The sequence below is a fragment of the Artemia sp. Qi Xiang Cuo genome, chromosome 7 (genome assembly GCF_049724085.1).
Source record: "Artemia sp. Qi Xiang Cuo chromosome 7, ASM4972408v1, whole genome shotgun sequence".
Classification (NCBI taxonomy): Eukaryota; Metazoa; Arthropoda; class Branchiopoda; order Anostraca; family Artemiidae; genus Artemia; species Artemia sp. Qi Xiang Cuo.
In genome coordinates, this window is record NC_142800.1 from 29,389,805 (window position 1) to 29,461,893 (window position 72,089).

At 35.2% G+C, this 72,089-nt stretch overlaps 2 protein-coding genes across 2 annotated transcripts; one reads left to right on the forward strand and one right to left on the reverse strand.

Moving 5' to 3' along the window:
* Positions 1–26,905: 26,905 nt before the first annotated feature.
* On the forward strand, positions 26,906–52,263 carry LOC148950142 (ribosomal RNA processing protein 36 homolog). Its single transcript, XM_089091470.1, has 5 exons — positions 26,906–27,015; positions 37,882–37,996; positions 44,917–45,065; positions 46,582–46,828; positions 52,056–52,263. Exons 1-5 carry the CDS (start codon positions 26,947–26,949, stop codon positions 52,202–52,204), a joined length of 729 nt encoding a protein of 242 aa, XP_088947596.1. The 5' UTR covers positions 26,906–26,946; the 3' UTR covers positions 52,205–52,263.
* A 10,097-nt stretch (positions 52,264–62,360) lies between these two features.
* LOC148950143 (uncharacterized) lies at positions 62,361–64,832 on the reverse strand. The gene is made up of 2 exons (XM_089091788.1): positions 64,811–64,832; positions 62,361–62,782 (listed from the first exon to the last, which is right to left on the reverse strand). The coding sequence occupies exons 1-2, from the start codon at positions 64,830–64,832 to the stop codon at positions 62,361–62,363; spliced, it is 444 nt and encodes a 147-aa protein (XP_088947914.1).
* Between the last annotated feature and the right edge of the window lie 7,257 nt (positions 64,833–72,089).

Consider the following 72,089-nt stretch of genomic DNA (forward strand, 5'->3'; position numbering starts at 1 on the left):
GATAATTTTAAGTTGATTATCTTTCTCGTAGCCTTTATGCTTGATATCTTTTTTATTGTATTTAGGCCAAAATATTTGTTTTGCTGTACAAATCAGTTGTAAACGACACTTTGTCACTGCATGATATCTTCTAATGCTTAAAAATGGTGCTTCAACCCGAGATATGAAAGTTGGTCCCTACTGGGGTGTTCCCCCTTTTTCTTTGATTTATGAGGATTGGCTTTTGTTTTTAACTTTAACAAATAGTCTAGAACCTAGTAAACTATACATATTTGGATACAGAAATAAAACTAAACTACCTTTCGTGCCTAATTAGTTTTCAGCATTCAGTTTTCGGAGTTTTGGTAAGTAATACCGAGGCTTGATCTGATTAGCCGCTCATTGCATCAAACCCTTTGTGAATTTTTTCACATGGTACAAAAAAAAACTATTTTCGACTAGTACAATGCGATGTTTTGTTTTCTGTCAAGGCACAGAAAAGATTCATATGACCATGGTTACGAAGTATTTATAGATTTGTTGGTCTTTCAAAAGACCGTTGGATAGTTATGGGGTTGATGGGTGTTATAAAAATTCATCATCGTTCATCATCCACTTGGTGTGATCCCAATCTACATCACGGATTTTGTTGTTCTTCTTCTTCCTGGGAAATGTTATACACATATTCCGAGCAGCAATATTTATTGGCACCCATCTGCTAAAAAATCGAACCTCGTCCTCTGGGTTGTGTATTTTACTCGGAAATTTCTCACAATTAAAATCTTCCAAGTTGAATATTGGTATATCAGATTTATATTTGTCGATTCAAAGTTTGTCAGTGGGTACATTCCCTTTCGCGTATAGTGCTGTTACACAAAAAAAACTACATATTTCTCTAACTTCCTCTTGTACCATGGATAGATCCTTCCCTTCATCATAGAATGGGGGTATCACTCTATCATATAAATCTAGTTTGTTTATAACGCATAATGTATTGCACCACATGTCTCTATTGTAAGCATACATATTGTAGTTGATATGCCAGTGATAACAAGAGACTTCTCTACGATCTGTAGTCAGCAATAAAAATGTACATTCAAAAATCACCCCAAATGGTGACTTCTTCAAGCCAATGAATTCGCAATCGAAAACACCATACATCCTTGAAGCTAGCTTTTCAAACTATAGAAAATTGTAATTTGGACCTGTATTTTATGCTCAAAGATTGAATATATTAAGTTCTGACCCGGAGATCTCAATCTCGCATATCCATATCGAGTATAATTGCTAGAGCCGTAAGAATTTTTCTTTTGAAAAAAAAAATTAGAATTGATCTGTAACTTTTTTTTTCTTTGAGAAAATTCAGAAGGGGGGTTGAACTTTTTCTTCACTTTATTGAGAAAACTCAGAATTAAAGAGGAACTTTTTATCTTCAGAAGAGAACTTGAACATTTTTACACCCCTTTGAGAAAGCGCAGAATTAAAGAAGAACTCTTTATCTTCATGGCGAATGTTCAAAATCAAAGTATAACTGTTTCTATCTTCTACTAAAAAATTTAGAACAGAACGTTATGGATGTTCTTATTTCTGAAAACTATAACCCAACTTTATATAAAAAAAAAATCAAATGTTATTAATAAAATCAGATGTATTTTAAAGTGGGATGTCCATATTTCTGAAAACTAAACCCCAACTTTATTAAAAAATCTGCAAAAATGTACCCAATTATTAAAATCAGATGTATTTTAAACATGTATTTTCTTATTTCTGAAAATTAAAACCCAACTTTATTAGAAAATCAAATATTATTAATAAAACCAGATATAAACCTACGAAAAGTTAGGATATCTACCTCAGAAAAGTGCAAAATAGCAAACTAGACACCCCAAATCATGAGTTTCATGCAATACACATCTATGAAAGGTTAAGAAACCTAAATATAATTTATAAAACATTATAAAAGCTAGATGCATGATCAGTTGGGTCTCGTAAATAGAAGTATGAATGGAAACACTCTGAACCTTGACATTCAACGATGATGTTGTCAAGTTCATATTTACCCTTCCAAATCAGCTATAAATAATAATTTTTATCACTTGGTAGTTTAGCTATCGATGCAAGTAGGAATACTATCAGAATGTCGACTATGGGTGCCGAACTGGAACAAATCCATTCTATAATCCACTTTAAAGTATTTTTTTAGATAAAAAATCAACAGCTATAATGGGCTTTTCAAGTGATGAATAGGTTATATCGCAGGGGGATAGGATATAAATTATATTCTAAGAATCTTTGGACCCCTTGAGTAATGGGAGTATTAAAAAAGTCAATGAATTTTATTTGAAATCATAAAAATACTGCTTTTAGAAACGAACACTCACAGATCAATTGGAAATTTAGCATAACAACACTATAGGATAGTTCCTTGCATTGTTTAACTGAGCATAGCGCCTCACATCTCTTCCTTTAAATAGAAGTGAATGTCTATCCTTTTCTTGTGTTTTTATAAGCGTCCTTATCTTATTTCTTGTAGCACTCAAATCTTCGAAAATGTACAAGGTGGTATTTTCATGGTGTATTTTGCTACGACTCAAATTGCTGCCAGGTGTAACATCCAACTTTGCCCGCTTTTGCTGGGGGGTTTGATCAACAACATCCTAAAATAAAAATTATTTTCAGTTTTCTCAGTAGGTAGCTCGTAAGCTTAAAAACCTAAATTTCAAGCTACTTAAACACATAAAGAAAAGAGCGGCAGTCCTAGATGAAGGCTAAACCAAGCATATTTTTAATATGATACTCTCTAAATTAAAGCTGTTTTTACTTTTAAAAAAGCTTCCTATTTTAATTAAACAATACGTCTCTTAACCTCTGAAAAGAGGTAAGGTTCTTAATGCATTTCACATCTTGAATCACATATTTTATGTTATTAAATTTATAGCTATGTTCACTATAATATCCCATAGCCTATTGCATCGAGGCGCAAGAAAGGCTTAGATCCCTCACAGTGGTAGCTACTCAAGGAAGAATTTGAATAAGTAAATGTTAATTGTTACAATTCTAGTATCTGATACATACGCTTTATTTCCCAGCATTATTTAAAAAGCTTCCTATGCTAATTAAACAGTCCATTTGTTTAAATTTTAGTAAATATTCAAAAAAGAGAGGCAGGCTCACTTCGATTTTGGCTCATCGTGCATGAAAAATTAAAACAGAATTTGCATATTAGTTTCGGCAGATTTATTCCGGATATGAAGGGTCGCCCCCCTCCTCAATACCATGCTCTTTACGCTAAAGCTGTTAGCACTTTCAAAAAAGCTTCCTATTCTAATTAAAAAGTCCCTGTTTTTTTTTTAATTTTAGTAAATATTCAAACAGGGGAGGCAGGTTCCCCATAAAATAATCAAATCGCTTTACATCCTCATACCTGAAAAGGGTGTATTTTCACTATCTGATAAGAGAATGTTTACACATTAGTTCAATAAAGGCCAGTGAAAACTTGATGCAACGCAAAATGGATTCTTTTTATTTATTCCGGATATGAAGGGTCACCCCTCCTCAATACCATGCTCTTTACGCTAAAGCTGTTAGTACTTTCAAAAAAAGCTTCCTATTCTAATTAAAAAGTCCCTGTTTTTTTCAAATTTTAGTAAATATTCAAACAGGGGAGGCAGGTTCACCATAAAATAATCAAATCACTTTACATCCTCATACCTGAAAAGTGTGTTTTTCCACTATCTGATAAGAGCATGTTTACACATTTGTTCAATATGGCCAGTGAAAACTTGATGCAACGCAAAATGGATTCTTTAAATATACCATAAAAAAAAATATACTCACATGTACTCTCTTAAAATTCTCCATATTTGAATATTCAGAGCAAATAATCTATTTTACTCTTTGAACGAGTTATTCAAACTGTGAAATGCTACAACACGACAGTCTATTTTATAGGCAAATTAATATAACATAAAAAAAAAAATACTCACATGTACTCTCTTAAAACTCTCCATATTCGAATATTCAGAGCAAATAATCTATTTTACCCCTTGAACGAGTTATTCAAACTGTGAAATGCTAAAACACGACAATCTATTTTCTAGACAAAATATTTGAATTCATTTCATTCATATCCAATCACCAATCAAGTTTTCAAAAAATATTTGAATATATTAAGTTATAGGTAATACTGATTTATAAAAACTAGAACAGTGACATAATTTCACTTTATCAAGCCTCAAATTCCATTTAGATTGCCATATATGGTGTACCCACAATATTTCCATACACCTATTAGCCCAGAAACCTGTCTGGTTGGCCCAGAAACCTGTCTGGTTGGCACAGAAACCTGTCTGCTTGGCCCAGAAACCTGTCTGGTTGGCCAAGAAAGCTGTCTGGTAGGTTTTGTATAGTTGAAATCAGCACTATCATTACTACTCATATAAGGTTTTTATAGAAGGCGTTGTCGTAGAAACTTCAAAACAGGCTCATTCGATTGGAAATTAAAGGGCTAATGCCCTTTTTAATAGTCGAAAGTGATTGGAATGTAACTAGCCCCCCTCCCTCTCCCCCCCCCTTCAACGCCCTTTATCCCCAAACCCATCCGATAAAATTTTGAGATAGCCATTTTGTTCAGCGTAGTAGATTTCAAGATAGAAAATATATTTTTGAGGAGTATACTCCCCCACAACCCTCAGGGCAAGGGTTTTAAGTTATGCCCTTGGGGCATATAAGGTTTTTATAGAAGGTGTTGTCGTAGAAACTTCAAAACAGGCTCATTCGATTGGAAATTAAAGGGCTAGTGCCCTTTTTAATAGTCGAAAGTGATTGGAGTGTAACTAGCCCCCTCCCTCCCTCCCCCCTATGCCCATCCTTTCCTCAAACACATCCAATAAAAATTTTGAGATAGCCATTTTGTTCAGCGTAGTTGATATCCAGATAGAAAATATATTTTTGAGGAGGACACTCCCCCACAACCCTCAGGGCAAGGGTTTTAAGTTATGCCCTGGGGGCATATAAGGTTTTTATAGAAGGCGTTGTTGTGGAAACTTCAAAAAAGCTCATTCGATTGGAAATTCTAAAAACCAGTGCCCTTTTTAATAGTCGAAAGTGATTGGAGGGCAACTAGCCCCCCCCACACCCATTATTCCCCGAAACACAACCAATCGAAATTTTGAGATAGCCATTTTTTTCAGCGTAGTTGAATTCCAGATAGAAAATATATTTTTGAGGAGGATACTCCCCCACAACCCTCAGGGCAAGGGTTTTAAGTTATGCCCGGGGGGTATATAAGGTTTTATAGAAGGCGTATTCGTAGAAAATAAAAAAAAGACTCTTTCATTTGTGATTTAATGAGCTTTTTCGTTTTTTAATAGGTGAAAGTGTTTGGATGGAAAATAGCCCCCCAGCCCACACCCATCATTTCCCCACACCTAACCAATCAAAATTTTGAGATAGCCATTTTGTGTAGCGTAGTTGATTTCCAGATAGAAAATATATTTTTGAGGAGAACACTCCCCCACAACCTTCAGGACAAGGGTTTTAAGATATGACCTGGGGGCATATAAGGTTTTTATAGAAGGCGTAGAAACTTCAAAACAGAATCATTCGATTGGAAATTAATGGGCTAGTGCCCTTTTTTATACTCGAAAATGATTGGAGGGCAACTAGAGCTCCCCCCCCACGCCCATCATTCCCCCAAACACATCCAATCAAAATTTTCAGATAGCCATTTTGTTCAGCGTAGTTGATTTCGAGATAGAAGATATATTTTTGAGGAGGACACTCCCCCACAACCCTCAGGGCAAGGGTTTCAAGTTATTCCCTGGGGGCATACAAGGTTTTTATAGAAGGCGTTGTCGTAGAAACTTCAAAACAGGCTCATTCGATTGGAAATTAATGGGCTAATGCCCTTTTTAATAGTCGAAAGGGATTGGAGTGCAACTAGCCCCCACCCACAACAACCCCCCCACCCACCCACCCCCGACGCCTATCATTTTCTCAGACATATCCACTCAAAATTTTGAGATAGCTATTTTGTTCAGCGTAGTTGATTTCCAGATAGAAAATATGTTTTGGAGGAGAACAATCCCCCACAATCTTCAGGGCAAGGGTTTTAAGTTATGCCCTGGGGGCATATAAGGTTTTTATAGAAGGCGTTGTCGTAAAAACTTCAAAAAAGGCTCATTCGATTGGAAATTAAAGGGGATAGTGCCCTTTTTAATAGTCGAAAGTGATTGGAGTGTAACTAGCCCCCTCCCTCCCTCCCCCCTACGCCCATCCTTTCCTCAAACACATCCAATAAAAATTTTGAGATAGACATTTTGTTCAACGTAGTTGATTTCCAGATTGAAAATATATTTTTGAGGAGGACACTCCCCCACAGCCCTCAGGGCAAGGGTTTTAAGTTATGCCCTGGGGGCATATAAGGTTTTTATAGAAGGTGTTGTTGTGGAAACTTCAAAAAAATCTCATTTGATTGGAAATTCAAAAAACTAGTGCCCTTTTTAATATTCGAAAGTGATTGGAGGGCAACTAGTTCCCCCCCCCCACGCCCATTATTCCCCGAAACACATCCAATCCAAATTTTGAGATAGCCATTTGTTTCAGCGTAGTTGATTTCCAGATAGAAAATATATTTTTGAGGAGGACACTCCCCCACAACCCTCAGGGCAAGGGTTTTAAGTTATTCCCCGGGGGCATCTAAGTTTTTTATAGAAGGCGTTGTCGTAGAAACTTCAAAACAGGCTCATTCGATTGGAAAATAATGGGCTAGTGCCCTTTTTAATAGTCGAAATAGATTGGAGGGCAACTAGCCCTCCCCACCCCCGCCCCTCATTCCCCCCAACAAATCCAATCAAAATTGGGAGATAGCTATTTTGTGTAGCGTAGTTGATTTCTAGATAGAAAATATGTTTTTGAGGAGGACACTCCCCAACAACCCTCAGGGCAAGGGTTTTAAGCTATGCCCTGGGGGCATATAAGGTTTTTATAGAAGGCGTTGTCGTAGAAACTTCAAAACAGGCTCATTCGATTGGAAAATAATGGGCTAGTGCCCTTTTTGATAGTCGAAAATGATTGGAGGGCAACTAGCCCTCCCCCCACACGCTCATCATTCCCCCAAACACATCCAATCAAAATTTGGAGATAACCATTTTGTTCAGCGTAGTTGATTTCTAGATAGAAAATATATTTTTGAGGAGGATACTCCCCGAGAACTCTAAGGGCAAGGGTTTTAAGTTATGCCCTGGGGGCATATAAGGTTTTTATAGAGGGCGTTGTCGTAGAAACTTTAAAACAGGCTCATTCTATTGGAAATTAAAGGGCTAGTGCCCTTATTAATAGTTAACAGTGATTGGAGTTAACTAGCCCCCTCCCCCCCCAACCCCCACAATTACACAAACAACTCCATACAAAAAGTTGAGATAGTAATATTGTACCGCATATTTGATTTTGACATAGAAAATATATTTTTGAGGTGATTACAAGACCTCAACCTTCCTGGTACTTGTCTTCATGTAGGACCTGTTGGCAAATAAGGTTGTTATATAAGGTGTTGTCATAGAAACTGCAAAACATTCTCATTCTATTGGAAATTCAAAGGGCTAATGCACATTTTAATAGTCGAAAGTGATTGGGGTGCAACTAGCCCCCTCTCGCCCGCCCCCCTACGCCAATCCTTTCCTCAAACACATCCAATAAAAATTTTGAGATAGCAATTTTGTTCAACGTAGTTGATATCCAGATAGAAAATATATTTTTGAGGAAGACACTCCCCCACAACCCTCCGGGCAAGGGTTTTAAGTTATGCCCTGGGGTCATATAAGGTTTTTATAGTAGGCGTTGTTGTGGAAACTTCAAAAAAGCTCATTCGATTGGAAATTCAAAAAACCAGTGCCCTTTTTAATAGTCGAAAGTGATTGGAGGGCAACTAGCCCCCCCCCCCCCACACCCATTATTCCCCGAAACACATCCAATCGAAATTTTGAGATAGCCTTTTTTTCAGCGTAGTTGAATTCCAGATAGAAAATATATTTTGAGGAGGACACTCCCCCACAACCCTCAGGGCAAGGGTTTTAAGCTATGCCCTGGGGCCTTATAAGGTTTTTATAGAACGCGTTGTCGTAGAAACTTCAAAACAGGCTCATTCGATTGGAAATTAAAGGGCTAGTGCCCTTTTTAATAGTCGAAAGTGATTGGAGTGCAACTAGCCCCCCCCCCCCCCGACGCCCATCATTTCCCCAAACACATCCAATCAAAATTTTGAGATAGCCATTTTGTGTAGCGTAGTTGATTTCCAGATAGAAAATATGTTTTTGAGGAGGACAATCCCCCACAACCTTCAGGACAAAGGTTTTAAGATATGACCTGGGGGCATATAAGGTTTTTATAGAAGGCGTAGAAACTTCAAATCAGAATCATTCGATTAGAAATTAATGGGCTAGTGCCCTTTTTTATACTCGAAAATGATTGGAGGGCAACTAGAGCTCCCCCCCCACGCCCATCCTTTCCCCAAACACATCCAATAAAAATTTTCAGATAGCTGATTTTTTCAGTGTAAATGATTACCAGTGAAAAGATATATTTTTGAAAAGGACACTCCCACAAAGCCCTCAGGATATGTGGTACCAGTTATTCCCTGGGGGTTTATGAGGTTTTTAAAAAAGGCTAGTAACGTCAAAACAGGCTCATTTGATTGGAAATTCAAAGAGCGCGTGCCCTTTTTGGTTGTCGAAAGTGATTGAAGTGCAACTAGCCCCCTCCCAACAACCCCCCCCCCACCCACCCCCGACGCCTATCATTTTCTCAGACATATCCACTCAAAATTTTGAGATAGCTATTTTGTTCAGCGTAGTTGATTTCCAGATAGAAAATATATTTTTGAGAAGGACACTCCCCCACAACCCTCAGGGCAAGGGTTTTAAGTTATGCCCTGGGGGCATATAAGTTTTTGTAGAAGGCGTTGTCGTAAAAACTTCAAAACAGGCTCATTCGATTGGAAATTAAAGGGCTAGTGCCCTTTTTAATAGTCGAAAGTGGTTGGAGTGTAACTAGCCCCCTCCCTCCCTCCTCTTTACGCCAATCCTTTCCTCAAACACATCCAATCAAAATTTTGAGATAGCCAATTTGTTCAGCGTAGTTGCTTTCCATATTGAAAATATATTCTTGAGGAGGACACTTCCCCACAGCCCTCAGGGCAAGGGTTTTAAGTTATGCCCTGGGGGCATATAAGGTTTTTATAGAAGGCGTTGTTGTAGAAACTTCAAAACAATCTCATTTGATTGGAAATTCAAAAAACTAGTGCCCTCTTTAATATTCGAAAGCGATTGGAGGGCAACTAGTTCCCCCCCCCCCCGCCCATTATTCCCCGAAACACATCCAATCAAAATTTTGAGATAGCCATTTTGTTAAGCATTGTTGAATTCCAGATGAAAAATATCTTTTTGTGAAGTACCCTCCCCTATAACCAGCAGGGCACGGGTTTTAAGTACTGCCCTGGTTGCATATAAGGTTTTTATAGGAGGTGTTGTCCTAGAAACTTCAAAACAGGCTCATTAGATTGGAAGTTCAAAGGGCTAGTGCCCTTTTTAATAGTCGAAAGTGATTGGAGTGCAACTAGCCCACCCCGACGCCCATCATTTCCCCAAACACGTCCAATCAAAATTTTGAGATAGCCATTTTGTGTAGCGTAGTTGATTTCCTGATAGAAAATATGTTTTTGAGGAGGACACTCCCCCATAACCTTCAGGACAAGGGTTTTAAGATATGACCTGGGGGCATATAAGGTTTTTATAGAAGGCGTTGTCGTAGAAACTTCAAAACAGGCTCATCCGATTGAAAATTAATGGGCTATTGCCCTTTTTAATAGTCGAAAATGATTGGAGGGCAACTAGCCCCCCCCCCGCCCCGCCTTCCCCAAAACACCTCCAACCAAAATTTGGAGATTATCCATTTGTTAAGCAGAGCTTATTTCTTGAGATTAAAAATGTTTTTGAGGAGGATACTCCCCCACAACCCTCAGGGCAAGGGTTTTAAGTTATGCCCTGGGGGCATATAAGGTTTTTATAGAGGGCGTTGTCGTAAAAACCTTAAAACAGGCTCATTCGATTGGAAATTAAAGAGCTAGTGCCCTTTTTAATAGTCAAAAGTGATTGGAGTTAACTAGCCCCCTTCCCCCCCCCCCCACGCCCATCATTTCCCCAAACACATCCAATGAAAATTTTCAGATAGCCACTTTGTTCAGCGTAGTTGATTTCCACATGAAAAATATATTTTGGAGGAGGACACTCCCCCATAACCCTCAGGGTAAGGGTTTTAAGTCAAGCACTAGGGACATATAATGTCTTTAAATAGGGTGTTGTCATAGAAGCTTCAAAACAGACTCATTCGATTGGAAATTAAAGGGTTAGTCCCCTTTTTAATAGTCGAAAGTGATTGGACTGCAACTAGCCCCCCCCCCCACGCCCATCATTTCCCCAAACACATCCAATCAAAATTTTTCGATAACCATTTTGTTCAGCGTAGTTGATTTCCAGATAGAAAATATGTTTTTGAGGAGGACACTCCCCCAGAACCTTCAGGGTAAGGGTTTTAAGATATGGTTTTTATAGAAGGCGTTGTCGTAGAAACTTCAAAAAAGGCTCATTCGATTGGAAATTCAAAGGGATAGTGCCCTTTTTAATAGTCGAAATTGATTGAAGGGCAACAAGCCCCCCCCCCCCTCACGCCCCTCATTCCCCGAAAGACATCCAATCACAATTTTGAGATAGCCATTTTGTTCAGTGTAGTTGATTTTCACATAAAAAACATATTTTTGAGGAGGACAATCCCCCACAACCCTCAGGGCAAGGATTTTAAGTTATGCTCTGGGGGCATATAAGGTTTTTATAGAAGGCGTTGTCATAGAAATTTCGAAAAAGGCTTATTCGATTGGAAATTCAAAGGGATAGTGCCCTTTTTAATAGCCAAAAGTGATTGGAGTGCAAATGGTAGGATAGGTCCGTCCAACCCCGTAATATCCTTGCAGTTGAAACGCAAACGTCAGGATACCTCTATATATTGCTTGTGAATGGTTATCTCTTGTGTAAAGTTATTTTACTTTTTTAGATTAATTTTCCTATGTTACTAAGTTTTAGACAATAGAAAACTAAAGGTGATAAGGTCACTAAGGTTTCGATGTTTTATTGTTTTTAAGGTCGTGTACTAAGATTAGTGAAAACAGGGCCACCAACGGGAAGGTTGTGTACAGCCAGCCCCGTCTGCCCACCCCTTAGCATTAAATCCGACCCCCTAATATCCTCCCATTTATAGCGCAAATGTGAGGATAGCCTTATATAGTGCTTGTTAATTATTATCTCTTTTGTAAAGTTATTTTAGTTTTTTAATTAATTTTTTTCTGTTACTAAGTTTTAGACAATAGAAAACATAAGGTCAAAAAGACCATAAGGCTTTAATGTTTTATTGGGTCTTTTTCTAAAAACTCCTGATTTTGTTGTGTACAGCCAGCCCTGCCCGCCCATCCCTTAGCATTAAACCCTACGCCCTGATATCCTCTGATTTCCAGTGCAAATGGGAAGATAGGTCTGTCCAACCCCATAATATCCTCGCATTTGCAGCGCAAATGGCAGGATAGCTCTATATACTGCTTGTGAATGGTTATCTCTTGTGTGAAGTTATTTTAGTTTTTTACATTAATTTTCTTGTGTTACTAAGTTTTAGACAATAGAAAACTAAAGGTCATAAGGGCAATAAGGTTTTGATATTTTATTGTTTTATAGTTGGGTACTAAGATTAGTAAAAACAGGGCCACCAACGAGACTTTTTGGTACAGCAAGTCCCGTCCGCCCACCCCTTAGCATTTAATCTGACCCCCTCTTCCCATTTCTAGCGCGAATTGGAAGATAGATTTGTGTACTGCAACGATTATATAATTCCTTATAGATACTAAAAGATTTTTTTCTGTTTTAAATTTTGCTTCCATATAAAAGGATTTCCTCATTGCCATAAAGGCAATAAGGTTTCGATGTTTTATTGTTTTTTTAGTTGTGCAATAAGATCAGTGAAAACAAGACCACCAGCTAGAAGGTTTTGCACAGCCAGTCCCGTCCGCCCACCCACTAAACCCGACCCCCTCCTCCCATTTGTTGCGCAATTGGGAGGATAGTTCTACATACTGCTTGTTAATGGTTACCTTTTTTATAAAGCTATTTTATTTTATTTAATTAATGTTTTCTGTTACTAAGTCTTACACAATCGAAAACCAAAGGTCATAAAGACCATAAGACTTTAATGTTTTATTTGGTCTTTTTCTAAAAATTCCTCATTTTGATATGCACAGCCAGCCCCACCCGTCCAGCCCTTAGCATTAAACCTGACCCCCCTAATATCCTCCCATTTGCAGCGCAAATTGGAGGATAGGTTTATATACTGCAACGATTATACAATTCTTTCTAGATACTAAAGAATTTTTTCCTGTTTGTAGATTTTGCCTCCATATAAAAGGATTTCCTTATCGCCATAAAGGCAATAAGGTTTCGATGTTGAATTGTTTTTAGTTTAGCAATAAGATCATTAAAACAGGGTCACCAACTGAAAGGTTTTGCACAGCCAAAACTATCGGGCCTTCTTCTAAGAAGTCCTCATCAGAGGCAACGCTGTAGCGTTGCCTATAGTAAAGGCCATACGGCTCCAGTGTTGTTTTTTTCCCAGAGGCACTTCATATAGAAGGGATCGTCGTAGAAACTTCAAAAGGGGCTCATTCAATTGGAATTCGAGAGTTCTAGTGCCCTTTTTAATAGTCAAAAATGATTGGAGGGCAACTAGCCCTCCCCCCCTCCCCACGCCCATCATTCCCCCAAACACATCCAATCAAAATTTTGAGATAGCCATTTTGTTCAGCGTAGTTGATTTCCAGATAGAAAATATATTTTTGAGGAGGACACTCCCCCACAACCCTCAGGGCAAGGGCTTAAGTTATGCCCTGGGGGTATATAAGGTTTTTATAGAAGGTGTTGTTGTGGAAACTTCAAAAAAAGCTCATTCGATTGGAAATTCAAAAAACTAGTGCCTTTTTTAATAGTCGAAAGTGATTGGATGGTAACTAGCCCCCCCCCCCCCCACGCCCATTATTCCCCGAAACATATCCAATCGAAATTTTGAGATAGCCATTTTGTTCTGTAGCAATAGAAAAATTCTTTGTAGCAATGGAAAAATTGTTTGGCTTATACTAAATGCGGTACTAAATACTAACCGCGTCAAAGGCGATATTATGCCCAAGGGTCATGAACTTACGCCTTGTAATTTCTCCGACAGCGCCACTTATAGCGCTAAAGATTGTATCAACTAGGCTAGCGCCGCTCTCAATTAATGGGAGAAAATTGAATATGTAGACATAAATGTGGCCTCTTTTTTCTCGAGCTATCTGGAGATCAGATTCCTTTGGGAGCGTTTACCTTGGAGACATACGAACTAATTACCTATTATTAGACTAGATGCAGACATATAAAATGAAATAAACACAGATAAAAAAGGCAATAGATTTATTGAACTTACATGCTTAGGTGCACAGAAGTGGGTCACTTCAAATGACAAAAACGGTGACAACGATGGAAGAGTATAAGAATTTTGTCTGAATGGTCCTGAATCTACATTACCAATCCTTCCAAATCTGATTTACGAATACTTCCAAATCTGATTTACGAATCCTTTTAAAAAGCACATCTACCCCACTATCAAACATAGCTCTTCAGTCCTGCGCCGTGAGGACTGGCTCGCCATTGGCCCAAGTGGACCAAGGATGTAAATCTTTCGTCCAATAATTTCTTTTAAACATTTTTGATGATTCAAGCCTTCACACGGTTTTTGTCATTTAAACTTCTTGACATATAACGTACGTAGTATTTTTTTTATTTCTCTCTCTCTCTTAACGGAATATTAAGCCTGGATAGCGCTGTTCTTTGTCAGGGGTGATTGCACTTTTTCTCTTTGCTGATTAAAGACTTCATTTTTGAAGCTAGGTTTAACTTAATTATAAGAAATCAGAGTTATCTTTAGAAAGAAGGAACTTTATTTTGGTATTTTAAATACATCGCTTCTTACTCATGGTACATATCACCCTTCCCATCAATTAATGACATCCCGTCATTAGTAACTGCTCGCCTTTGGTCTTTTAAAATGTTCGCCATTTATTAACTATTTCTTCTATATAATTATTTTATATTTATGTTATGGCTTAATCAGGCGTGCTAAAAATTTTCTCTATTATTTTTCTTATTTTATTCTACATCCCTATCTAAATTTCATCTACCGGACTAAGATTATTCATGGTTCTATGTTTGCTACTATACTAATGATTTTTTTTTCTACATCTAACACTGATTACTTTTACATTTCCAACAAGGTTGGGGCTATTCTACCTTTACATTAGTTTTTTTTTAATTCAATTTTTTTTGCTGTCTATATGGCACACTAGTTTATATCTATGCTACATTAAATGAATAGCTTGATAAGGCTACACATAACTATCTTGATATTTCACACTACATTCAAAAACGATTTAGAACACATAATATTGTGTTTACCATGTTCACTGGTAATTTTAAAACACCTTCACTCTTGGGATTTTTGAATTATCAAAGTTATTAGGAAGTAACATATGTAGATTCACATCTATTCATCACCTTCGAGTCCTTAGTGTACTACACCCTTCTGTTATAAATTATTGTCCTTCACTCTTTTTGTCTTGGTAAAAACTTTGAAGCATATGCGTTATGGTTTCTTCATGGAACAGTTCGAGCCTTATTATCTTTACACGACAAGTTTTCTCTAATATTCAACTGGGAAATGATGCTTCCCATTATAGGTATTGGTGTTTTTCTTCTCCGCATATCATTTTTAGGATTTTGTGAGGCACATAGAGAATGTATTCTCGCGTTAAAATTGTTCATTTGTGCCTTTTATAAAATTGTTAGCTCATGGCTTGCGTCGATTAGCCTTTGCGGTGATTCCTAGGTTAATCACGGGGTAATTGAAGTTTGGATTTAGAAACGGGTTGTCGTCATACTATAGTGACTCTTTTAACATATTGTCTTTAACTTGAACTTCAAACATCTTCAAATATCGTTTAACTTCCAATATTGTTAAATATTGTTTATCTTGTACTGATCAATGGAGTTCTCAGAACTAAACTTCAAATTGTCTTTAACTTAAGCTTCAGATATCTTCAAATTTATTTAAATATTATTTAACTTCAAATATAGTTAAATATCGTTTATCTTGTATTGATCGATGGGGTTCTCAGAATTAAACTTCAAATTGTCTTTAACTTCAGCTTCAAATATCTTCGAATTTCTTTAAATATCTTTTAACTTCAAATATCGTTAAATATCGTTTATCTTGTATTGATCGATGGGGTTCTCAGAATTAAACTTCAAACATAGTGTTACCTGATACTTAATATGGTTCATGGTCGAATAAACAACGATCGAAGGTAACTGTTGTTTCCCTAGACGAAGCTGGGATGAAAATTGCCTGGAGTCTATGGTGAGTACTCTTCGTTGGTTGAGATATGATGAAAATAGATGCTACTGGGTCGTATCTGTACTGGGCAGCTCATTGTAATGCTCAATAACTAATGTGTCCATTTACTTCCTGTAATAAAAATAACGAGGTAGAATCACACGTTCTTTAAAGTAAACTCTCATAGTACAAATAAGTCACGTACTGATTGGGTACATTAATTTCTACGCTATGAGACAGAATTAAAACATCTAAAACAGAATCTAAAACAGAGATGTCTTCAAATTTGTTTTGATATCGGAAACATCGATAAAGGGCTTATATAATTCTTCAATACTTATTAAACAAACATAAAGGGCTTATATAATTCTTCAATACTTATTAAATAAACATAATTTACCCTACATTATTAAGTTTGAGGTCTAATTTTACAATATATTTCATGCCTGCATTGTTCACGCACGTCCGTGCTGTATAAGAAACGCATGTGCAGCGTCATAACCACACGGTTTTACGTAAACGATACTACAATGGGGGAACAAGACATAACAAGGACGAGTGGCGACCTCTATACCCACTCGTTTTTTAATGTCTTCCCTATTTCTTAGATTAGACGTTCTCAGGGGGTGTTGGGTTTAACCTCTACATTTAAGCTGTTTCCCCGTGTTCTTCTCTTGGTTTTCGCCTTATAGTCTCAGAATTTTTCTGTAATTTCAAGTCAACATTGGAGCCTCATATTCGCCTTTCGAATAAGGTAATTAGATGCAGGATTTCCAAGCTTGCCCGCTTAGATTCCAGTAGATGCTTGGCAAAGAATATAAGCGCAAAGAAGAACTGACATTAATATCTTTTTATAAGGCTATTGTTTGAGCAAACCCTTCAGCACTAAATAAATAAATATGATATTAAAGTCTTATTAGAATCCGTTAAGTGAAAAACACCTTTACATTGATGGGGAATTCCTTGTGGGTTTTACTTAGTCGCCATTGGACATACACAGGGTTTCAATCCATGTATCTTAACTGATCAAATGGTTTTAAAATTTTCTATATTATTATTGAGATATAATTCCACATCCGCCGTGAAATTCTACATATAGACGTACCAATAGCCAACTATAGGTAAAGTTCGGATCGGATTTTTTGTATCCCTCCGTTTAAAAGTATTTTTGCCCCTAATATTGACTGATGGCCCATACATTAGGACTGCCTTTATACATTCTCCAGCTTATAATGTGTAACCCTAATGAGTCATACTTAGTTACCATTTGATGTATACAGGGTTTTCTTACGTAAACTTCAACCAATCAAACGATTTCAAAATTTAAGCATCACTTTTGAGTTTTAATCTGGTCGTGATATACCTCTTTGACTGGTTGAGATATAACTTTAAGGCGTAGCTAGTAATCGTTATACAATTTAATTTTTACATTATATTTCTCGAGTAAGGAACACATGAATAAGCAAACTTGCAGCACATAATTACACTGATATCCTATTTTATGTGTAGGCCTAAAACAATTATAATCTGCACTAAGACAAAATATTTCATATAATTAGACGCTTCTGTACTGATAATTTCTTGTTTTGGATAATATACATCTTGGTTAGGGCATGGGTCGATTTTTTTTTTTATATAAAATTAGATGGGACCAGATTATGTATAGGTAAGATGTAAAGTGACTGACTTGCGAAAATATGTCACAAAAATTAGAGCACAAGATATGTCATAGATAAACCAATGAAATTAAAGAACATTTTTGTCACAGAACTATAGAACGGTGATCTCTCTGTTATTGAGCGTAGTCTATTTCCTGTTAGAAAATATATTTTTGAGGAGAAAATCCCCCACAACCTTCAGGACAAGGTTTTAAGCAGTACCCTGGGGGTATATAAGGTTTTTACAGAAGGTGTTGTCGTAAAAACTTCAAAAAAGCCTCATTCGATTGGAAATTAAAGGGCTAGTGCCCTTTTTAATAGTCGAAAGTGATTGGAGTGCAACTAGCCCCCCCCCCGACGCCCATCATTTCCCCAAACACATCCAATCAAAATTTTGAGATAGCCATTTTGTGTAGCGTAGTTGATTTCCGAATAGAAAATATATTTTTGAGGAGGACACTCCCCCACAACCTTTATGGTAAGGGTTTTAAGATATGCCCGGGGGGCATATACGGTTTTTATATAAGACGTTGTTGAAGAAACTACAAAACAAGCTTATTCAATCGGAAATTCAAAGGGCTAGTTCCCTTTTTAATAGTTGAAAGTAATTTGATTGAACCTAGCCCCCCCCCACACTCTTCCTTCCCCCCAACACCTTCAATCAAAATCTTGAGATGGCCATTTCGTTCAGTATAGTTGATTTCCAGATAGAAAATATATTTTTGAGGGGGACAATCCCCCACAACCCTCAGGGCAAGGGTTTTAAGTTATGCCCTTGGGGCTTATAAGATTTTTATAGAAGGCGTTGTCGTAAAAACTTCAAAAAAGGCTCATTAGATTGGAAATTAAAAGGGCTAGTGCCGGTTTTAATAGTCAAAAGTGATTTGAGGACAACTAAACCCCCTCTCACGCCCAACTTTTCCCCAAACACATCCAATCAAAATTTTGAGACACCCATTTTATTAAACGTAGTTTTAAGTTCGGGAAATTAGGTCTTTGAGGATGACAACTCCCCCACAAAGGGCTAGTGCCCTTTTTAATAGTCGAGAGTGATTTGAGGGCAAATAACCCCCCTCTCACGCCACATTTTCCCCAAACACAGCCAATCAAAATTTTGAGCTAGCCATTTTATTCAACGTTGTATTAAGTTCTGAAAATTAAGTCTTTGAGGATGACAACTCCCCCACAGCCTTCTGGGCAAGAGTTGTAATTTAAGGATTCTCTGAATCCTTCCCATTATTTCTTATGGAAGGGATGCTTGTATAAACTTTAGAGAGGACTCATTAGACTGAAAATTGAAAGTTCTGATAACAAAAAACTCCGGTGTCGACACAGCCCACCAGGGCCCGGGGGTAGGCGTTGTAAGTTATGCCCTGGGGCATAACTTATTAAGGGGGGTTTATAACTTATGGGAAGGGTTTTTGTATGGGAAGAACACATAGGAAATCTATTATAATTATCCAATTAGAAGGTTAAAATACATACTCTGAGGTAGATGTAAAATTACTTTGACGCACAAATTCCTATTTGGTTCAATTCCAAGCTGCCAAGATCCCCTTATGTCAGCAAGCGAAATGGTCTAAACCCCCTTATTGGAGCTATTTTTCAATTCATTCATTGTTGTTAATTGTTTTCCACAAGTTATAGACGATTTCTATTTTTCATATATAAGGTTTTAATCAAAGAGGTAATCGTATAGACTTTGAAAAAAGCCTAGATCTAGATCCAAGTTCTAGATCCTTTTTTTAAATTCAAGAATAATCAGACAGTAAGCACACACCCCCCCTATCCCATAAAAACTTGAAACTTTTTGCAATCAAAAACAAACAAAAATTAATTTAAAAAAAAAAAAATTCCGAAAAATAAGTTTCTCAAAGAAAAGTAAAGGCCATTTTAAAACAATTCTTTCATTAATTAAGATTTTAGGGGATAAATATCAGCATATGTATATTAAATTGACAATGCACATTTTTTTGTTTAGTTTGAGGTACAGTTTTCCGCTCAAATAGAAATGCTTAGAAGCCATAGAATGTTCTCATAACAAACCAAGACGATTAGTTAGAAAAAATGGCAGAGTTAAAAAAAATGGCAAAACTATATGAGTCTTGAAGAGTCTTGGAAAGTATAAACAAAAACAAACTGAATATTAGATATACAATGATATTAATTGTTGAAAGATCTATCAGTTAAAGATATTGTTTTCACTGTAATTTTTATTTTCATTTTCAATCCTGTAAGAACTGGAAAATAATAAATTTGTAATATACGAGTAATTCGTTTTCAGTGAAGCACCAATGACACAGAAGGCTTGAGGTTTTTACAGTTAAAGAAGGGGCAGTATCCAAATTTTGTTTGTAGAGAAACTATATTTGTCTTGACTAATCTTGAAAAGAACTAATAAATTAAACTGAATATTTGATGCATAATGATATTAATTGCTGAAAGCTCATCAGTTCAAAATTTTACTGTAATTTTAATATTTATTTTCAATATTAAGTACAAAAGAAAATATTTGTAATATAATTGGTTTTCAGTTAAGCGCCAATGACGCAGTAGGTTTTAGGCTTCTAAAGTGAGGCGATACCCAAACTCTTGTTTGTAGTTATTTTTATTCGATTCAGACTTGATTTGCATATTCAATTGAAGTTTCACTCGTTTTAAGATTTATTTATTCATTTACATTAATATCTATTGTATGTTTGTTTGCATTGATTGTTTATTTAATTTCTGTTCGTTTTATTACAGCCCTAGGAGCCTTTGGGGGATTAGCACAATGTATTTTGTTGTATGATTAATTGATTATGAATAAATCTTATCTATGTATCTATCTATCTTAAGTTTCATTTATACTTTAATAGCAAAATATCTGTTTTCGTTTTAAGCTTGATTTTCATATTCAATCTAAGCATTACTCGCTTTAAAATACATTCATTCATTTATATTATTACTTGCTGTATGTTTTTTTCTATGATTGTTTATTTAATTTATGTTCGTTTTGGGTTTCATTTATTCTTTGATAGTAATTTCTGGTCGTTTTGAGTTTTAATTTTAACAGGTATTTGTATCTACTGAGCTTAAATTTAAAATGGCCTTTACTTTTCTTTGAAACACTTATTTTTCGGAAAGTTTTTTTTTAATTAATAATAATAAAACATTGGAGCCGTATAGCCTTTACCATAGGCAACGCTACAGCGTTGGCTCTGATAATACAATTAGCCGTAGACTGAAAAGACAATCCTGTAAAATCAATGGTATTTTACCATGGGAGAATCCTGATAAGCCCTCAATTATAATCTACCTCTCATACATCCCGAAAATCAGTACAAATAAAAAAAAAAACTTACACACAAAATAATCTGTGTGTAGTGTTTACTAATAATTTCAAAATAAAGAGTTTCCTAAACTCTGGTAGAGATAAAACCCCAGTTACTTGTCAAAGACGGGTTTCTCAAATACCATGTGACAAATGCTTTGTTGGTAGAACCCACCATAATTTAGAAAAACGCCTACAACAACATAAAGATGATTTTACCAAAGCTTTAAATTCTAGTAGTGCTAATACTTCTTTTGATTCTGCTTTAAACAGCCACATTTTTGATAACCTCCGCCACAAAATACCCACCAAAATTTAGAAAAACGCCTAAAACAACATAAAGATGACTCTACCAAAGCTTTAAATTCTAATAGTGCTAATACTTCTTTTGATTCTGCTTTAAGCAGCCGCATTTTTGGTAACCTCAGCCACAAAATACTTTTTGAAGAATCCGCCCTCTATCAGCGATGACCTAGGAATAAAACAGGTTTTCAATTCAATTGAATTCAATTGAAATCAGACTCAAAATAAACAATAATCATTGGCAGCGCAATAGCGCTGCCTAAATAAAGAACGATGTAGGCACAATGTATTATTTATTTTCTTCCATACCAGGGTACTTCGTATCGAAGGAGTTGTCCTAGAAACTTGGAAAACGGTTCATTCGATTGAAAATTGGAACGGCTAGTGCCCTTTTTAATAGTCGAAAGTGATTAGAAGGCAACTAACACCCCTTCCACATCCACGATTTCCCCAAACACATCCAATCACAATTTTTAAATAGCCATTTTTTTCAGCGTAGTTGGTTTTCAGATAGAAAATATGTTTTTGAGGAGGACACTACCCCACAGCCCTAAATGCAAGGGGTTTTAGTTTTTGTCCTGGGGGCATATAAGAACGATGTTGGCACAATGTATTTTTTTTTTCTTTAGACCAGGGCACTTTGTATCGAAGAAATTATCGTAGAAACTTCGTAAAGGGCTCATTCAATTGGAAATTAGAGTGGCTTGTGCCCTTTTTAATAGTCGAAAGTGATCGGAAGGCAATTAATACCCCTTCCACCATTTATCCAAAGACATTTAATGAAAGTTTTGAGATAGCCATTTTGTTCAGCGTAGTTGATTTCCAGATAGAAATTAAATTTTTGAGGAGGATACTCCCCCGCAGCCCTCAGGGCAAGGGTTGTAAGTTATGCCCTGGGGCATGTGAGGTTTTTTTTAGAAAGTGTCGTTGTAGAAACTTCAAAAAAGGCTCATTTGATCGGAAATTCAAAGGGCTAGTTCCCTTTTTAATAGTCGAAAGTGATTGGAGGGCAACTAATCCCCCTCTCACGCCCACCTTTTCCCCAAACACATCCAATCAAAATTGTAGGATAGCCATTTTGTTCAACGTAGTTGAAAGTTGGAAATTAGAAAGTGGAAATTAGATCTTTGAGGATGACAAGCCCCCACATTCCTCAGGGCAAGGGTTGTAAGTTATACCCTGGGGGCATATAAAGTTTTCATAGAAAGTGTTGTCGAAGAAACTTCAAAAAGGGCTCATTCGATTGGAAGTTGAAATGGCTAATACCCTTTTTGATAGTTGAAAGTGACTGGAAGGCAACTAACACCCCTTCCTAGCCCACCATTTCCCCAAACACATCCAATCAAAATTTTGTGATAGCCATTTTTTCAACGTTGTTGAAAGCTCTGGAAATTATGTCTTTGTGGGTGATACCCCCCCCCCACATCCCTCAGGGCCAGGGTTGTAAGTTATGCCCTGGGGCATGTGAGGTTTTTATAGAAAGAGTTGGTGTAGACACTTCAAAAAAGGGTTCATTCGATTTGACATTGAAAGGGGTAGAGCCCTTTTGAATAGTCGAAAGGGATTGAAGAGCAACTAACCCACCTCTCACGCCCACCGTTTTTCCAAACACATTGAATCAAAATTTTGAGATATCCATTTTGTTCAAAAAACTTGACAGGTCTGGAAATTAGGTCTTTGAGGATGACAACCCCCCCCCCCCACAACCCTGGTTGTAAGTTATGCCCTGGGGGCATATAAGGCTTTTACAGAAAGTTTTGTCTTAGAAACTTCAAAAGGGCTCATTTGATTGGAAATTGAAAGGGCTAGTGCCCTTTTTAATAGTCGAAAGTGATTGAAGGGCAACTAACCCCCCTCTCACGCCCACCATTTCCCCAAACCCATCCAATCAAAATTTTGAGATAGCCCTTTTGTTTAACGTAGTCGAAAGTTCTGGAAATTAGGTATTTGAAGTTGACAGCCCCCTCACAGCCCTCAGGGCAAGGGTTGTAAGTTATGCCCTGGGGGCATATAAAGTGTTTATAGAAAGAGTTGTCGTAGAAACTCAAAAACGGTTTCTTTGATTATAAATTGAAAGGGCTAGCGTCCTTTCTAATTATTGAAAGGGATTTGAAGGCTTGACATTTTTATAGAAAAGATCGATGTGGGTACAAGGTGTTATTATTTTTTATTTTTTTTTTTTTTTTTTTTTTTTTTTTTTTGCTTAGACTAGGGCACTTTGTATCGAAGGAGTTGTCGTAGGAACTTCGAAAAGGGCTCATTCGATTTAAAATAGAAAGGACTAATGCCCTTTTTAGTAGTCGAAAGTGATTGGAGGGTTTTTAACGAAAGTTTTTAAACAATAAAAAACTTTAGCGTAAAGAGCGAGGCATTGAGGAGGGGACAGCCCCTTTCATATACGGAATAATTTCTTTTCGTCTTAAGTTTTAACGTCGTTCCTTACTTTCAGTTAAAAAAACTTGTTTTTTTTTTTATTTAATTTTTGACCGTTTTTGAATTAATGCAGGTTTTCATTTTGGCTTACCGTACATGAATAATTAAAACAAAATTTGCATATTAATTTTAATTTTATTTGGTTAAATGGCTTTCTCGAAACTTGTTTAATTTTTTGTACGAACGTTTTTGTTAGTAATAAATTTACGTAACTTACGAATTAACTTACGTAACGAACTTCTATATTCATATATTTTTAATGCGTATATTAGGGGGTTCACCCCCTAGTCAATACCTTGCTTTTTAAGCTAAAGTTCGAATTGTGTTCTAATTCTTTAAAAATGGCCGCTTAATCACAAAGGCCGTTAATTAGAATAATTAGCTCTTATGAAAGTACTAAAAAATCTTTGGCTTAAAGAGCGAGGTATTGACTAGGGGGTGAACCCAATCATATATGTAATATTTTCTGTTCGTTTTAAGCTTTGATGTTGCTGCTTACTTTCAGTTGAAAAAGTTGTTTTTTTTATATTTAATTTCTGATCTTTTTTTAAATAATGCTGGGAAATCCGGCGTCCCCTTCATAGCAATGTTCCTTCCCCCATGAAAATTTCCTTCATTGAGAGATCCTCCCCCATAACCCCTGACCCGCCCCCCCCCAACTACCAGAAAAAATCCCCCTGAAAATATCTGTATACTTCCCAAAAACCAATACTATATGTTAGCATTTGGTAAAGTTCATAACTTTCAGCCCTCCCCCTGGGGACTTCGGGGGATTAAGTCATCCTAAAAGACATACTTATCATATTTTCGAACATGCTGAAAAAATGGCTGTCTCAAAATTTTGATCTGGTGACTCTGGGAAAAAATGAGCGTGGGAGGGGGCCTAGTTGCCCTCCATTTTTTGGTCACTTAAAAAGGGCACTAGAATTTTTAATTTTCGTTCCGATGAGCCCTATCACGGTGTTCTAGGACCACTGGGTCGATACGATCACCCCTGGAAAAAAAAATAAACACGCATCCGTGTTCTTTCTTCGGGCAAAAAATGCAAAATTCCACATTTTTGTAGATAGGAGCTTGAAACCTCTACAGTAGGGTTCTCTGATACAATGAATATGGTGGTATGATTTTCATTAAGCTTCTATAGCTTTTAGGGGGTCTTTGAAACTTATATATTTGAAATCAGCATTAAAATCTGATTATTTGATGTATCTATTGGTATCAAAATTCCGTTTTCTAGAGTTTTGGTTACCATTGAGCCGGGTCGCTCCTTACTTACAGTTTGTTACCACGAACTGTTTGATAAGTTTATATCGCTTTTTTGAATCAGCTTAAAAGCTAACAATGATATCGGCTAAAAAACTCACCATGCTCTTTGGCTTTAAAGATCTTCTCAACTGTATCGAGCTAGGATTTGGAATCTGCTCTCAAAAAGTTAGAAGCCAAGTAGCCGGAAAGCTTAGTGTTCAATTTCGTTTTCAAATTTACTTTTAAAAGTAGATTTACCTTTCTTGGCTATCAAAATTGGCTTCTATTTTTTGAAAGTTATCTTGGATTTGTTTTTAATTTGTTAATTTAAAAACCAACAGAAGCTTATTGGCTTCTAAATTCTTAAAAGCTAATTAGAGTCTATTCTCTTTTAAAACCATTTTGAGCTGGGAGTTGGCTTTGAATTAGCTTTTAATGCTTTTAAAACTTTGGTTACGGCTTTTGGCCTTAAATTTGTTTGTATTGGTTTTTAATAATCTTGATATGTACTTCGGAGCAAAATTTAGATCAATATTGGATCTGCTGTGCTCCACACCAATGACGGAAAATTTTAGGTGAAATTAACATTAGCAGATGATTGAATGGGACTTAGTCCCATTCATATATCCATGACTTATTGGTCCATTCTTTGTCAAGTCTTGACTTGAAGGATGCAATTCTGGGTGAAGTCACCGTTTCAGCTTGGGGGCTATTCCAGTCGTTGACAACATGGCTAGAAAATAAATGCTGCTGCGCTCGTTTATAGACACGACGTTTAAACAGCTTTTGTGAGTGGCCTCTAGTACAGTGCTGACTTGGATGTTTGGTAAAGAGGAGGTTATTTAGTTGTGTGTTACATTTGTAAGTCAGCACCATGTCTCCAAGGTGGCAAAAAAAAAACGAGTGTTGGCAGCTGCAAACATTCCAGTCTCTTGTTGTATTATAGATCTTGTAGGCAAGCTACGTAATTTTTGGCACGCCTCTACACTTTTTCGATTAAGCTAGTATCATTCATACAAGAAGGAGTAGTTAGACATTTTCCAAAATCCGAAACAAGCCCAACTAGAGCATTGACATGTCCAATTAAAAGTGATCCGTTTGGGGGCCGAGGCCTGAATGTGCTCTTGATATTTGCTTGTTGCCAGTGGCCGTGGAACATCAGTTGTTCATTTTTTAGCACCCCTGGATCTTTTTCTTCGGGCCTTGTCTTCATTATCAAGTTTCACAGCAATTTAGAATCGGAAATGGCGTATTGATGACGGGACTATTGTTACAAATGTAAAAAACACTGCTTGGCTTCTTAGTTTTTAAATAAAAGGAAAGCCAATTTGAATTTTCAATTATCGGCAACATTGAATTGGGTTTTAAACATAAAAGCCAATTGGACTTTCTTATTGGTTATTAAGTGCCTAAAAGCAAATTAAAAACTTATAAATATTTAAAAAATTTGGTCATATTCGCAAAAAATGCAGCTCACTGGCTAATCATATTTTTACACATTTTTGAAAACAAATTCAAAAAATAAAATTGGCTATTATATTCTTAAAGGCCCATCTGATGAAGTTATTAAAAGCCCATTAGAAATTTCGCGAATTATTTTTAGAAAAAAACTGATTGGTTATTAAGTGCTTAAAAGCAAATTAAAATCTTTTAAATATTGAAAAAAATTGGTCATATTCGTAAAAAATGCAGCTCACTGGCTAATCATATTTTTACACGTTTTTGAAAACAAATCCAAAAACAAAATTGACTATTAAATTCTTAAGAGCCCATCTGATAAAGCTACTAAAAGCCCATTAGAATTTTCGCGAATTATTTTTAAAAAAAAAATCTTAAAGTATATAGGCTGTAATAAAAAATAAATTGAAATAGGCTGATTTGAACTCCCCGAGAAATTTAATGGCTGTAAATACAAGCTTCTAATGCATTTTGAATTGACTCTTAAAAACTTAGAAGCCAAACAAAAGCTAAAAGTAAATGTATTCTAAGTTTATAAAGATCCATTCGGCAAATCTGATAAAAGTTAACTAACTGCTGTGGTTTCTTGGATGACTAAATGTTGCAAAAGGAAAGCAATTTCAAGACACTCATTATGCTACAGCATCTTAGTTTTGAATATTCACCTACGAAGTAAATCTTAGATTATAAATCAGATACTGGATGGCAGAAAAATTTTACGAAAAAGAATATACTCCTTAAACAAGCAAATAAAGTAACACTGATAGATAGATAGACTTATTTATCAACAAATAAAATGCCATAATTTTTACACAATCCCAAAAAGGGCTTATCCCAGATTTGCCTCTCACTCACTTGGACTATATGTCTTGGATTTTTCTACAATTAGCCATGTCTTAGTGCCTGTAACTATTTGAGCAGCGCGTATGCAAACTTTTTGACTTGCTGTCTTTTTAAAACAATGTTTTGGCCTTGATTTGCACTCGTTTTTGATGTCAGAGTCGGCAACACTGCACGGAAGTCGCAGAAGAATCAAAACAAAGTATGAATGTCAAAAGATTTGATTCTAGTACCAGTGAGGATGAAGAATTCTCTGATGAAACAGATCATAAGGTGAGTTCTGACATTTCAACACAAATTATGGTCAGAGTTGCCACCCCTAGCAATTTATCACTATTTCTAGTGATTTTTTATGATGCCTAGGCTAGTAATTTTTTTCTATCTAGTGATTTATAGTAATTTTTGTTCTAAAACTAGTGATTTTTTCCTAAATCTGGTGATTTTTCACAATATAGGGTGTAGATTCATGATTCAATTGAATAAATCATACAAAACAAAATAGCCTAGCGATTCACTCAGTTTCTTATATGTTCCAGATTAGCCTAGTATTTATGCAAATATACCACCCCTTGAAACTTCCAATTTCTCACCATATGTCCATATCAGATAGGCCTATGACCCCAGACCATTATCATCAAGACAATAGGCTAACTGGTAAATATTTACCAAATCATATAATTGACTTAGCCTACAAATAAAGTGAATATACCATTTGATGCCTTTTTTTATGCTCTATAAATATAATAATCACTTTTGTTGGAAATGAATTTTAGCCCCCACCCCTATATATAGCCTACTAATTCAGGGTAGGCTATATGTTTGCACTTTAGGGGGGTTGGGGGAAAGTTTAATCTTACCTCTCATTTACATCAGAAATAAAATTTACCCCTACCCCCCTAATGTGCAGATATATAGCCTACCCTGAATTGGTATAAATAGGGGTGGGGGTGAAAGTCATTTCTGACAAAAATGATTATTATATTTGGAAAGAGCATAAAAAAAAGGCATGAAATGGTATATTCACTTTATTTGCAAGTCAATAATATGGTTTGGTAAAAATTTACCACCTTTTTTATGCTCTTTCCAAATATAATAAATCATTTATATAAACTGGTAAATATTTACCAAATCATATTATTGACTTAGTCTACAAATAAAGTGAATATACCACTTGATGCCTTTTTTTATGCTCTTTATGAATATAATAATCATGTTTGTTGGAAATGAATTTTAGCCCCCATCCCTATATATACCATTTCAGGGTATATGTTTGCACATTAGGGGGGTTGGGGGAAAGTTTAATCTTACCTCTCATTTATATCAAAAATAAAATTTACCCCCACCCCCCTAATGTGCAAATATATACCCTGAATTGGTATAAATAGGGGTGGGGGTGAAAATCATTTCTGACAAAAATGATTATTCTATTTGGAAAGAGCATAAAAAAAAGGCATCAAATGGTATGTTTACTTTATTTGCAAGTCAATAATATGGTTTGGTAAAAATTTACCACCTTTTTTTATGCTCTTTCTAAATATAATAATCATTTTTGTCAGAAATGAATTTTACCCCCACCCCTATATATACCAATTCAGGGTATATATTTGCACATTAGGGGGGGGGTGAGGGCAAATTTTATTTCTGATGTAAATGGGAGATAAGTTTAAACTTTACCCCCACCACCCTAATGTGCAAATATATACCCTGAATTGGTATATAGGGGTGGGGGTGCAATTCATTTCTGACAAAAATTATTGTATTTGGAAAGAGCATAAAAAAGGGCATCAAGTGGTATATTCAGTTTATTTATAAGTCAATAATATGATTTGGTAAATATTTACTGGCTAACTTAGGCTAGTTAATTGGAAAATTACCAAAAAAATTTGGATAAGGTTTATATTAACAGACTAATCAAATAGATAAAAAAAACATACCACCAGCATCAAGATTTCATCCTGAGTCCAAATATTGATTTTGAATTGAAGTTATTAAGTATTTTGCAATAGGTTGCATCAAGACATGGCTAATTGTAGACAGAGAAAAGCCAAGACTGTTGCAAATTCTCTCTTGTTACAACCCATGTACCTCTAAATTCAATCAACTGTTACAAAACAAGAACTACAAAAAAACGTGCCGGGCAGCAGATTACATTTGAACTATCTAATTTGGGGCTATATCTTTGCAAATTAGGGGGGTTTGGGGTATATATTTACACATTAGGGGGGTTTGAGTATATATTTGCACATTAGGGGGGTTGGGGGTAAAGTATATATTTGCACATTTTAGGGGGGTTGGGGGTAAAATTGAAGAAACTTAAAGAAGCTTAGAAGTAATTTTGAAAATAATTTGCAATAGAAATGAGTGTTATATTTGGACTCAGGATGAAATTCTGATGCTAGTGGTATGTTTTTTTTTATCTATCTGATTAGTCTGTTAATGTAAACCTTATCCAAAATTTTCCCTACTTCCAACTTTACAAAATTTGCTGAAGTCAAATTTTTGTCTTCATATTTGTAGTTTTTTTGGTAAATTTTTGGCAGTTCATATTATTAACTTACAAATGAAGTAAACATACTACTTGATGCCTTTTTTATGCTCTTTCCAAATATAACAATCATTTTTGTTGGAAATGAATTTTACCCCACCCCTATATATACCAATTCAGGGTATATATTTGCACATTAGGGTGAGGGGTAAAGTTTATTTCTGATGCAAATGAGAGGTAAGTTTAAACATTACCCCCACCCCCTCCCCTTATGTGCAAATATATACCCTGAGTTGGTATGTATAGGGGCAGGGGAAAATTAATTTCCAACAAAAATGATAAGTATGTTCATAAAGAGCATAAAAAAGGGCATCAAGTAGTATGTTCACTTTATTCATAAGTCAATAATATGAACTGCCAAAAATTTTCCATTTTTTTCTGTGTAGTCTGTCAGTTCTAGATTAGATTTTCTTCTGTTAAAACCTTTGAAAGTGGAGTGAATATGAATACACCCTCTACAGTTGCAAGTAGAAAAAAAATAGAGTAATTGAAAATTAAGGAGGTAGATGTAGGCTACATTAAGTATAATTTTCTAAATAAAAAAAAAAATCATTGAAAAAACAAATAGGACTTGGTGCTTTTTATAATAGGATTTGTAGTATAACTATATAGATTAAATTGATTGTAGTTTGATGATTGTAATTGTTCGGGAGTAAGGGGGGGGGGGTATCTACTCTGGGAATTGTCTAATGAGTTTAATTTCTACTTCTGATATCTAATTGAAAATTAGATAATTCTCCTAATTTTCTTATTTGTAATTGAAACTGGAAATAATGTCCTATTCTTTAAGTTTTTGGATTTATGTGCTAACATATCAAACAGTTTGTGGTAACAAACTGTAAGAATGGATCTACAAGGCTCAATAGTAGCCTAACTGAAATTCTAGAAATAGAATTTTGATATCAATCCATATAGGCTATCATCAGCTTAATGTTGATTCCAAATATATAAGGTTCATTAACCTTAGTTTTACTCTTCAAAGGGTAAGAAACTGTGAAAATTAGCCTGATTTTTGGAAGAGGGAGGAAATACCCAATGAAAGTACAAGAATTTTAATTAAATTCCAACCATTAGATTTGGCATATGAGAGAACCCTACTGTAGAAGTTTCAAGCTCCTATCAGCAAAAGTGTTGAATTTTGTATTATTTGCAAGGGGGAAAATCACAGATACATGTTAATTTTTTTCCCAGAGGTGATTGTATCAAACCAACAGTTCTAGAAAATTGGGAGAGGGTTCATTTTAATGGGTTGCCCCCTCCTTAACACCTTGCTCTTTACACTAAAGTATTTTACTACTTAAAAAAAACTTCTTATTGTTCTAATTAAATGGCCCTTGTGTTTAAGGATTCACTATTAAAGAATTGGGACAAAATTCAAACTTTAGCGTAAAGAGTGAGGTATTGAGGAGGGGGCAATACCCTTTATATACGTAATTATTTCTGTTCGTTTTAAGTTTTATTGTTGCTCCTTACTTTCGGTTGATAAAACTTGTTTCTCAATTCAATTTCTGATCGTTTTTAAAATAATGCCAGGAAATCTCGCCCCACCTCCACGGAGAAACCCCCTCCCCATGGAAATATCCTCTAGACAATTCAATCCCGGTGAAAATTTACCCTTGGCAATTACTCTTAACCACTCTGCATAAAATTCAGACAGAAAATAGAAAGCAAAACATATAAAAGGAAATTTGTTTAAGAATTCTGGCTAATTTCCCCTGACAATTACGCTCCCTGGAAACTTCCCTCCCCATGGACAATTCCCTCGTGGAAAAAAAAAACAGTAGAAAATTTGCCTCCCCCCCTAGAAGGTATGCCTTTATCTCAATAACAAATACTATGTGTAAACAATGGACAATTTTTAAAACTTAAGGACCTTTCCCCTGGGTCTGGGGGGGGGGTGATTTTATACCCAAAGGTGTGGTTATTGGGCCTTTCACCTATTATGAAAAAAATGGCTATATCTAAATTTTTATCGTAAATTTTTTGTAAAAAAGGGGCGGGGGAGGGGGCCTAGTTGTCCTCCAATTATTTTTGTCACTTAAAAATGGCACTAGAACTTTTAATTTCCATTTCAGTGAGCCCTCTCCTGATATTCTAGAACCACTGGGTTGATACAAATAGGCTACCCTTGTAAAAAAAAAACAAAAAAAAACGTGCATCTGTGATCTTTCTTCTGGCAAAAAAATACAAAATTCCACATTTTTGCAGATAGGAGCTTGAAACCTATATAATGTGGTTCTCTGGTGTGCTGAATCTGATGGTGTGATTTTCATTGAGACCAGTTGACTTTTAGGGGCTGTTTCTCCCTTTTTTCAATATCAGGAACATTTTCTCAGGCCCATACCTTTGATGAATAAGACTAATTTTAATGAAACCTATATATTTGAAATCAGCATAAAAATCTGATTCATTTGATGTATCTACTGGGATCAAAATACCGTTTTTTAGGGCCGATTGTTTGATATATATTTATTGGTATCAAAATTCCGTTTTTTAGTTTTGGTTACTATTGAGCCGGGTCGCTACTTACTTACAGTTCTTTACCATGAGCTGTTTGATTCCAAAATACAAGTAGAATGTATGCTGTCAAAAATAAAACAGCTTGTGGCAACTAACTGTAAGTAGGGAGTAGCTCGGACCCATAATAACCAAAACTCTACAACAGGATAACAATTAATGAATCAAGACAGTTGGTTTTTTATGTTGATTCAGAATATTTTAAGTTTCTTAAGTTTGATGTTACCCATCAAAAGCTACAATCCTGAGATAATTTTCCTGATTTTTGAAAAGAGGTAAAAAATCCGCCAAACTTTAAGCAATCTTAATAAAAATTGCACCATCAGATTTGGCATATCAGAAAGCCCTACTGTAGAGGTTTCAAGCTCCTATCTACGAAAATGGCGAATTTTGTACTTTTTTTCTTTCCCAAGAAGATCAGGGATACTTTTTATTTGTTTTTTTTTCATCTTTTTTTGCAGGGGTGACTGCCTCAGACCAATGGTCCTAGAATATCAGGAGAGGGCTTATCTGGTATTTCTAGACCCTTTTCTGCCAGGCTGGGGCACCAAACATGGAGTACCAAAGTTGTTATCAATTATAAATTCTGAGACAGTTGACTCGAAAGTCTTAAAAACCTACAAATAAAGCTTCTCAGTTGGGGAAGAAGTAATGTTACATGGTTGCGCATTCATTCCTAAAAAGTCATGTAGTCTTTACAAGTATTAAATAAGAAAAACAAGTTTTTTTTAACTGAAAGTAAGGAACGATGTTAAAACTTAAAACAAACAGAAATTATTCCGTATATGAAAGGGGCTGTCCCCTCCTCAACACCTTGCTCTTTACGCTAAAGTTTTTTATTGTTTTTAGAGTTGTGAGAAAGTCAAACTTTAGTGTAAAGAGCGAGGCGTTGAGGAGGGGACAACCCCTTTCATATACAGAACAATTTCTGTTTGTTTTAAGTTTTAACATTGTTCCTTACTTTCAGTTGAAAATTAATGCAGGTTTTGATTTTTGCTCACCATACAGGAATAATTGAAAAAAAATTGCATATTAATTTTACTTTTATTTGGTTAATTGGCTTTCTCGAAACTTGTTTAATTTTATTTACGAACGTTTTTATTAGTAATAAATATACGTAACAAACTACTATATTCATATATTTTTAATACATATATTAGCGGGTTCGCCCCCTAGTCGATACCTTGCTCTTTAAGCTAAAGTTCGAATTTTGTTCCAATTTTTTAAAAATGACCCCTTAATCACAAAAGTCCATTAATTAGAATAAATAGCTCTTATGAAAGTACTAAAAAATCTTTTGCTTAAAGAGCAAGGTATTGACTAGGGGGTGACCCCAATCATATACGTAATATTTTCTGTTCGTTTTAAGTTTTGATGTTGCTCCTTACTTTCAGTTGAAAAGCTTGTTTTGTTTTCATTTAATTTATGATCTTTTTTTAAAATAATGCTGGGAAATCCGGCACCCCCTTCATAGCAATGTCCTTTCCCCCATTAAAACGTCCTTCATGGGAAAGATCCTCCCACATAACCCCCGACCCCCCCTCCCACTACAAGAAAAAATCCCCCCTAAAAACGTCTGTATACTTCACAATAACCAATATTATGTGTAAACATTGGGTAAAGGTCATAACTTTCCGCCCTGCTCCTGGGGACTTCGGGGGATTAAGTTATCCTAAAAGACATAGTTATTATATTTTCGAACATGTTGAACAAAATGGCTATCTCAAAATTTTGATCGGGTGACTTTCGGAAAAAAAATGAGTGAGGGAGGGGGCCTAGTTGCCCTTCATTTTTTGGTCACTTAAAAAGGGCACTAGAACTTTTAATTTCCGTTCCAATGAGCACTCCCACGATATTCTACGACCACTGGGTCGATACGATCACCCCTTTGGAAAAAAACAAACAAATAAACATCTGTGATCTTTCTTCTGGCAAAAAATGCAAAATTCCATATTTTTATAGATAGGAGCTTGAAACCTCTACAGCAGGGCTCTCTGATACGCTGAATATGATGGTGTGATTTTCATTAAGGTTCTATAACTTTTAGGGGGGTCTTTCCCTCTTTTTTTTGAAAATCAGCCAAATTTTCTCAGGTGCATAATTTTTTATGGGTAAGACTAAACTTGATGAAATTTATATATTGGAAATATTCATTAACATTTGATTCTTTTGATGTATCTATTGGTATCAAAATCCCGTTTTCTAGAGTTTTGGTTATCATTGAGCTGGGTTGCTCCTTACTTACAGTTCATTACCATGAACTGTTTGATTTGTAAAGAGTGGGACAAACTTTTTCCATGAAATTATAAAAAGGTCATATTCACAATTATTTCTGGTGTATAGCTCAACTAGAGTAAAAAGAAAAATCGTTTATATATTTTTTGGAAAAAAACTGGGTTTACAGATTGACAAGGGAAAAAAAATTAAAAAAAACAAATATTTTGATTAGATCACCAATAACCAATTTTCAGTGACCAGGGGAAAAGCCGAGGGTACCAATTTGGGAACATACAGGGAGGATTTTGTTCTGTTCTCTGCATAAAGATGCAAATAGACATTTCTAGAAATTTGAAGGGTAATTTTTGCTTAAGAAAAAAAAACATCAATCTAAAGGTATTTTTTCACATCTTGGGGGGTAGTTTTACCCTCTTCCTGTAGCTGCACTTGTATAGAATATGGTAAAGAAACAAAACGATTATTAATTACAATAATACCGAGTATTATGATTCTAATGATTTTTGGTCAATAATCTAGTGATTTATGTGCTGGTTTAGTGATTTCTTTTTCAAGAATCTAGTGATTTTTTCTCACTGGATGGCAACCCTGATTATGGTTTTTTGCAAGGATCATAGGGTAAATTAAGATACCCTGTAGGTTAGTTGTACAGCTAATAACTGCTTCAACTGTAATATCATTACAAAAGTTCTATTATAAGATATTTAAAGGGTATGGTTACATACTATATTAGCAGCTCCATAGAAGGAAACATTTTATTAAAATAAAAGTGGTAGGCTACTGTGCTGTAAAGTTATTTTTTTAGTTACTGCAAAGTTTTTTATATAAATATATATATAAATTAAAAGGGACACTAAAAAAGAGTGGGGGGGGGGGGCCAAACAAGCAAATAAGTCCAACAACCTGGGCAGCACCATCAGCAAAGAAAAAAAGGGGAGGTTTGGTTGACCCAGATTTGATCTTTTTAAATCTAAGCCATGGGTTTTTCTGTAGTTTTGACTTCTGACTTCACAATAAAAAGTGAATCTCTTAAGACTACCTTTGAATTTTTTTCAGTTTTTTCTCCAAGAATGGAACAGTTTGTTTTTATTTTTTCATTCTTTTGAATGGTCTAAAACGGCTCCTAGCCGCAGGATTAGACTGGGCAGTTATAATAATAGCTTAGACACCATGCTAAACTATTATATTTACCTTAAATCACCTGGCCAGCAAGATAATGTGGTGTTGAACCTTCTGTAGAGAATCTTGCTAGGGGTATGACTCATCAAGGTTTGGCAGTATCTCAGGTCAGCTTTCTTTCTGCATTTGTCCAGTTATGACCAACATTCTTCTTGAATGATTCAGCAGTCTTGCATTGAAAAGTGGCATCCAAGAGACTGTTTCACAATGGCATAGAGCAAACAACATGGAAGCTATGATGCTTGTTTTGCTGACTTCTTGGGACCTTTAATTTCTGGCTGTGGTGCTAGAAGGGGGGGGGGGAGGGGGGAAAATGAAACTTAGACTTACATGTTCAATCAACCTGCAAGTCATGATGACATCTTCTTCTTTTCTTCTGTACACCAGCATTGTGAGTTCTAAGGATCTAAAATGCTCTTCATAAGGCTTTTCTTGCAGGTATGGTACAAGCTTGGTGGCTAGGCACTGAACATTCTCCATGGCCTTAACATCCATTTTGGTTTCTGTCTTTGGATTTGAAGGCTTTTAATTACAGGCTCCAGTCTAGACCATCTTGAAAGCTTGTTAAGGTGTTCCTTAACTTATTTGAGTTCTCTTTTACATCTCACCTGACCTAGTAGCTTTGTGTTGTCTGTGTATAATGTCAGTTTGTTCTTCAGATGGTACCATTTTTGGTATGTGATAACCTCATTATAGACATTATAGACTCAATTTTTGTATGGTTCATCAGAATGGTGTCCATTGGAAGATCTCTGTCTAGGAGTTTTGAGACAATATCAATTAATTCAATGAGGTTATTTTTAATGGAGTAACCCTTATGAAACTTGTGCTTACTTCTGCACGTGGATCATTTATTATCCTTTCCAGAACCTAACTAGCCTAGTTTCAACTATTAGCGAATCCCAACTACATAAATCATATCCAAGATTAAGAACCTATTGTCAATTTTCATTAAAGACATATTGTAAGGTACTCTCTAATCTCTTATTGTAGAGGAGAGTGGTATATCCAGGGACGGATTTTTGAAAACCTCCAAAATGTATGGTTAACATTGGAGTAGAAAAATGGTTTATGGCTAAAATGAAAGCCCCAAATTACAGCATAAACTGTGATTTTTCCAGATTTTTTTTGTATAGCTAGAAGAAAAAAAGGGGGGTGTCCCTGCTTATACCATTTGTCCCACTAAGTACCAGGGGTGGTATATCTTGGGAAATAAGGTGGTTTACTCTTGGGCAGAGTAAAAGATTTATGTATTGGCTGGAAACTTAGACCATTCGTCATATAAAGACTATATTACAAATTCGACTTCAAAAGTAAAAATATCTTAGGCACAAGACTAGACTACCATTCAGCAAACAAAAAGTATGATGCTGCTCTGGAAGCTGTACTGGGTGGTGGGGTAGGAGGCGACAGCTTTTCAAAATGTCTTCCCTTGGATAAAATATTGAGTCTTCTCGACGCGGCCACTTCCACTTTTTTAGACCGGCCATGCTCATGACACTCACTCCGACACTGTTCTCGTTTTTCTCTTGGACAGACCGAGGAAATTGCTCAAATTTATAAACAACTTTAAGAAAATATCCTGTGGAGATACTATCCAAGACTTCTTCCTCTGTCTCACTTTCATCTTCTGATTCACCTAGTTTCATTGAGTCATCACTGTCATCATCAAGAATCATTTTTCTATCATCACTTCCTTCTGAATCCACAAATAGCTACGCAGTTACAATTTGTGACTTTAACTGCCTACACAATAAAAGAAAAAGAAAATGGTGTTACCACTACTAAGAGAAAATTAAAGATTGCCACAAAGAGGAAAGGCAATAATTACGAACCAAAAAGAGAAAAAGAAAGAACATTTATCTTAAAAAACAAGAACCAAAGGTTCCAACATGTGGTATATCATGTCCCACTATATACCACTTGTCCTTGTCCCGGTATATACCATGCGACCTCTACTTGCAAATTTTTTCTACAGTTGCATGTTTTTCCACAAGATGGCCACACAACATGGCCTGATGTTTTAGCTTTCGTTTGCTATCATACACACACAGTTTCTGCAAACCGTTACAAAATAAAACACAAACTATTGCCCAAATATTTTTCTGGGGGTATAGCCAAAACTTTGAAGTTAATTTTCTCAAAAACGAAAATAGCAACTTCCCAAATTGATAGAACTGTCATATCCGCCATTGAATGAACTATACTAGGTGACTTTATTGAATTTTTTAAAGAATGCTAGATGGCAGATAAGTACCATGTCCCACCTTATACCCCGTACCTGCATATACCATGAGGTATTTTCTCTGTTTGAAAGGGAATTAATACTAGGCAAGCAATGAACCAGGATCTCTTCTTAGGTTTGTTAGTCGTCTTAATGCAAAATAAAATCACATGTATTTCTGCAAGACTATCACAAGCTCTAAGAGAGCCAAATCCCTTCTTACATCCAGAAAAAAATAGAAACAGCAAAGAACACACAAGAGGATACAAACAACTTTGGTTAAGGGCTGACTACTGTTGTATGTCACAATATCAGGAAAGATGTCATCAAAAAGAAGTTCGTGGTGGACTACTGTAAAGCTCCCCAAGCTCAGAATGTCAATATGCCTTTGTGTTTACCCTTCTCTTTCTCACTATATTCTTTTTGTTTTTTCTTTTAGGCAAACATTCCGGAGGAGCTGTCAAAATTATCCTTTGAAGAACTGCAGGAGTTAAAAGAACGCCTTGGAACAAAAAATTTTGCTGAAGCAGTTTATTCAAAAAAGAGGCGAACTGGTATCAAACGTTTCTAATTTACATCAGCCTTTTTTCAAAAAAATTTATTTCATTTTAGTGCTAGGTCTAGCTAACGAAACAGATGGGTCAACAGTAACACGTTTCATGAACCTCTTAAAACAATTTGTTAAACATACAAAATGTGCCCTATTCTTCTTCTGTATAACCATGGGAGCCATTTTCATCCATAAGTTATTAGCTCGAGCAAGTCAGTAATGCTCTTTACATTCTCTGCTCATTGGTCACATAGACTAGCCTATAACCCTTAGATGTAGCCGTCCTAGGCTATTTACAATCCATACTTCAAAAGAAATTGAATAAATAGCTCAATATCGACCCAGGGCAGCAAATTTCAAACTATAAAGTGTCAGTGCTTACTTCATAGCAATCCCTAAAATTTTTTTAGCCCAGCAAACATGTTGTCTCCTTTCTGTACAATAGGATTTTTCCTATTCAACAGGGATATTTTTTCGGATCAAGAATGTTTATGATTGGTCTGATGATGAACCAAATGTTCCAACATTGGTTCTCAATAGCTTTATGAAATATGCTGCACGTCAATAGAAAATTGAGCCATTTACTGGTCACATTTGTGACCATTTACAGGTACCGTTTACAGGTCACATTTCCTGTTGCCATTTACCAAAAATTACAAGAATACTACTGAGTTACTGAGAAAATTTGCCATATATTCGAAAAGGAGAAAACAATCCATAGCTGTAATATGATTTTAATATAAATTACATCATCAAAGATAGCATATCAGAGAACACTGTTCCAGAAGCTTCAGGCACCTATCTATAGAAGTGGGAAATTACGTGTTTTTTTTAAGATCGATGATTACAAATGCGAGTGTATTTGTTGTTTCCTATAAAATAAGGAAAGGGCTCATTTGAATGAAAATTGTAAGTTCTTCTGCCCTTTCAAAACAGCGAAAGAAATTATGCCGCTGCAAAGGTACATTTTATGACATTTTTAATGAAAGACCACAGTTTTGCTGCAAAGCAAGTTAAATTGCTATCCATTAAAATATTGGATATATATTGGATATATAAAATATCAATTAACCCTTTGATGGCTGAATTATGAAACTGTGCCTAGAAAAATTTGGTTTTGCTTTTTACTAGTTTCCTAGGTGTCCATGACATAGGGACAACTGAGGAAAATCATTTATTTTAAATATTCATTTCACATGGAATATGGATATTAAAAGGCATATCAGGCAAATAGTGAAACAGTCTACTTAAACACTTGAGTGGTATGCTTTGAAACAAATCTTGTCTTTGGCTAAACAAAGGTGCATATTACACTTCAGGCACTTGACAAACGTGTGAGCGTGTTTTGCACAGGACTTGCATCTTTGTCTTTCGTCCACCATCTCAGGCTAGTGCGCCGTGTTGTCAAAGCGAACCCTGGAACTGGGAATGCTGTCACTCCTAGTTTTCTCTGTGGTCTGGTAGTAACTGGAGACTCGCTTGGTGGTCTACCTTTCCTTGTTGCAGGGATGACTGCACCTCTTAGCAGACAGTCAGTAATATTTGTACGAAAGCAAACAAGGGATAGGGGCTTTTCAGCATCAGAGGGATAATTGTACATGTACCGTAAACATGCATTGGCTACACTGGCTTCAAGGAAGTAATTGATTAGGCGCATGTATCACTTCTACCCCTTAATAATAGTACAACATAGCTTTATTAACATGTCACTCAAATCCATCCCGGCCATGGATTTGTTATACTCTTTGATGACATGAGGTCGGGCTACATTGATTTGAGCCTTCCTCATTTTGTCCCATCATTTGCATTGATCAAAGGTGTTAGGCCCAAAACATGAAGAAATAAGATGGACGGGCTTTTTGTTATATCATTTGGTCACTAATATTCCAGAATGTTGCTCAACTTGCTAATCAAATAATTCTCTTATGGAACTTTTTCGCTTTTCGTCAGCTTTCAAGGGCAGAAGTTTTACTTTGCATATTTCGTCTATTCGGACTGTGCCTACTGGCTGGATTCCCATTTCCCACAGCTTTTCTACTAAATGAAAACTGCTGTAAAATTGTCAAAGAACACTTTGAAGTTCTGTTTTTTTCGGGAGATATTCGACTAGGCAGAGCACCACATCAGCACCAACACCAAGGTCTGAACCGACAGTGGTTCCCTTACCACTGTAAATTTCAAAGTCATACAATTCCCAGGAATTGTTCCATTTCTTTGATAGTACATTTCAGCTCCAAGACTTTTTCCTGCAGAGCATACCGTTTCGTCTCTTATATAAGGATGCTTATAATTTCAGAGTCGCAGAACTTTTGGAAGAATGGGATTGGAGTAACCAGAAACGAGTCGGGACTTGGTATTTGTCCTTTCCAGCCTACGTTATTCTCTGGCGCAGGGGTTTTCTTCCAGATTCGTCTCTTTTCAGCCGAAGATTTAGGAACCACTCTACTTCGGCTTCATTGCGGAGGGATTTTGCAGACTTTAGGTGAGACTTTGCTCTTCGACTGAGTGGTAGATCGTATTCGTCGTCGCTGTCATCGTAACTAGGATCGTGCTCGTCTTCAGCTGATTCGCAAAAGAGAAGATCATTGTCGTCTTCAGATTCCTCCAAATTCAGATCAAAGAGATCGCCGTCCGGCTCTAATATATAGGAAACAGCAGTGCTGAGATCCACTCTCCTTAGTCGTCCTTCATGTCGCCTCCACAGTGTTTCCTGCAGACTTTCTTCTCTCCTTGCTGTTGCCTCATTGACTAATGAAGAGGTTGAGGGCTCCATAATCTCAATGGCTCTTCAGCTGCTGATAGTAGACAATAAACTGGCAAACTTGGCGGATAATGCGTGGGTTATATATGGATGGCCTAACGGTTTTAAACAAATCCATTCATTTAAACTGATCTTTATATCTGCAAATTAGCTGTTTATAGGTCAACCAGGATCAATTATTATAAATTAGCTATTTATGGGTCAACCAGGATCAATTATTATAAACTAGCTGTTTATAGGTCAACCAGGATCAATTATTATAAATTAGCTGTTTATAGGTCAATCAGGATCAAAATTGGGTACGGTATTTCATAATTTCCTGGAAGATTCTGATAGCTACATTACTGAAAAATATTCCTGTTGAATGAGAAGCTCATAGAAAGTGGGAACAATTCTATGATTGTTTATGGAACATGTTTGAACGATATTGAAATTTTTTGTGGCTTAGTATTGTACTTTCTCTCTCAGGGCAGAAGAGTCTTACAAGAAGCATACTTCTAAACCGTCCTTGCTTGTGGATGAATAAAAAGTTTTGAATAAAAATAAGACAGAGGGAACCATCAGACACTAACAAACACTACAAGATTTTTTTCCTTGACCAAGCAACATAAGCTTCAATACTACCCGAGTCAGATTTATTTCATTCAACAAAATCCGAAAAATTTCAACATGTCAAATTCAGTACCGTGCGAACGTTGTTAGATGACTCATAAAGGGGCAAAGTAATATACCATTCGATAGCTCTCGTTCTCTTGTTTCTGGCTATGTAGATAATTTCTCGTTTCAACCAATCAAAAAGGAGCTATAGGCAAAACTCTTTGTGCGCCTTATAAGAGACACCAGCCATCAAAGGGTTAAATATCATCAAAAACTATATATTGAGATATGAGATCTTCCTGATCTCAGAGGTAGTAATGCTGTGCAGTGATGCATTCGTCTTAAAAGTAGCATATAGTCCATACAAAATAAATGTTTAATATAGACAGTTATTTTATAGCTGCATTTATCTAGGTTGTTTCATTTTGGGCTTGATCAAGTTATATACAGTGGTGTATAATTGAGCATCAGTTATTATAGAAGGGAACTGGTGGATCTTTGTGTAGGGGGTGTTTTCATGCTCAATTTTTTTCCAATTTTAGTGAGGCTTCAGTTACCTATATAATAAAGCTTGAGGGTGGGGTAGAAATTAATCTTTATTCTCCCTTCATTCCAAGAAATATTTTTTGACTAGCCTATAATATAGGTGCTGTGGGGTGATAGTTCCCGTCTTATTCTGTAACATAAAGTTTTCACACTCATATGCTTACGGGCACAAAATGTGGGGGGAAGGAGGTAAGCGGGGATTGTGAGTATTGCCAGGAAATTTTTTAGAGGGGGGGATGCAAGTAAAATTATCAGCTTTGTTTTTACCAAAATTTAAGTGGGAATATTTATGAATTCCCTATTTATCACTGGTGGTCTTGTCCTCTCACCCCTGCTGCCGTCCACTTGGGGACATTGCTATTAAAACAGGCTTATTCCAAGAGCTGTCCTTGAAAACTGTGGAGTGAGGATCTCAGGAAATGAGGATCCCATACTATGTTTTGATATTCTGGACTCCTTCTTCTTCCAGGAAACATTTTCAGGAGTACAGTCTTTCAGGGATGATTATCAATCTTGAAGTATTGTCATACGAATATTAAACTTGAATGCGAAAACGGGAATTGAAGGTGGGAGTGGTAGCTTTGCTTATATTTAAAAGAGCCTTGGATCAAACAGTTCATGGGAACAACTATAAGTAAAGAGCAACCCTTGCTAATAGAAACCAAAACTCTTCTTTCAGAAAATTAAATGCCCATGTTTAAAAAATCCTGGCCTAAGATACAACCTACCAAGGTGACTCCCTGGGTCTTTTTCTTACGTTAAGTTTTAGGTATATATTCAAATTGCTTTATTAATTGATTTTTTTATGTCAACATTATTAGCCACTTTTGTTTTTCTGTGAAAAATAGCGACACTCAAAATTCTTTTCTTTTTTGTTTTTTTTTTCTTGCTTTTCTTTTCAGTGTACTAGTACCGTAAACATATTTCCTTTTATTTCCTATTTCCGTTTTATTTTAGTTTTTTAATCTTTCCTAGATTTTGGTAATGGGTGGCGAGTTTTAGGGCTTTAGGAATATATCCTTAAAATTCAAGGTACTGTTCTCAAGGACTTGAGAATCAGGGTTCCAAGTCATGAAGAGTTTTAAGTTCCAGTGCCTTGGAAGTTAACTCCAGGGATTTTGTGAGTGTACACTTGATTCTCAAACTTAGAAGCCCCTTGCCAATGTTTAGTAAAAATCAAACACCCAGAAGTGGGAGTTCTTAATTTCAGTAAGGTTAGCAATGCATGATAATGGATTCTAGGTGTTTACCCCCTCCCCAAGGAAACTACCCCCCCGCCCCGTGAAAAATACCCTCCGTGGAAAATACCCTCCCGGAAAATACCCCCCTCCTCCCATGTTTCCATGGGGGGAGGGGAGCTTTCCAAATTTGAAAATTTGAGAAAACTTTAGTGAGTGGCATACGGAAAAAAAAAACTCAAATCAAATTCTCAAAATTGGAAAACTTCATTTTCCACGGGGGGTATTTTTCGGAGGGTATTTTCCGGGCGGGTATTCTCAAGCAAACATATGTAAAACATAGACATCCTCTTTACAATTAATACAAAGAGAGAAACTTTGTCCCCTACATTACAAAAAAAAAAAACAGAAAAAAAAAAACACTTCGTTTTTTTCTGTAATGTTGGGGACAAAGATTTGTTCATTTGTGATTACCTATAAAATTCGTTCCTTGGCGTTTCGGCCACATTTGGATCAAGGTTGGTGTTATACAATATCAAATTTCTAGAATAGTGACTCTATATTTTGCTAGAATTCTTTCAATTAGAAAGGCATCATACTTAAAACTTTCAAGTCGAATGAGTTCTTTCTAAATAGATATGCCTCCAAAGTAAATAAGTTGGCCTCGATAACCACCCCTATTCTAGGGCTATGAAACAAGTTGACTTTGATGGTACGATTTTTGTAAAAACTTTACCACTTTTGCCATCCATTTTTTTTTAAACTGCATTTTTTTTTTCTGTCAATAGTTTTTGGTAAATGTCTCTAAAATTAGTTGAGGCTACACCTTTGAAACCTGCATAAAATTTGATTATTTGACATACATGTCGCAGCTGTTTCCTTACTGTTAAGTACAAAAACAGTTTGACGCCCCAACAAATGCTGCTCCCAGGGATAAATACACCCCCTTGTCCCCCCTAGCTAAGTTGCTGCTCCTCGTAATTCCTTTGAACAACATTGTGGTTTGGGGTCCTTGTCTGTGCTAACCTGCGCAGAAGTTAATTTACCTTTAAAATTAGAAATTTTAGTCAATATCTAACTTCTATTGTGACTATGGGTAGGTGGCTTGCAGTTTGCAAATCCCAGGACAAAAAAAAATATATATATTTAAAGTGCTACAGGATTTGTTAATTTTAACACGCCCAAGAGGGAAGAATATAGTTTAAGAATCGAAGGAATATAAGCTACATCTGTTATATAAACATATGAACTTTTGGGTTCAGTGGTTTTAGCTCTATTTTCACACTAGTCGACTCACTAAGTATAGAGCTCATTGTGTTTTTTTTTGTTAGTTTATTGAATTGAATTAAAATATCCAAATCGAAATTGAAGTGAAAAACCTGCAAGAATTCTGCAAACATGGGAGGGTAGGGGAATTTCAGGTGGAGGTGGAGTATCCATCACTCCAGGTTTTTGTTTATTCATTTATTTTTTACAAACCTGTCATTAAAGATGACATACCTGAGATATGTAATGCATTCATTATTTGATTGTTATTCATAATATCCATAGATGCTGGCAAATGATTGTTTGGAGAAAATTGGTATTTGGAATTTTAAGCTTCAGGTGAAATTTATTATAAAAAACATCAGTTTTTTAAGCTTATAAAAGCTCGTTGATTGATTTTAAATGACAGTTGTAACCTTTGCTCAATAAAAATCTGAACTTCCCAAAGAGAAATGTTTAGCACGTTCATACTAAAGTATGTAATATACATTAGATGTTTTCTTAGGAATTTTTTTTTAATTTGGTTTTAGTACCTCTTATTTTATGTCAAATAATGCTATTCTAATGTCTTTTTAGGAGGTGAAATAAGTCATCGTGCGAATAAAAATAGGCCACGTGAAGTCTCCTCTAAGATACCCCCGAGTAAATGGAAGAAGGAGAAAGTTGTCAAGCAGGAAAAGAGAGATCCCAGGTTTGACATACGTTGTGGAGAATTCAGCAGACATGTAAGTGTCTCTCTGTGTCTCTTTCTGTCTCTGTAACTTTCCTGAAAGTAAAGAAAATCACAAGACACTTTAAAATGGGAAAAGACATTTGAAAAGAGAAATAAATCTAGCTGAGAAATGTTTCAACTTTCTAAGATAGGGGCCGTGTCAGTACGTTTATATGTTTCGTAATGTTTTTTCTTATAACTAGCCTACTACTACTGCTAATAATTCGCTGCAACCCGAGCCGCCTGAGGCTAAAAAAGCTATCCAGCCTCTTCCTCCTTCTCAATCTATTCAATACTTTTTAACATATTTTTACCTTCCAAGGTATTATTTTGTTCCTACTGTTGTCTATGACAAACTTTCTTCGAACTTCGGCGATCCTTTTCCCTTAATACGCTTCCATTCAGAATTTGTATACTAGTGACTTTTAGCCAGATTTTATCCTAAGGAATAGGAACTGATACCAAACACACAACAACAACACAACAAACACACAACAGCACAAACACACAACAAGATTGTTTCATCGAGATTTAGGAAATAATAAGCACCAATAAGTAGGGATATCAACAAGACAGCAACGACATGCCGTATTGTTTACAAAAATGATACGTGCATGATGCTCATATATTTGTTCGAATGCTCTTCATTGTTCCTCAACTTTAAAAATGTTATTATATTAGTCTTGCTTATGTAATAGCAGATCTGTGATCTGTTATTAGCAAAAGAAGCAGTGGTTTTACTCAAAAAAGTAAAAAAAAATGTTTTACATCTGACGGTAGATACGTCTGTTTTCTTTCGGTACTTTAATAGTGACTAGGTGTCTCATTCCTATGAAAAGCATTACGCTTTCATTTAGCAGCTTAAAATGCGTATTTTACCCTTCTAATGATAATGATACGATGTAATTATTCCTGCGAGATATCAAGCCATAATTTTTTCTCTATATATCCCTCTCTTCCACTTAGTTTCCTTTTCTCTCTTTTTTACTCATTTTTTCTGTCCCTCTTTTTTTCTCTCGCTCCCTCCCTTGCTCTCTCTCACCGTTAATTTCTTCATTATGAAAATGTTATGTTCTTCGTTTATTAGAGATAGGCTACGATAAATTTGTTTCAAAGCTAAATTGCTACCCCCCCCCCCCCAAAAAAAAAGGTAGTCCAATACGCCTAAATGAGCTCCTTAACAGAGGATTTAAGTGACAATGTAAAGGTGTGTAATTTTTTAAATCCCAACACTTTCTATGTGACAAAATAGCTCCAGATTATTTTGTTTATTTGGCTGTGTAAACGTAGCCGTATATAGAGGGAGGGAGGGCAAGGATGAGGAAGGGAATTACTCCTTTATAAGATTGCTTTGAAGAATCTTCTGGACAAACTCAAGAATTTGCGACCTAAAACGAATAGTTTGTTCGTTTTTTTTAAATTCTCCCTTCTAGTAGCATTAGTTGGTTCCTCTTTCCTTCCCTTAGGAGTGGATCTGTGTGTGTCTTTAGCTATATAATCATGCATCTTATTTACGCTTTATTTCTCAGCACTTCAAAAAACAGTATGAATTTGTAAATGACCTGAGGTCTGAAGAACTGAGAAAACTGAAGGAAGAACTTGGTGAAGAAACAGACGAAAAGCGAAAAGCCAAAATCAAGTACTTAATCCAAAGATTAAGCAATCAATTGAAGGAAGAGAAAAGGCGAAAGGAAGAAGAATTGAAAATGACAGAGGAAAATAAAAAAAGACAAGCTGACGTAGCGGAAGGGATGACACCTTTTTATGTAAAAAAATGTAAGTTTTTAGTTGTGTGCTTAATGGCTTCTCATTCAAAATATTTTGTTCTCTTATTTGTGTTGGAAAAGAAATTAAAATCGTGCTCTATTGTCTCAATTTGGGTATTTGTAAACTTCTTCATGCCCACCTTTTCTCCTTGCCAGCTGCGTGGTTGCCTTTGTTGTGGCTCATCAAATTTTTGTTGCACTAGTCCCTTTGGATCAGAATTCTTTTTCCTCCATTCCCGGTTCTAGCTAATGGAGGAGTACATTCTACTGCTTTCATTTCTATCCTATTCTCTAGAAAACATATTCACTGACATGTCAACATAAATTTTGTCTGGATACCCCCACTTAGTGATGGACTTCCTTTTTCAGCGAGAAGGACTTATTTTTTTAGCAGAAAAAAATAATAAGAAAGAAAAGCAACGTAAACCAAGCAAAAAAGGGACGAAAAAAAGGAGAGTTTGTAGCCAGGGACCAATTCATGGAAATCAAATCTTATACAAAGACTTCCCCTGGACACTTTTTTGGGCAAGAAGAGCTCACAAATTTGCGGAAGACTGAGAAAACGAAAGCGTGGAAAGTATAAAAAGTTAAAAAACCATGGTAAAAAAAAAATATACATGAGATCTTAGACTTTTGAAATATTTCGACTTTTCTCAGTTTTGTGCTTTTGTTACTTCTCTAGTGTAACTCATATTTTTCAGCGTCAAAATGAGAATATTTTTAATATATACTCTCCCCTCCAAATCCCTATTTTTAAATTTGGCTTACTATGATACACATATTGGTCTTTATTAGGTACATACTAATTTGTACAGGCCTACTGAAACTGAATTTTCTTCATATATAAATACTAGTATTAACTTGTATAGTTAATACTAGTTAATAACTGTATAAATACTAACATGTATAGGCCTTCTGAAACTGAATTTTCTTGAGATACAAATACTAGTATTTCAAAGCATCCTAATAACAGCATTCACATCTATTTTAAAATGTTGGCCAGTTCTGCAGCAAAAGGTCTCCAGGACCTCCTGGTGAATGTAACTTAATTTCAGGATATCATTTTAAATCTCTTAATCCTTTGTTACTGCAGAACTGGCTGTGAAAATGCTTTTTTTTTGTCGCCCTATTGCTGCAAGTGTGGACTACAAAAAGAAAACACTGAAAATTCTTCATAATTATACCCATATAAATATTCATTAAAAACATTGTTTGCTCCTTACCAACGTAAATCATCATGGCCATATCATCTGGGATAGAAAGAACCGAGTATCTAACTTTAGTGTTGGGCGATAATTTGATTAAACGATATACTGATATATCGATATTTTTATTTTCGACAATCGATATATTGATATTTTTTTTTTCTCTTTTTTTTTGCTTAGCTTAACTTTGGGGTTTGGGAAAAATGCAATAACAAAGCAATTCAATAACAAAAAGAGCATTTAACACAATTTTTTTTCCCAAATATGAATAAAACACATCAGAAATTCAATTACATGGATTAATATTAGAAAAACCCTGATTTGCAATACTTCGGGCTCAGGATAACGAAAAATAGGCCACCGGCTATTTTTGGCTATTCAAATCAGCAATATGTCAATATTTTCCACTGAGAATTGGTTCAGCCTTTCAGTGATTAAATAAATAAAAAATCGTTTTTTTTTTAATTGAAAGTAAGGAGCAACACTAAAACTTAAAATAACAGAAATTTTTCTGTGTATGAGGGGTATAACCCCTCCTCAATACCTTGCTCTTCACGTCAAAGTTTCTTTTTGTATTTTAGCAAAATTCTTTTTAAATAGTTGGGACAAAAAGTAAAAAAGTAAAAATTAGCGTAAAGAGCGAGGTGTTGAAGACGGGGATTTGCTCTCATATACGGGATAACCTTTGTTCGTTTTAAGTTTTAATATTACTCCATAGATTTAGTGGAAAAATTAGTTTTTTTTATTTAATTTCTGATCGTTTTCAAATAATTCCAGAAAATTCGCCTTTTTTGTCCACGGAAAATCCCCTCCCCCACAAGAAAATTCTTCTTTGGAAAGTTCCTCTCGCGTAAGATCTTCCATCCCCCAGAAAATTCCATGCCTGCCGAAAACTCACCCAAAAAACTTCTTGCTGACAATTCTGCCAGGAAAATTATTTTTAGCCTACTGTCGTTTGAAAAAAGACTTATTTTTCTTCTAATTTCTATCCGTTTTTCAAAACATGCCGAAAATTTTCCCTCCGTGGAAAATTTTTACTGGAAATTTTCCCCACGTAATATCTCCATGGAAAGTTTATCCCTGTAAAATTCCCCCCTGGCGAATCTCTCCCGCGGAAAATCTCTCCCCCCCCCCCAAAGAAAAATCCCCTGGACAATCACAACTCCTTTGGAAGTTTTCCCTGGACAATTTTCCCAGAATATCTCCATATGTAAAATTAAATTTGCAAAGAAAAATTAAATCAAATAAAAAGAGTTTTGTATAAGATTTCTGGTAAATTCCCCCGTGTATAGTTTACCTTTGAAAGTTCTTCCTCAGAAACTTAACTCCCCATGGGAAATTCTCCCTTGGAAAGTATCTCCCCACATAAAATTCACTCTCCCCTAAAAATGTCCCAATAACATTTGTGTTTACTTCCCAATAACAAAAATTATATGTAAACACTAAACAAATTTCATAACTTACAACCCTTTTCTTTAAGGACTTGCAGGGTCGTGTCATCTCCAGAGGTATGATACTTGACCTTTCAACTACGCTGATCAAAATGGCTATCTCAAAATTTTGACCAGATGAATTTGGTAAAAAAAGGAGCATGGGAGGGAGGGGGAATCTAGTTATTTTCCAATCGGTTTCGTCACGAAATGGGGAGATAGAACTGTAATTTCCGTTCGATCAAGCCCTCTCCTTATTTTATATGGCTATTAGTTCGATACGATCATCCTTGCAAAAAAAAAAAAAAAAAAAAAAAAAAAAAAAAAAAAAAAAAAAACAGTACAAATAAACACGCACCTGTGATCTTTCTTCTGGAAAAACTTACAAAATTTCACATATTTTCAGATGGAAGCTAGAAATCCTTAGAGTATGGTTCTGTGATATGCCGAATCTGTGATTTTTATTAAGACGAATTGACTTTTTAAGGGCGTTCCCGCCCTTTCTAAAAAATCATACAAATTTTCTCAGGCTCCTTGCTTTTGATGGGTACATAAAACTTGATGAATTTTATATATCTGGGGTCGGCATGAAAATCCAATTCAGTCGTTACATCTATTGTTAAAAAAACTCCGTGTTTTACAGTTTCGGTTGCTATTTGGCCAAGTTGCTCCTTGCTTACAACATGTTACCACGAACTATTTGATTAGCTAATCAGGCTTGGAATTCACTCTCAGAATGGACATTGGTGGTGGGCATGGACAATAGTTTTATGACAACTTTGTTGAGTGGCTCGGTTTTTATTGGAACTTAAGACTCCTTACTGAAAATCTAGAGAGCCGTGACAGATGCAGCTGCTGACAAAGATTGTCTTGAATTGACTACTAAAACCTCATCATGTGATCCCCAAAAACTGGCTTGTTTCTTGATCCTGCACTTGTATCTACTGATACAGATTCCAGTAAGGCCCAATCCATGTATTTAGCTATTTCACTCTAAACTTGGAGAAGATCGTCAGGGTAATAGCTATACAATTTCTAGAGACGCGGGTTGAGGTACCTTGCAACCGTGAAGAGTGTGATCTGAACAATGCCTATAAGCTTAGAAGGTATTTTATCTATCCAAGCCTTCTGGAGGTTCTCAGCAACGTTTGACAGCCCACCCTCACTAAACGTTCTTTGAGATCGGCCTATGCCATCTTATGAATACAGTTGTGCATGCTGTGTAATATATAAGTCAGTTTATTGGATAGGTTATTCTTCTTCTCGGCCATTTGCGAAACAATTTTCTATGTTGGATCTATTCTGCTGGACGTTCAATGGTAGATACCAGAAGAAGCCGAAATAATATCATTTTTTATATCGATATTTACGTTTCGATATTCGATATCGATTTTTGGTGCGATATTTCGATATTCGATATCGCCCAAGACTATCTAAATTTTCAAAGAAAAAAAAATCTAGATGTGAAAGATAAACTAGAACTTTAAAGCAAGACCGTATCCAAAAAAGGGGGATGGGGGCTCAGGGTTTGACCTCCCCTCCCCCCGAAGTTTTTGTATGACACGTAAAAATGTAACAAAATGCACATAAACAAATTTGTGATGTGTTTTTTAAGTTTTTGTTACCCCTCCCCCCCCCGAACTAAAACACTGGATACGCCTTTATTTCAAAAGCAATTCTTGAGCTCTGGAACTTCTTGAATCTGCTTCTCTACCGGATTGTATCTGCTTCTTAACCAAACTTCTGCGATATATAATTTGTTTTCGCACAAGGCTACATTAAGAATCTTAAACACTCGAGTGATTCAAGGGCCCCACCCCACTGAATTTAATTGAAAATGTTCTCCATAATTCACCAGACAAAAAACCTGGATATCTGAAAAATTTAATTATTTTTCTGCAGTTGTTTCATTGTTTTCAATAATTATGCTTTATTGAGTACTTCAGTTTCTCTTTTTTAATCGATCATTAAGAATTTACTAATGTAACCATATTCAGTATAATTAATTTCGTTAATGTACTCAGCCAATGTATGATTCTAAGTTTTTGTCAACTTATTAGGACCAAAATCATTTTTCTTCAAATTGAGATCTGTATCGCCCGTCCAAATTAAGCACGCTGTATCAGTTGTTTGTCTCAATTTTACTGCTGTTTTGATAAGCATACAGTAAAAAAGAATGTTATAAAAGTTTTTTTACTGATGTCTATGAGAAAATCTATTTTAGACGACCAAGTAAAGACTATTTGACGCATAATGTTTGTGCTGAAAGCTGAAATGAATAATTAATTTGACAAGATATCACTTGACTCCGATGATATATCCGTGAGATTTAAAATTAAATACTAATAATCTCTCTTAGTAATATCTTTTTCTGGTAATTTTGCTGTTTCTTTGTTCTTCTTTTTTTTTTAGCTTATTTAGCTACGGGTTGCAGATTGACGCATAAGGAAAAACTAAACTAACTGTACACGGAAAACTTTTTAGCCGAATATTGCGAAAAAATTGTTGCACACAAGGTGTCCACTTGTCAACTCTGTTATATTTGCTCAGCAATTTCTATTCTCTGTGTTTTCACTTAAAGCTTATAGAATTTTTTTTCTAGCTGACCAGCGGTTGATCGATTTGGCGAAAAAATACGACGAATTGAAAAACCGTGGCGGTGTTGACAAGTATCTTCAGAAAAAGAGGAAGCGAAATGCTGCGCGTGATCGTAAATCGTTACCAAATCAGAGTGAAACTGCTTTTGAATAAATTTTTTAGTTTTTGTTTGTTTTATATTGATCTTAAAATGAATACATCATAACGGTATATCAGATTAATTAAAAAAAAACTAATTAGGGAACTATATTCTCTAAATATTACTTACATTTACTGAAAAAGAATGTGTTTGAATTTGGATTTCCATCCAATTTATTTTTTTCCTGTATGAACTCGGCATTTTTAACTTAAATAGCTTAGTTACAATTTTCCAAAGTTTATAAATGTCATTTTTAACCTGTGCCATTTTTAAATATCTGCTCCTTGCACGGGAAGATTTTTATTTCGATACTAATTATTATGTAGTTATATAATACAAGTTAGCAACTACAATATGTCCGTAATGGACGAATTTGAACCTTTTAAGCTTGATATGTTTTTCACTGTTGATTTCTAAAATGATTTCTGGAACCTGTTGATCCGAAAAATTTGAGTTATCTACTATCCTTTAACAACTAATGAAGCAATTTGGATCTACTGATTAAACGTTTATTTTTACTCAAACGTTTATTTAATGTTCATTTAACAGCTAATGTTCATTAAACGTTCAGTTAACAACTAATGAAGCAATTTCGATCTACTGATAAAACGTTTATTTATAATCAAACGTTTATTTAACGTTCATTTAAGTAAGTAAGTTTATTTATAACCCGCAATATAAAATAAATGCGGAGTAAAAAAAACAAAACAAAATAATATTATCCATAAGGAAATAATAAGAAAAATATAACATAAGTAACATAACAATATTTATAAATCTTTAATCTGGAAAAAAAATATGTGAGGGGGTCACTGGCAAATATCTTCCTTGAAGTATTGGTCCTCAGGTCCTTAGTGATGTTGTGAAACAGCACTAAAGGCTGGATAAGTCCAAAATGAGAAATAGTCTTCTGATTTCTGTACCACCTTCGTAAATGTAGCAGGAATTTACAATATTTAAAATAGCCTCTCCTTAGCTGAAGAAGGTTTTTTGCGCATTAAAGGCTGCAAACCGGAAAGAAAAAGAATTGTAGGAGAACAAAACTATGGTAAAGTTTACATAAGCCTCGGCGGCTGTACCTCCCTCTATTAGGCGACATTTTACCATATGAGAAGCGAATACACTGTAGAGCACTAGCAACCAGAGACGAACATGTAGTCTAAAGTGTATCAGAACAAGTCATCCCAAGCCATTTCAACTTTGAGACACACTTGAGTAGCATTGTACCCATATATAAAGAAGGAGCAGGGTTAAAAGTGTTAAAACACAGAAACTCGCATTTTGAAGCATTTACAGAAAGCCCATTCACCCTCAAAGCATTAATCAGAACATTTACATTTTTTGTGAGGCCTGACCTAGTATGACTAACTAGCAGAACATCATCAGTATAGGCAATGTGACTAAAAGCAGCATTTTCTAAAAACACAGTAGTAGACAGCTTTCGCAAACAGTCCGCAAGCACAGTTTTAAAAATATATGGAGACAGCACACCACCTTGCCTGACTCCCTTCTTTACTGAGATAGGTTCGGATATATCAGACATTAACAACTAATGTTCATTTAACAATTAATGAAGCAATTTGAATCTACTGATAAAACGTTTATTTATACTCAAACGTTCATTTAACAACTAATGTTCATTAAACGTTCATTTAACAACTTATGAAGCAATTTGGATCTACTGATAAAACGTTTATTTATGCTCAAACGTTTATTTATACTCATTATAAGGGGACTGTGGGGTGAATGAGTTTTTTTTGCTGTTGTAAGGATTTGAGGGGGGCAACACTAATAAGGTTAAGAACCGATATATTATTTCATTTTAAACTTAACAAAAATAGTTCTTATATAATTGTGTTCCAGTTCAAGTCAAGAAGATTTTTAGTTGTTATTTTTTTTTTTTTTGGGTGGGTTGAGGAGTCTGGAAAGGTGAGTTATATATTGTTTTTTTTTTTTTAATTTTATTTTTAAGGGTAGTTTGAAATAGAAAATTGATGATTTTGGTTTAAATCTCTATAACTAGAATATTAGTAGAGGTACACTTAATTTAAATCTATGTGTTAAATGTTTTTTATTCCTAACTCTGTCAAGTTTTCTCTCTGACGGGAATTAAATACGTTGTGTAAATATGATATTAATAATTAAACCTTGATACCTTAATTTATTTTTGATGAAATGGTGCAGAATGTTCTTTTTCAAGTTCAGGACACAGCAGTCCCTAAAAGTAGCATAACTGCTAGGAAAACACTAAAAATCAGTTCTAAAGAATTATCATTTAAGCATTGTAGCCGCTTTGGGAGCTCCCTGTGGGACAACCCGCTTTGATTGACAAAATTGACGATGAAAAATCGTAAAACTCAATTGTCTTTTCAGTCAAATTTCACAGTCAAGCCAGAGATTTTTGACAGCTCTCGATGATGACTAGTCCCCTGGGAAAATTCGCTCTTGGGCCCTTTGTCTTTATGACGGTCTGCCGTCGCTGAGGCTTGTAAAGTGATTTTAAGGTACCTTGTGTCCTCTTAAAATACCATCAACTAGCATTTGCCTAACAATAACCATATATAGATAGTCTTACAGGGATGTTGGTATAATGCTCAAGCAACACTATAGTCACATCCATGCATGAAGCAGCCAGGATTTATGATTAATCCATGTTTCTCGTTGATTTCAATGTCACACCTGCGCCACAGATGCTGCACACTAAAATACCAAGATTTTGGTTTTAAAATTCTACTCGACTCTAAATTCAACTGATACTGATACTTGTCCCTTACTTATACTATTTTTGTGTATCATTTGTAAGACTCATCAAAAAGATTAAAAAAGTGTTGTTCCAAGTTCTATCTTTTCTAATTTCCAAAAAAGTATGCCTTAAACCTTTTTGTCTGATTGGTAAGTATAAAGACCACGTTTGAAAGTAGAACATCAACCAGCTCATGAAATACATTATTAGTACTGTAGTCGTCCTCGATTTTGTTTTTGTTTACAATTTTGACTCTAGTCTGGATTTAGCATTAGTTTTAAAATTGAGGAAAATCATCTATCTTAGAAACGTAGCGATTGCACGCATCCTTTTTATTTTTATTTTTGCAGCAGTTGTGGATATAATGTTCGTATCAAAAGTCTTTATAGAACGAAGGAGGGGGGGGGGGTAAATAACTTTGTAGCTTCTAATTTCAGTCCTTATGTTGCCTAATAGATGAAGCGGGCTGACAGTTTGATGGGAAGCGCAGAAAAAAAGATAACGGGTGAATAATGTGAGAATAGGGGAAACTATGCAGAATATCGCAAAAATTTTGAGGTTTACGAAAGTATAGACTGAATAAGAACTGAAGCTTATACCCCTTTCCTGTGCCTGCGTATCCTTCATTTCCAATTAAAATGTATTTTTTCATTATTAATTTCAGGTCTTATATAAGGTTTTTTTAAGAAATCTGGATGATCGACCTTTGACTGTCATTCTAAACCAAAGATTAGGTTTTTTTTTTTAAAGAAATCAAGTCGATCGACTTTTTAACTGTCTGTCCTTATAAACCTATAATTAAGGCTCTATTTTAAGAAATCAAATCGATCGATATTTTGATTGTTTTTCTAAACCTAAAATTAAGTATTTTTTTTAAAGAAATCAAGTCGATCGACTTTTTAACTGTCTGTCCTTATAAACCTAAAATTAAGGCTCTTTTTTAAGAAATCAAATCGATCGATATTTTGATTGTTTTTCTAAACCTAAAATTAAGTAATTTTTTTAAAGAAATCAAGTCGATCGACTGTTTAACTGTCTGTCCTTATAAACCTATAATTAAGGCTCTATTTTAAGAAATCAAATCGATCGATATTTTGATTGTTTTTCTAAACCTAAAATTAAGTTGTTTTTTTAAAGAAATCAAGTCGATCGACTTTTTAACTGTCTGTCCTTATAAACCTAAAATTAAGGCTCTTTTTTAAGAAATCAAATCGATCGATATTTTGATTGTTTTTCTAAACCTAAAATTAAGTAATTTTTGTAAAGAAATCAAGTCGATCGACTGTTTAACTGTTTGTCCTTATAAACCTAAAATTAAGGCTCTTTTTTAAGAAATCAAATCGATCGATATTATGATTGTTTTTCTAAACCTAAAATTAAGTAATTTTTTTAAAGAAATCAAGTCGATCGACTTTTTAACTGTCTGTCCTTACAAACCTAAAATTAAGGCTCTTTTTTAAGAAATCAAATCGATCGATATTTTGATTGTTTTTCTAAACCTAAAATTAAGTAATTTTTTTAAAGAAATCAAGTCGATCGACTTTTTAACTGTCTGTTCTTATAAACCTAAAATTAAGGCTCTTTTTTAAGAAATCAAATCGATCGATATTTTGATTGTTTTTCTAAACCTAAAATTAAGTAATTTTTTTAAAGAAATCAAGTCGATCGACTGTTTAACTGTTTGTCCTTATAAACCTAAAATGAAGGCTCTTTTTTAAGAAATCAAATCGATCGATATTATGAATGTTTTTCTAAACCTAAAATTAAGTAATTTTTTTAAAGAAATCAAGTCGATCGACTTTTTAACTGTCTGTCCTTATAAACCTAAAATTAAGGCTCTATTTTAAGAAATCAAATCGATCGATATTTTGATTGTTTTTCTAAACCTAAAATTAAGTATTTTTTTTAAAGAAATCAAGTCGATCGACTTTTTAACTGTCTGTCCTTATAAACCTAAAATTAAGGCTATTTTTTAAGAAATCAAATCGATCGATATTTTTATTGTTTTTCTAAACCTAAAATTAAGTAATTTTTTTAAAGAAATCAAGTCGATCGACTGTTTAACTGTTTGTCCTTATAAACCTAAAATTAAGGCTCTTTTTTAAGAAATCAAATCGATCGATATTATGATTGTTTTTCTAAACCTAAAATTAAGTAATTTTTTTAAAGAAATCAAGTCGATCGACTTTTTAACTGTCTGTCCTTACAAACCTAAAATTAAGTAATTTTTTTAAAGAAATCAAGTAGATCGACTTTTTAACTGTCTGTCCTTACAAACCTAAAATTAAGGCTCTATTTTAAGAAATCAAATCGATCGATATTTTGATTGTTTTTCTAAACCTAAAATTAAGTCATTTTTTTAAAGAAATCAAGTCGATCGACTGTTTAACTGTCTGTCCTTATAAACCTAAAATTAAGGCTCTTTTTTAAGAAATCAAATCGATCGATATTATGATTGTTTTTCTAAACCTAAAATTAAGTAATTTTTTTAAAGAAATCAAGTCGATCGACTTTTTAACTGTCTGTCCTTATAAACCTAAAATTAAGGCTCTTTTTTAAGAAATCAAATCGTTCGATATTTTGATTGTTTTTCTAAAACTAAAATTAAGTAATTTTTGTAAAGAAATCAAGTCGATCGACTGTTTAACTGTTTGTCCTTATAAACCTAAAATTAAGGCTCTTTTTTAAGAAATCAAATCGATCGATATTATGATTGTTTTTCTAAACCTAAAATTAAGTAATTTTTTTAAAGAAATCAAGTCGATCGACTTTTTAACTGTCTGTCCTTACAAACCTAAAATTAAGGCTCTATTTTAAGAAATCAAATCGATCGATATTTTGATTGTTTTTCTAAACCTAAAATTAAGTAATTTTTTTAAAGAAATCAAGTCGATCGACTTTTTAACTGTCTGTCCTTACAGACCTAAAATTAAGGCTCTATTTTAAGAAATCAAATCGTTCGATATTTTGATTGTTTTTCTAAACCTAAAATTAAGTAATTTTTGTAAAGAAATCAAGTCGATCGACTGTTTAACTGTCTGTCCTTATAAACCTAAAATTAAGGCTCTTTTTTAAGAAATCAAATCGATCGATATTATGATTGTTTTTCTAAACCTAAAATTAAGTAATTTTTTTAAAGAAATCAAGTCGATCGACTTTTTAACTGTCTGTCCTTACAAACCTAAAATTAAGGCTCTTTTTTAAGAAATCAAATCGATCGATATTTTGATTGTTTTTCTAAACCTAAAATTAGGTAATTTTTATAAAGAAATCAAGTGGATCAACTTTTTGAATATCCTTCGAACCTAAAATTCAAGTTCTTAAAAAAAAACAGGTCAATCGACCCTATCCTTCCTAAAATTTAAGAAACGTCAGCATTTGGCAGTTAGTGTTTAATGCAGCTCGCTTTTTATGTCTCTATTTCACTTCCTATTTCAGTCAGTCCCTTTCAATCAGTTCCTTTGTTTCAGTTTGTTACACTCTATTTCAGTCAGTTTCTTTGGATAGTTTCTAAGGAGGTGGAGGGGGAATGGGTTTACCTATTTTTTAAACAAAAAGAAAATCAACCTATCTTGTTAATATAAGTTTTTTTTCTGGTGACTCATGGAAGTGTGTCCTTTCAAAACTTGGCCCAATAGTTACCGGACCGGTTTCAGTTTTAAAGGAAAATACGATCGTTAACTACGATTCCATATTCTAGCATTTAATTTAGCTTAAATATTTGGGAGGTGGTTTAAATTTCATGGATTTCCACTGTTTTGTTAGTATAATTATTATATGCGTAGCTGAAAAACTGGTCTTCACTGCCATTTGATCAACAACCGACATTTTTGGCAGCTTGTTATGACCTTCAATGGAATCTCATAAGTGTTTTCTTTTGTTCTGGATCATTGACCGATGATAAGGAAAAGAGGAAATATTTATCATTCCATTTTATTTTCGCTTGGATGTTTTCTGTTTAATTAGATGTTATCAAATTACGAATGTTTAGAAAAGTTATAATTGATGTAAATAGAGTCAATCATTTAGTTAGTTTAAAATATCATTCCTAAATCTTGCTGTTTTTTTCAATCGGCAACGACTCTAAGAGAGATTAATGTTTAATGAATAACTTAAACTCAGGTTATAACGTGTATTATATTTTATGATGCAAGTTTTAATCTGATGCCAAGTGCAGCCCAGTCAATCAATCAGTCATTTTATTCATACTAGAAAATTATATTACAAGCAGTACTAACGTTTGTTTAGGCCAGGGAGCCTAGCTTGTTCGGGCCAAACAAAAAAAATAATAAGAGAGCACAGATAAGATAAATAATCCACTTAATTATACACAAAGAAAAATACACACAAAACTGAGAATATACACCACAGTTCAGTACACTTCATCAATAAAAGAAAAATGTGATAAAAAGAACAAGAGATCCTAATTAGACAAAATAGAAGACCTGTTCAATATTAGATCGTGAAATATCCCTCAGTTTAATTTCAAAAAAGAAGAGATATACATCGATTGGGATAGAGTTCCGAAACGAAATCGACTGAAACACTGGGAGTTTTAGCGGGCTTAAATGAACGTTTATGTGGGGCACCCACGGCGTCAATAAAGTTAATAAATCTGTCCAAATTAATAAACCGTTTTCCTCGCATAACTTTGTTGTCTTTATTGCTTTCGGATAAAAGTTGAACTTTATTTAACTTTTTCAAGAGAGTCCGCAAAGTTCAGTCAATAGCAGAAGACTCATGGAAAACTTTAAATAAACCATACACAAATATGTGTCTAAAGATATAATAGTGTATATCTGTAGAGATTTAAACTACAGTAGAAGCTTATTAAACTGTTATAAGAAAGTCCGTGAAGTTCAGTCAATAGCCGAAGACTTGTGGAAAATTTCACATAAACCACACACAAATAAGGGTCTACATATTTAATAGTGTATACTTGTTTAAATATTTTGCTTGGTAGAAGAATAAGGGTTAGCCAAAAAGAAATGTTCATGGAAGCCTTAAATGTTCATGGAAGCCTTACTTTCATAGTTAGCCTTACAATTACAATGTTCATGGAAGCCTTACAATTTTTCATACTTATTTGCAATGAAAAATTGCTGTAAGGGCAAGAAGCTGAAATTCTCGTGTGAGTGGGACAAACTTTATGGCTCGCAATTATGTGCAAATCTTTATTAACTTTATTAATACCGTGAGAGCCCTGCATTAGAGTTAGACTATCGTGAAGAATGCTGTAGCGATGAGGAGTAAGTGCGTGATGAAGACAACGCACACAAGAACTCGGCACATGACTGTAGAGTTCCCTCTAGTATGTTGATTAAGATAGACAAATCGGTTTAATTGATATAATCAGATTCAATCATCTACTTAATTTAAATGATCATTTCTTTTCTTTTTTTATGCTGAATCAACAATGACTAAGAGAGAAATAGATCTGGAGGATTCAGAGGGAGATTATTATAGATGAGTCACAAATTAGTATATTCAATGGTTTAGTCAGTAGAAGGTCTTAGTTGCTGTCAAGATTCCCCTCTCTTTGGAAATTTTTCGTAGAAATATATGTGTAATGATTAGTTGTATGCTTCCACTATAGTTGGATCTACTAGTATTATATCTGCTGTAAATATTGGCAGCAGAAGGGGACATGGCCGCCTGGAAATTTGGAGCTATAAAATAATTATGAAGAAAACAAAAGAAAGAGAGCAGAATAGGTAAAATCTATAGGAAAAAAGTGTGTTGGCCAAAGGTTTGGCTGCCTGCCAATAGTTTTTGACCTTTGATAAAGGCAATATAAATTCTAACGTGTGACTAAGTAATCCCTTTCCAGTTTACCACGAACATTTTTTCTATATGATTTGGTTGGAGCAAAACAAAAGATCAATACTTAATAATAATAATAAAAAAAAAAAAATTAAAAACCACGTTTTACAAATGGACTAAAAAGGGGAAAATAAATTTTTCGGTTCTAAAGAATACTTCTGATAATATACTTAAAAATTTTTCTCAATATTTTCAATGTTGTGAATTCTTTTACTCTAACTTTTAAAATTTTTCTAAAAATTCAAACGTGGTGCACATTTTCCGTCAAGTATGATATACGATATTAAGTATAATGTGACTACTTTAAGCGTGACTACAAATAAAAGTTGTACTCACATTTGTACAGTTTTTGTGAAACCAAAGTGGTTTAATCACAGAAAAACAAAGGGACTACTTGTAAAAGATTTTCCAACTAAAAAACTTTTTGCTCTCTTTACTGGCTTAGAATTTCACTCAATAGAATAGTTTTATTTATACAGGCAATCATAGTTTAGAATAAAAATTCCAGCTAAATGGTGCAAGTACTTACAACGAAAACAAGAAAAACGCGAGACTATAACTTATTAAAGACTGACATGTAAAAAGGAATGAACGAATTGGCGAAATGGTTTTTTCTTGGAGTAGACAATTGTAATCCCACTCTTTTAGCTGACCTTGTGTTTATCTTATTCCCCATAACTGGTGGTACAGTCTCCCATTTTTTTTCGGTGCTAAAAAGAAATTAGTCAAGTTTGCAGATCAAACCCAAACGACGTTCGTGAAGCGACGGTAGCTGTAGGACAGATAATGCCGATCTATAACTTATATATGCGTCTGAAAGAATAACTTTAAAGGCTCGTTTTTGTAGTGACTCAAGTTGATCACTTAGGTAACTTGTGTTGTTGACTCGAGGGCCCCATACAGGGCAAGCATACTCGAGAATTGGTCGGATGTATTTAAGATGATCTGTCTCAAGTGTAATCCGTCTCAGAAAAACTGAAACGACGTAGTAAGATGAGGGTACGGATCGCACCATTTGCCTTTATAGTGATTGTATCAACATGAGTACTAAACGAGCAGTCAACGCTAAATGTGACACCGAGAATTACAGCCAAAGATACGCTAGGATACGGTGGAGGAAGACTGACAAAGTCCCTCTTAATAAAATTAAAGCGAAGGATTTTGGGTTTTCCTTCGTTGATTTGAAGACTGTTGATAGTACATTGGCCTTTTAAGTTGCTCATTATTGCATCACTGAATTGGGGAACTGCCTCGGAGTTTTCAGTGAGATATTTCAGAAGAAATAACAAGTAGTCTATGTACTTAAACCCGTCCTCAAACTCAGAAAGAACAAAGTTTATAACTGCTAAAAACAACAGCGCTGGAAGTTTCGTGTCTTGTGGAGCACCGCAAGTGAGCTCGGCCCATTTGGAGTTGGTGTCTCCCGGGAAAAGGCTGTAGATGCACTGAAAACGATCTTGCAAAAAATCGATCAATAAAAGGAAAATATGCTTTCGTGCACCCATTGCGTATAAATTTGTCACAGCTATGAAATGGCGAATAAGGTCAAAGGCTTTTCGGTAGTTCACTAGGAGAAGATCGACAATCGCACTTCCTTGGTCAAGTCACTCGACAATAAGGTGATACATTCTCATTAAGTAAACAGTTGTGCTGCTTCCTTTCAAGCATCCGTAGTGATATGGGTCAAGAGAAGGAGAAACCTGTGACATAAGCTCGCGGTATATAAACGTTTCTGCCACCTTAGACAAGTTCGGGGCTATTGAGATAGGTCGGAGCTGGTCGCAAGATTTGAGACCCTTCACTTTGGGTATGCCGCAAACGTACGCTCTCTTCCAAGCACTGGGTAACACTTGCTCTTGGAAACACTGGTTAGTGATGGAGGAGAGTGACTTGGCAAGGAAAATAGTGAAATCACGTAGCAACTTTAAAGGAAACTTGCCAGGGTAGAATGCACAGTTCCTATTCAGCTTCTGAAGTTCCTTGTAAACGGCAAACTCGGAAATTTCACCTACATCATCATTCTTTGCTTCAGTATTGAGAGACTCAATTTTTGAACAGGTGATTTATGGAAAGGTGGTGCAGATGCCAACAAAAAAGGAGTTCAATTCCGTAGCCGATAACAAGGTACCATCCTCTTTCAATACCCTTAAGTCAGTGGGTGTCGTTTTACCAGCAAGTCTTTTCACTGATGAATGCCATTTTTGTGGATCTGTCGTAAGTAAGACCAATCAGGTGAACTTAACTTTTTGTTCTTTTTACTTAGTTCCCGCTTAAAATTTCACATGGGACAGCTCTGACTTGGACTATTTGCAACAACAAATTCTTGTGACTATCACTGCTTGTAACTTCGACTGCGAATACGTGATTGCGACAACTTGCAGCTGCAACTTCTTGTTACTGCGGCTGTGACTATGCGCAGCTGTAACTAAGACTACTTGTGACTGCGGCTATTTACGACCGCGGCTACTTTCGATCGCAACTGCAGCTACTTCTAACCGCAAAGAATACAACTTGATACTTGTGACTGCGACTGCAACTACTTTTGACTGTGTCTACTTCCAGCTGCGACTACTTGTAACTGTGTCTGTGACTACTTGCATCTGCAACTTACTACTTGTGACTGCGACTATTTGTGACTACGTCTACTAATATTGATCCAATTGCAGCTGTGACTGTGGATATTGACACCTGCGATTTTATATACTTGTGACTGTGGCTAGCGCTACTTTTAATATTACTATCTAATTAATACTATACTGCTAATATTATTATATAATATTACTTCTGCAGGAACTATGACTACTATTGAAGTAAATCCAAAGAGTTTAAGTGCATACAGGTTAACAAAAGGGATTTTCTGCAATATTTCAGGAATAGTCAAGGTTATGAAGTTGAAATTCCAGGGAATGCTGAAGAGGTTTTGAAATAAATCAAAAGACACTATGTGCATCCAGGTACTCAAAAAGGTGTATCTGCAATAGCTCAGAGACTGCTATTAAATTAAAACTTTCAGGGAATATTATGGAGGATATTGAACTAAATCAAAAGACACTATGCATATAGGTTGTCAAAACAACTTATTCGCAATATCTCAGGCCCGTTTAAGGGTATTAAGTTGAAACTTTTCGGGAATGTTAAGGGGGATGTCGAGCTTGACCCAAGAAACTATGTTCATCCTGGTTGTCAACAGGACGTATATGCAATATTCCAGAAACAGCTAATGGTATAAAGTTTCAACTTTCAGGAAATGTTGAGGGGGTTTTTTGAATTAAATAAAAAGATACTCTGTGCATCCAAGTTGCCATAATGGGATGTGCAATATCTCATGAACCGTGAGGGTATTAAGTTGAATCTAAAGGATATTCTGAGGGGGGTGTTGAAAAAAATCAAAAGACACCATGTGGATCCGGGTTGCCAAAAGGGGGGTGTGTTAAAAATCTCAAGAACGGAAAGGATATGAACTGTGGACTTTCAGGGGAAGGTCAGAGGGCTGTTGAAATCAATCAAGTTACATTGTGTGCATACAAGTTGTCAGAATGGCATCTTTTTCCCGCCACACCAAGCAAACTCTCACGTCAAAGTCACAAACAAAAGAATTTAAAGAGTCAGAAATGAAGAGAGTTGAACCTTCCCTCTGATATATATTAAATAAAAAAAAACAAGTTTTTTCAACAGAAAGTAAGGAGCAAAATTGAAACTTAAACCGAACAGAAATTATTACGCATATGAGGGGGTTGCCCCCTCCTCAACGCCTCGCTCTTTATGCTATTTTTTTGTACTTTTAAAAAGTTTCTTACTGTTCTAATTAAACGACCCATGTGTTTCGGGAGTCATTAAAAAAAAAAAAAAATTGAGATATAATTGGGATTGGAATAATTTCTGTTCGTTTTATGTTTTAATGTTGCTCCATACTTTCATTGGAAAAAAACTTGTTTTTTTATTTAATTTCTGATCGCTTTTTAAATAGCACCAGGAAACCTGGTTCCATCTCCTTGAAAAATCCCCCTCCCCACGGAATTATCCCCTGGAAATTTGAATACCGGTGAAAACTTACCCTGGACAATTACCCTTAACATCTCCACGCGTAACTTTGAGCCGGTAAAGAGAAAGCAAGACATAAAAAATCGTATATGATTTACTGGCAAATTCCCCCAGTGTAAAATATTCTCTAAAAAGTTCACGCCTGGATACTTTCCTCCTCATGGAAAATTCTCCCCGTACATAATTCTCCCAGCAAAAATTCGTCCTCCCTTCTCCATCCGAAAAATGTATGCGTACTTCCCAATAACAAATACTATATGTAAACAATGAGCAAATTTTATAACTTAAAGACCTTTCCTCAGGGGCTGTGGGGGATCACATTATCTCCAAAGGCATTGTGAATTGGCCTTTCAACTATGCTGAACAATATAGCTACTTCGAAGTTTTGATCAGACGATTTTGGGAAAAAAGGGACGTGGGAGGGGGCCTAGTTTCCCTCCAATTTTTTTGGTCTCTTAAAAAGGGCACTAGAACTTTTAATTTCCGTTCAAATGAGCCCTCTCCCGATGCTCTAGAACCACTGGGTTGATACGATTATCCCTGAAAAAAAAAAAAAAAAAAAAAAAAACAGAAAACAAACAAAAAAACACCCATCCGTGATCTTTATTCTAGCAAAAAAAAAAAAAAAATACGAAATTCCACATTTTTGCAAATAGGGGCTTGAAACATCTACAGTAGGGTTCTTTGATAAGTTTAACCTAATTTTATGATTTTCATTAAAATTCTTTGAATTTTAGGGGTTGTTTACCCCTTTTTCGAAAATCAGGCAAATTTTCTCAGGCTCGTAGCCTCTGATGGTTAACACTAAACTTAATAAAACTTGTATATTTGGAATCAGCATAATAAACTCATTCTTTTAACATATGAAGTAAAAAAAAAACAAGTTTTTTAAACTGAAAGTAAGGAGCGACATTAGAACTTAAAACGAACAGAAATTATTCTGTATATGAAAAGGGCTGTCCCCTCCTCGACGCCTCGCTCTTTACGCTAAAGTTTTTTATTGTTTTAAAAATAAAGTTGGGAAACAGAGACAAACTCTAGCGTAAAGAGCGAGGTGTTAAGGAGGGGACAGCCCCTTTCATATACGGAATAATTTCTGTTCGTTTTAAGTTTTAATGTCGCTCCTTACCTTCAGTTAAAAAAAAAACTTTTTTTTTAATTTCATTTCTGAACGTTTTTGAATTAATGCAGCTTTGATTTTGGCTCACCTTAAATAAATAGTTAAAACGAAATTTGCATATTAATTTTACTTTTTACGTAAGTTAATTCGAGAAAGCCATTTAACCAAATTAAAGTAAAATTAGTATGCAAATTTTGTTTTAATTATTCATATACGGTGAGCCAAAATCAAAACCTGCATTAATTCACAAACGTTCAGAAATTAAATAAAGAAACAAGTTTTTAGTCAAACTTTAGCGTAAAGAGCGAAGTGTTAAGGAGGGGACAGCCCCTTTCATATACGGAATAATTTCTGTTCGTTTTAAGTTTTAATGTCGCTCCTTACTTTCAGTTAAAAAAAAACTTTTTTTTAATTTCATTTCTGAACGTTTTTGAATTAACGCATCTTTGATCTTGGCTCCCCGTACATGAATAATTAAAACGAAATTTGCATATTAATTTTACTTTTTTTTTGGCTAAATGGCTTTCCCGGAATTTTGATCTGACGTAACTTACGAATTAACTTACGTAACGAACTTCTATATTTGTAAATTTGTATTACGTATATTAGGGGATTCGCTTCCTAGTCAATACCTTGCTCTTTACGCTAAAGTTCAAATTTTGTTCCAATTCCTTAAGAATGACCTCTTAATCACAAAGGCCGTTAATTAGAATAAATAGCTCTGATGAAAGTACAAAAAACTTTAGCGTAAAGAGCGAGGTAATGCCTAGGGGGCGAACCCAATCACATACGTAATAATATCTGCTGGTTTTAAGTTTTAATGCTGCTCATTACTTTCAGTTGATAAAATTATTTTTTGAATTTAATTTCTGATCGTTTTTTTTTTTTTAATAATGCTGGGAAATCCGGTGCCCCCTTCATAGGAATGTCGCTTCCCCCATGAAAACTTCCTCCATAAAAAAATCCTCCCACGTAACCCCCGATCCATCCCCCCCAACTAACAGAAAAAATCCTCCCTGATAACTTCTGTATAGTTCCCAATAACCAATACTAAATGTAAACATTGGGCAAAGTTCATAACTTGAAGACCTTTCCCCGGGGACTATGGGGGATTAGGTCATCCTCAAAGACATAGTTATTGTATTTTTCGATCATGCTGAACAAAATGGCTATCTCAAAGTTTTGATCGGGTGACTTTGAGAAAAAAATGAGCGCGGGAGGGGGCCTAGTTGCCCTCCATTTTTTTAGTAACTTAAAAAGGGCACTATAAATTTTAATTTCCGTTCGAATGAGCCCTTCTGCGTTTTTCTAGGACCACTGGGTCGATAAAATCACCCCTGGGAAAAAAAACAACAAAACAGACAAATAAACACGCATCCGTGAGTAGAAAGGGGGGTGCTACTCCCACGAGAACACCCTGCTGCCACGTACAACTTTTTTACATAATTTATGCATGTTTTTATAGTTTTTGTCAGTGAGAATGGAAAAACAGAATTTTTCTCACTTGAAAAAACATGAATTTTCTCACATTGATGGATGTTTTCTTGGATGGTTATGTGTTTTGGTCAATTTATTTGATGTTTTTCATTGATGTCAACAGCAATTCATGTCTGTTTTATGGTTCGTTGTCAGTGAGAATGAAAAAACAGAAACTTTCTCACTTTGATGGATGTTAACAGCAATTTATGTTTGTTTTATGGTTTTTGTCAGTGAGAATGAAAATACAGGAACTTTCTCACATTTATGGATGTCAACAGCAATTTATGTCTGTTTTATGATTCATTGTCAGTGAGAATGTACATGCTCGACGCGAATGTTATGAGATTGTTTGGCTAACCTAACTTGAGAAATTGATTTACATAATCGGTGGGGGAATTACTGGTCCACGAAAGGGGAATTAAGAAACAATCATGGCTTCTTTGATCTTTAGGCTAACCTAACCTGAGAACTTGATTTACATAATCGGCGGGGAAATTATTGATTCACGAAGGGGGAATTAAGAAACAAACATGGCTTCTTTGATCTTTAGGCTAACCTAACCTGAGAACTTGATTTACATAATCGGCGGGGCAATTATTGATTCACGAAGGGGGAATTATGAAACATTATGGCTTTCTTTAATCTTAGGTCTGAGGGATAAACGTTCTTTAGGTCAGAGAGAAAAATTAATATTCTATTTTTAAATAGGGCTTCATTGATCTTTACTGTCAGGAGTTAGAAATGACATCACTTGTTATCTTGGAATTATGCAGGAGGCTAAAGAGATAGAAATTCTACTTTTAAATACGGCTTCACTGAGCTTTAAGTCGGAGAGATAAATTGATATTCTAACGAAACCTTAATAGTGTAGCTAGGAAAATTTATGAGATGAAGAGATTAACGTAGGAAAGGGTTTCCTAGAAATTTGAAATGTGAATGCACAGAGATGCCAAAAACAAAAGAAACACGCTGAGATTACTTTTAGGGGATTATTCGGTTGAAAAGGTTTTAGTCATTTTAGGGAATTATTTCGGCGAAACAGTTAGAGATATTTTAAAAGATGATTTGAGAAAAGGTTTTAGAAGAGGTTTTGAGTATGGTTGTTATAGTGAACAAGTTTTATTTGAACAGTGTCGTGAGGTCCTCTACCCCAACCCCAAAGGGCCTCGATCGCCCTACCCCAATCCAAAGGGTTCCAATCCCCATACCCCAATCCAGAAGGAGCCCTCCGGTCCCCAAAGGTTCCCCGGGCTCCCACCCCGCCCCCCCCACCCCCAAAAGCCCACCCCCGGCCCCCGCGTTCAGTGATGGATGTTGTCTGAAACCTATGATTTCGGGTGTATGGGTTGCTATCTTTGACTTTTCTGAGTTGGATTTCTTAGTCTTTCATAGGTATGTGTTGTCTGAAACCTATGATTTGGGATGGGTGGTTTGCTATTTTGACTTTTCTGAGCTGGATTTCTTAGCCTTTCATAGGTGTGTGTTGTCAGAAAATTATGATTTGGGATGTGTAGTTTGCTATTTGGACTTTTCAAAGCTAGGATTCTTAGTCTCTCATAGGTGTTTGTTGTCTGAAACTTCTAGTTTGGTATGAGTAGTTTGCTATTTCAGACTTTTATGAACTAGGCTTTCATAGTATATCGTAGGTGAATGTTGTCAGAAAATTATGATTTGGGATATGTAAATTACTATTTCGAGCTTTTCGTAGCTAGATTTCTTAGTCACTAATAGGTGTTTGTTGTCTGAAACCTCTAGTTTGGGATGAGTAGTTTGCTATTTCAGACTTTTATGAGCTCGGCTTTCCTAGTATATCGTAGGTGAATGTTGTCAGAAAATTATGATTTGGGATATTTAAAGTACTATTTAGGGCTTTTCTGAGCTAGATTTCTTAGTCCCTCATAGGTGTTTGTTGTCTGAAACCTATAGTTTGGGATGAGCTGTTTGCTATTTTCGACTTTTCTGAGCTAGGTTTGATAGCCTTTCATAGGTGTGTGTTGTCAGAAACTTATGATTTGGGATGTGTAAATTACTATTTTTGACTTTTATGAGCTAGATTTATTAGCCTTTCATGGGTGTTTGTTGTCTAAAACCTATAGTTTGTATTGAGTAGTTTTATTTTTGACTTTTCAGAGCTTGTTTTCTTAGCCTTTCGTGGGTGTGTGTTGACTGAAACTTATGATTTGGGATATGTAAATTACTATTTCGGGCTTTTCTAAGCTAGATTTCTTAGTCTTTCGTTTGTGTGTGTTGTCTTAAACCTATGATTTGGGATTTGTAGTTTTGCTTTTTGGACTTTTCAGAGCTAGGATTCTTAGTCCCTCATATGTGTTTGTTGTCTGAAACCTATATTTTGGGATGAGTAGTTTGCTATTTCAGGCTTTTCTGAGATAAGGTTTCTTAGTATTTCATAGGTGTGTGTTGTCTGAAACTTATGACTTGAGGTGTCTAATTTGCTATTTCACGCCTTTCTGAGCTAAGGTTTCATAGTATTTCGTCGGTGAATGTTGTCTGAAACTTATGATTTGGGATATGTAAATTACTATTTCGGGCTTTTCTAAGTTAGATTTCTTAGTATTTTGTTGGTGTGTGTTGACTGAAACCTATGATATGGGATATAAGGTTCTTTGTCTTTCGTTGGTGTTTGTTGTCTGAAACCTATGATTTGGGATTTGTAGTTTGCTTTTTGGACTTTTCAGAGCTAGGATTCATAGTCCCTGATAGATGTTTGTTGTCTAAAACCTATAGTTTTGGATGAATAGTTTGCTATTTCAGGCTTTTCTGAGCTAAGTTTTCCTAGTATTTCGTAGTTGTGTGTTGTCTGAAACTTATGATTTGTGGTGTGTAATTTTCTATTTCAGGCTTTTGAAGCTAAGGTTTCATAGTATTTCGTAGGTGAATGTTGTCTGAAACTTATGATTTGGGATATGTAAATTCCTATTTCGGGCTTTTCTAAACTAGATTTCATAGTCCTTTGTTGATGTGTGTTGTCTGAAACCAATGATTTTGGATGAGTGGATTGCTATTTTTGACTTTTATGAGCTGGATTTCTTAGCTTTTTATAGGTATGTGTTGTCTGAAAACTATGATCTGGGATGGTTAATTTGCTATTTTTGACTTTTCTGAGCTAGGTTTCTTAGCCTTTCACAGGTGTGTGCTGTCAGAAAATTATGATTTGGGATTTGTAGTTTGCTTTTTTGACTTTTCAGAGTTAGGATTCTTAGTCCCTCATAGGTGTTTGTTGTCTGAAACCTATAGTTTGGGATGAATTGTTTGCTATTTCAAGCTTTTCTGAGCTATGGTTTCTTAGTATTTCATAGGTGTGTGTTGTCTGAAACTTATGATTTGAGGTATGCAATTTGCTATTTCCGACTTTTCATAACCAGATTTCTTAGTCTTTCGTAGGTATGTGGTGTCTGAAACCTATGATTTGGAATGTGTGGGTTGCTATTTTTTGACTTTTCTGAGCTGGATTTCTTAGCCTTTCGTAGGTGTGTGTTGACTGAAACCTATGATTTGGGAATGAGTGGTTTGCTATTTTTGACTTTTCTGAGCTAGATTTCTTAGCATTTCATAGGCGTGTGCTTTCAGAAAATTATGATTTGGGAGGTGTAGTTTGCTTTTTGGACTTTTTAGAGCTAGGATTCTTAGTCCCTCATAGGTGTTTGTTGTCTGAAACTTCTAGTTTGGGATGAGTAGTTGGATATTTCAGGCTTTTCTGAGCAAAGGTTTCTTAGTATTTCGTAGGTGAAGCTTCCACGTCAGTTTTAAGTTCACCAAGACATAAAAAATTTAAAGTTCAGTTCTAATTTTTCCATAGAAGATAGGAAAAGTTATACTATGATTGTGATTATTTTCTATGAAGATTGAAAGTTTCACTTTAATTCTAAATTTTCTTAAATTCAGTTCCGACTTTTCTCAAAGAGATGAAAAAATTTAAAGTTCAATTTAAAATTTTCACAACGAAGTCAAGGAAAGTTCAAGTTCTCTTCTGAATTTTCTCAATGAAAAAGAAATTAGTCATTGATCATTTCTATTTTTCCAAATAATATAAAAATTTTCCACTTTAGTTCAGATCTGTCTCGAAGAGATGAAAAATTTAAAATACTGTTCCAAATTTTTCACATAAGATAAAAAAGTTCAAGTTCTCTTCGGAATTTTACCAAAGAACACAATTCAATTCTAATTTCTCCAGTGAAAACCAAAATCTTCCACTTCAGTTCTTTATTTCACAAAGACATAAAGAAATTTAGAGTTCAATTCTAAATTTTTCGATGGAAGATCGAAAAAGTAATGACTTACTTGTGAATCTTTTCACGGACGATCAAAGAGTCTAGTTCAATTTATAATTGTCTCACTGAGGGGAAGAAAAGTCCAGGTCTTCTGCTCAATTTTATAAACGAACACAAGTTAATTCTATTGTATCAAGAGACAATTAAAATCCTCCATCTAAGTTCTTTACTTCACAAAGACATAAAGAAATTTAAAGTTCAATCATAAATTTTTCAGTGGAAGATAGGAAAAGTAATACCATACTTGTGAATATTTTCCCAGAAGATAAAAAGTTCTAGTTCAATTCAAAATTTTCTCAACGAAGTGAAGAAGAATTCAAGTTCTCTTCTGAATTTTACCAAAGAACACAATTAAATTCTAATTTCACCAGAGAAAATAAAAATCTTCCACTTCAGTTCTTTAT

Coding starts and splice junctions, on each gene's coding strand:
- LOC148950142 (XM_089091470.1), top strand. CDS start 26,947: ATGAATGTCAAAAGATTTGATTCTAGTACCAGTGAGGATGAAGAATTC. Junction 45,066..46,581: donor GTGGAGAATTCAGCAGACAT/GTAAGTGTCTCT, acceptor TTTATTTCTCAG/CACTTCAAAAAACAGTATGA. Junction 46,829..52,055: donor ACCTTTTTATGTAAAAAAAT/GTAAGTTTTTAG, acceptor TTTTTTTTCTAG/CTGACCAGCGGTTGATCGAT.
- LOC148950143 (XM_089091788.1), bottom strand. CDS start 64,832: ATGTTAAGGGTAATTGTCCAGG. Junction 62,783..64,810: donor GTTAAGGGTAATTGTCCAGG/GTAAGTTTTCAC, acceptor TCAATACTGAAG/CAAAGAATGATGATGTAGGT.